Genomic DNA, 72089 nt, shown 5'->3' on the forward strand with positions numbered 1-72089 from the left:
TCTAAACTCACTTAATTCACTATATGGGATGATCACTCAGACTTATCTGGACAGACCCTCAAATGCTTATGAAGAGAAAGATAGATACAGATGTGCAGTACAGGCAGTAGAAGGAAAAGCATCCTGTCTGACAGTTTTCATTCTTATCAAGGAAAATATGCTAGGGACAAAAACTCTGTGCCTGATCCTGAGATGTGGTAAATTCCCTCAAATCCCATTGTTAAAGGTAAATCAGTATCTCGTAGGGTCAGTCCATTTATTAGGACATCTCTAGGTCTCTTACTGTTTCTAGCGTCACAATATGTCTTCTTTGAAAAAACCTCAAGGACTTCAATTAGACTGGGTCACATGATAGAACTCTGAACAAAGAGCTCTAATCTAGTGCTAGAGTCATTGTAACAGATCTTTATAGCGGAGGAACTTTTAGCTCTGACTTGCATAAGGACCATTAACTAAAGACTCTCAAATGATATAGGATTCAGCTATCTTGCACCCAGACAAGAAACCTAACTTGACTAAATCATCAGGTCCCTTTTCAACCATTTTCCCAAACAAAGCTCCTCCAGCTGCAGAGCCCTTTCAGGCATCATATAAACTGATATGCCTAGTTGCATATTCAAGAAATGCTGCGTATCCTGAGCCATCCTTTTCAATCAAGCTATGGTTCATCTCAGCCTTCAACACTCTGGAATCCCAAGAAATGTGAATCTCAAACATAGTTCTGTACACAGATATTTTTTGCTTGATTACGTGCATTTTTTGAGGGCATGTTGGAAGCCAGTTTCATGCATTCTTTAGCTCCACACTGGTGATGTTCAGCCAGTGACTACAACTACTGGCTGTATTTGAGGGCTGTGCTACAGGTTACTTCATCTCATTGACCCAAATCAAAAACCTTGAACCATACAACTGAATCTAGCAAAAACTGATCTTAATAAAATCTTCAGCCTCCGTACAGTACATCTGCTTCTTCTCTAGTATTTGAAAGCTATCAGTGCCTGTTATGCTTCTATAATTTGAAGGCTCAAAGCTTTGACAGTGGAAAATATCAAGTATTGGAGCATGAGCTTTCGTGGACATGCATCCGATGAAGTGAGTATTCACCCACGAAAGCTCATGCTCCAATACGTTTGTTAGTCTATAAGGTGCCACAGAACTCTTTGTCTCATTTAGCACACTCTTTCATATTTCGATAGCTGGGACAAATTCAGACTAGGTGCAACTCTACTTGTCTGTGGTCTTTCACATGGCTGTCATATTCCTGTCTGTGGCAGTTCTTTAGATCATTTTTGTGAGTTTGGAGCATATCCATGATGTAATGTGTCAGGTTTCCACTCACAGGCATTACCATAGTTCAGACCCATAAAAAAGTGTTATTAATCTAAACATTTGGCAGCATCAAGAAATCTACTTGCCACTGTCATTTGCAGAAGTGTGATATCATAATACCTTGCCTGAATCATAGAACTGGAAGGGACCTCGGCAGATCATCTAGTCCAGTCCCTTGCACTCAAGGCAGGACCAAGTATTATCTAGACAATCCCTGACAGATGTTTGTCCAACCTGCTCTTAAAAATCCCCAATGATGGAGATTCCACAACCTCCCTAGGCAATCTATTCCAGTGTTAACCACCCTGACAGTTAGGAAGTTTTTCCTAATGTCCAACCTAGACTGCCCTTGAGGCAATTTAAGCCCATTGCTTCTTGTCCCATCTTCAGAGGTTAAGAAGAACAATTTTTCTCCCTCCTCCTTGTAACAATCTTTTATGTACTTGAAAACTGTTATGTCCCCTCTCAGTCTTCTCTTCTCCAGGCTAAACAAACCCAATTTTTTCAATCTTCCCTCATAGATCATGTTTTCTAGATCTTTAATCATTTTTGTTGCTCTTCTCTGGATGTTCTCCAATTTGTCCACATATTTCCTGAAATGTGGCACCCAGAACTGGACACAATACTCCAGCTGAGGCCTAATCAGGGTGGAGTAGAGCAGAAGAATTACTTCTCAAGTCTTGCTTATAATACTGCTAATACATCCCAGAATGATATTTGCTTTTTTTGGCAACAGTGTTACATGACTAATATTTAGCTTGTGATCCACTTTGACCCCCAGATCTCTTTCTGCAGTACTCCTTCATAGGCAGTAATTTCCTATTTTGTATATGTGCAACTGATTGTTCCTTCCTAAGTGGAGTACTTTGCATTTGTCCTTATTGAATTTCATCCTATTTACTTCAGACCATTTCTCTAGGTTGTCCAGATCATTTTGAATTTTAATCCTATCCTCCAAAGCACTTGCAACCCCTCCCAGCTTGGTATCATCTGCAAACTTTATAAGTGTACTCTCTATGCCATTATCTAAATCATTGATGCAGATATCGAACACAACTGGACTCAGAACTGATCCCTGCGGGATCCCACTTGTTATGCCCTTCCAGCATGACTGTGAACCACTGATAACTACTCTCTGGGAATAATTTTCCAACCAGTTATGCACTCACCTTATAGTAGCTCCATCTAGGTTGTATTTCCCTAGTTTGTTTATGAGAAGGTCAGGCAAGACAGTATCAAAGGCCTTACTAAAGTCAAGATATACCACATCTATCACTTTCCCCCATCCACAAGGCTTGTTACCCTGTCAAAGAAAGCTATCAGGTTGGTTTGACATGATCCGTTCTTGACAAATCCATGCTGACTGTTACTTATCACCCCATTATCCTCTAGGTGTTTGCAAATTGGTTTCTTAATTATTTGCTCCATTATCTTTCCACGTACAGAAGTTAAGCTCTTTAATTCCCTGGATTGTCCTTATTTCCCTTTTTATAGATGGGCACTATATTTGCCTTTTTCCAGTCTTCTGGAGTGTCTGAAGAAAGCTTATTGTAATTACCTAAACATTTTACTCAGACACTATTTGGATTAATAATGTGATCCAAACACACTTAGAGATGTCACAAGAGGTAGAGTCATGGTGTGTGATTTTACACACAGACAAGGTCCAGCATTACAGATGAAAAATGTTGGCATCCGGTTAATGTGTCAATAGAAATTGCTACTGCTAATCAGAAAAAAAGTGTTTTCAGTTCCACACCATGCCAGATTACTCTGCACCAGATTCCAGAAGATAACACCAATCCTATTATTTCCTGTTAATGACCTGCATCGTATGAGGGCTTCTCTAGACTAGGGAAACTTGCAGTAGTTCAGCTACACCAATGAAGATCCACTCAGGCAAATCCCACATGTAGACACATTGCACCAATGCAAAATGCAGCTTACACCAGTGCAATTTACTCCAGTAATTTACAAAATGAGTTGCTCAAGTGCAAGGCCCTCCGTATACTAGTACAGCACATCTTTAATAGGGATTTGCACCAGAGTAGCTACATTTGTGCAAAAAAACTTCCAGACTCGAAGAGCCTTTGTCTCAATGGTCTTTTTATAATGAGCTCATTTATATAATTTTATCCAGTCATCATCACGCTTATTGCAGGTTTGCAGATGAGTCACTTGTGAGAGATTCCATTCTCCATTGGAACACGGAGCTGAGGAAAACATCCCCTGACTTTGATTAGATAAGTTATGACCCAGGTTTAATTAATTCATTAATGTTCACTCAGATGGAAGGTGCTACAGAAATGCAAATATGGATATATTTACTTTCCTATTAGACATTTTTCTGTAGCAATTTTCAGCAGTAAAGTGATAGCCATTTTGCTAGTTCAATATTTACCAAGCTGATCTGAAGTTTCTCTGCAATTCACTTTAACCACACACTAAAACCTAAATTTCAGTTCAACATTATGACTACTTGAGGGAAATGGTGGTTTTTTCACTTGGAAGTAATTTCTTTTTGCAGTGTTCTTCTTGTACCTGTACCCAGGGCTTTGGAGCGGAGCCCAGAGCTGGAGTGCAGAGCAGCTACGGAGCAGTAGATTTTTGCCTGGAGCTGGAGCGGAGCCACAGCACAGCTCCAAAGCCGTGCCTATACCAGGCCTTGGCTACACCTGAGAGTTACAGCACTGGTGGTGGCTTTACAGTGCTGTAACTCACTCCCCGTCCACACTGGCAAGGCACATACAGCTCTGTATCTCCCTGGCTACAGCGCTGCATGTACTTCACCTTGACGAGAGGAATAAAGAGTATAGCACTGGTGCTGCAGTGCTGGGGTGCCAGTGTAAACAGGGAATAATCTTACTACACTGTAATTGACCTCCGGAAGCTTCCCGTAATGCTTTTAAGTAAAGATAACACTCTTTGTTTTGTTATGATGCCTCTGTTTGTTTTGTTGTGAACTCCGGGCTCCCAAAGCTGCTTATCAAAAAAACAAACACAGCTCCTGTTTGCTGTGAATGAGCTCCCTTTGGAACGCCCATAGCTAGTGTTTGCTTGAAGAGAGGGGGCTTGACGAGAGAAGCAGCACAGCGGGCAGGCGGGCGGGAGGGAGCAGGGGAGTCCGTTTCGGGGAGGCTGCTTATCTGGTCTGTGAGGAAAAAAACAAAGAGGGCTGTTTGCTTTCAGTGACCGAGAGAGAGGTTGGGGAGGGGGTCAGAACTTGCAGCTGCTGACAGTGTGTCGGCTCCAAAAATCCACTCTCTCTGTCCCTGTCATAAACAGATAGCTAAGGGTTAATGTCTCTTTCACCTGAAGCACCTGACCAGAGGACCAATCAGGAAACTGGATTTTTTCAACTTTGGGTGGAGGGAATTGAGTGTCTGTGTCTTTGTCTTTTTTCTTTTGGCTGCCTGCCTGCTTTCTCTGAGCTTTGGAGAAGTAGTTCTATTTTCTAGTCTTCTGTTTCCAAGTGTAAGGACAAAGAGATCAGATAGTAAGTTCTATGGTTTCTTTTCTTTGGTATTTGCATGAATATAAGTGCTGGAGTGCTTTGATTTGTATTCTTTTGAATAAGGCTGTTTATTCAATATTCTTTTAAGCAATTGACCCTGTGTTGTATCATCTATACAGAGAGAACATTTGTACTTATTTTTCTTTCTTTTTATATAAAGCTTTCTTTTAAGACCTGTTGGAGTTTTTCTTTACTGCAGGGAAATTGAGTCTGTACTCACCAGGGAATTGGTGGGAGGAAGAAATCAGGGGAGATCTGTGTGTGTTGAAGTGGCTAGCCTGATTTTGCATTCCCTCTGGGTGAAGAGGAAAGTACTTTTTGTTTCCAGGACTGGAAGCAGAGAGGGGGAGTCACTCTGTTTGGATTCACAGAGCTTGTGTCTGTGTATCTCTCCAGGAGCACCTGGAGGGGGGAAGGGAAAAAGGATTATTTCCCTTTGTTGTGAGACTCAAGGGATTTGGGTCTTGGGGTCCCCAGGGAAGGTTTTTCAGAGGGACCAGAGTGCCCCAAAACACTCTAATTTTTTGGGTGGTGGCAGCAGGTACCAGATCCAAGCTGGTAACTAAGCTTGGAGGTTTTCATGCTAACCCCCATATTTTGGACGCTAAGGTCCAAATCTGGGACTAAGGTTATTACATGAGTGGCAGCTGGTGGGAGATAGACAGAACCCAGAAGCCAGTAGAAATATTATATTTTTCTTTTCTCTGCTAAGGGCTTTTTAGCAGAGAGAAACAGTTTGGTTTTAAAAGGGAACCAGAGAGAAATTTTTTTTTCTGCTCTCTCTCGCAGTTTGTGGCTTGCATGTTAAGCAGAAGTCGTTAAGGACTATTAACAGTCTTTTGTCACACAATAGCACTCCCATTGAGAGTCATACCAGCACTTATATGCATGCAAATAAAGTGGTTTTTCTGGTTTCCCTTCATTGAACATTAGCTAGAGAGAGAAAAGGAAAATTAGCTAAAGGCACTGTTGCTAGGCAGACTTCAGGAGGCAACAGAGAACCTGCAGTTCAGAAGATAAACACCGGAGGGCACCCCAACACAAGAAAACAGGAACCATGACTTCTAAGGCAAAAATTGACGCCGAAGAACAAATCAAAGAAGCTGAACACAGGCGACAGATGGAGATGAAAGAAAAGGAAGAAAGCATGAAACTGGCAGCCTTCCAAAGAGAACAGGCAGCCCAAGAGGCAGCACACAAAAGAAAACTAGAAGAAGAAGAGATAGCCTACCGAAGGAAACAAGCAGAAGAAGAGTTGGCCCACCACCGAGAAATGGAAAAACACCAAAAAGAAATGGAAAAACAACAAAAAGAAATGGAAAAACAACAAAAAGAGAATGAAGAGAAGGAAAAACAGAGAAAACATGAACTGGAGTTGGTAAAAGCTGGGCTGCATGTGCCAGCCAACCCTAACAACCCGGCGCCAATTATTGCTCCACAGCACAGGAAATTTCCCACCTACAAGGCAGGTGATGACACCGAGGCCTTCTTGGAAAATTTTGAAAGAGCCTGTCTTGGGTACAGCATTCCCGAAGACCAGTACATGGTAGAATTGAGGTCACAGCTCAGTGGACCTTTAGCAGAGGTGGCAGCTGAAATGCCTAAGCACCAAATGAATGACTATAAACTTTTTCTAACCAAGGCCAGATACAGGATGGGGATAACCCCAGATCATGCCCGTCGGCGCTTCAGAACCCAAAAGTGGAAACCAGAGGTGTCATTTCCCAAACACGCCTACTACATTGCAAAAAACTATGAGGCCTGGCTAACAGGAAACAACATTCAAACCTTGGAAGAACTGAACCTCCTCATACAAATGGAGCAGTTCTTGGATGGTGTTCCTGAAGACATCACGCGGTACATACAAGATGGAAACCCCAAGAATATCGCTGAGGCGGGGGAGATTGGAGCCAAATGGATGGAACTGGCAGAAAGCAAGAAAGCTACTGTCAAGGGGAACGATTACCCCAGGGGGCACACAGACCATAAACCCTACAACCGAGGACAGCCAAAGACCCCACATACCACCCAAGTAAAGCCACAGATACCCTACCCTTCAACCTCACCAGTCTCCAGTAACTCACCTCGGCCCAGTGACCCATCAGATGGAAGATGCTTTAAGTGTAATGAACGGGGACATATCAAGGCCAAGTGTCCCAAGAACACCATGCGAGTGCAATTCATTACACCACCATCACACCAAAGATCCCCAGGCCCGGATGCCTCTCAAATACCCTTGGAGCGAAGGGAAAATTTGAGAGTGGGCGGAAAGAAGGTTACTGCGTGGAGAGACACGGGGGCACAAGTGTCAGCTATCCACCAATCCTTCGTTGACCCCAAATTCATCAACCCAAAGGCCAAAGTTACAATTTACCCCTTCATGTCACAAGCTGTAGACTTGCCTACAGCTCAACTGCCTGTCCAGTACAAAGGCTGGTCAGGAATGTGGACTTTTGCAGTCTATGACAATTATCCTATCCCCATGCTACTGGGGGAAGACTTGGCCAACCAGGTGAGGCGGGCCAAGAGAGTGGGAATGGTTACACGTAGCCAAACCAGGCAAGCTTCCAGACCCATTCCTGTTCCTGAGCCGTCCACAGAGGCCCCGTCTGTGTTACCAGAGACCCAGACAGAGGTAGTGGACCCGGATTCCATGCCAACCACTGAAACAGCCACAGCACCTCCAGTCCCAGGCCCGGAACTGGAACAGCAACCAGCACCAGCCATTGCAACCCCATCTTCAAACTCAACGCCAGAGGGCGCCAGCGAGCCAAAACTGGCAGAAGCAACAGACAGCCATACCCAAAAGGCTCAGCCAGAGCCTGAAATACCCTCAGGTGCACCAGCGGAAAGCGGTTCACCAGCAACGGAAACGACCCCAGCCTCAAGGGAACAGTTCCAGACTGAGCAGGAAGCGGATGACAGCCTTCAGAAAGCTTGGGCGGCGGCACGGAGCACCCCACCGCCTCTCAGCTCTTCTAATCGATCCCGGTTTGTTATAGACCAAGGACTTTTATACAAGGAAATTCTTTCTGGTGGACACCGGGAAGAATGGCAGCCGCAAAAACAGTTGGTGGTTCCAACTAAGTACCGGGGGAAGCTCTTAAGCTTAGCCCATGATCAGCCCAGTGGCCATGCTGGGGTGAACAGAACCAAGGACCGGTTGGGAAAGTCCTTCCACTGGGAGGGGATGGGCAAGGACGTTGCCAAGTATGTCCGGTCTTGTGAGGTATGCCAAAGAGTGGGAAAGCCTCAAGACCAGGTCAAGGCCCCTCTCCAGCCACTCCCCATAATTGAGGTCCCATTTCAGCGAGTAGCTGTGGATATTCTGGGCCCTTTCCCAAAAAAGACGCCCAGAGGAAAGCAGTACGTACTGACTTTAGTGGACTTTGCTACCCGATGGCCAGAAGCAGTCGCTCTAGGCAACACCAGGGCTAACACTGTGTGCCTGGCCCTAACAGACATCTTTGCCAGGGTAGGTTGGCCCTGCGACATCCTTACAGATTCAGGGTCTAATTTCCTGGCAGGGACCATGGAAAAACTGTGGAAAACTCATGGGGTGAATCACTTGGTTGCCACCCCATACCACCATCAAACCAATGGCCTGGTGGAAAGGTTCAATGGAACTTTGGGGGCCATGATACGAAAATTCATCAACGAATTCTCCAATAATTGGGACCTAGTGTTGCAGCAGTTGCTGTTTGCCTACAGGGCTGTACCACATCCCAGTTTAGGGTTTTCACCATTTGAACTTGTGTATGGTCACGAGGTTAAGGGACCATTACAGTTGGTGAAGCAGCAATGGGAGGGGTTTACGCCTTCTCCAGGAACTAACATTCTGGACTTTGTAAGCAACCTACAAAGCACCCTCCGACACTCTTTAGCCCTTGCTAGAGAGAACCTAAAGGATGCTCAAGAAGAGCAAAAGGCCTGGTATGACAGACATGCCAGAGATCGGTCCTTCAAGGTAGGAGACCAGGTTATGGTCTTGAAGGTGCAACAGGCCCATAAGATGGAAGCATCATGGGAAGGGCCATTCACGGTCCAAGAGCGCCTGGGAGCTGTAAACTACCTCATAGCCTTTCCCAATTCCTCACTAAAGCCTAAAGTGTACCATGTTAATTCTCTCAAGCCTTTCTATTCCAGAGATTTACAGGTTTGTCAGTTTACAGTCCAGGGAGATGATGCTGAGTGGCCTGACGGTGTCTACTACGACGGGAAAAAAGACGGTGGCGTGGAAGAGGTGAACCTCTCAACCACCCTGGAACGTCTGCAGCGGCAACAAATCAAGGAGCTGTGCACTAGCTTCGCCCCATTGTTCTCAGCCACCCCAGGACGGACTGAACGGGCATACCACTCCATTGATACAGGTAATGCTCACCCAATCAGAACCCCACCCTACCGAGTGTCTCCTCATGCCCAAGCTGCTATAGAACGGGAGATCCAAAACATGCTACAGATGGGTATAATCCGCTCATCTACCAGTGCATGGGCATCTCCAGTGGTTCTGGTACCCAAACCAGATGGGGAAATACGCTTTTGCGTGGACTACCGTAAGCTAAATGCTGTAACTCGTCCGGACAACTATCCAATGCCACGTACCGATGAGCTATTGGAGAAGTTGGGACGTGCCCAGTTCATCTCTACAATAGACTTAACCAAGGGGTACTGGCAAGTACCGCTAGATGAACCTGCCAAGGAGAGGTCAGCATTCGTCACCCATGCGGGGGTGTATGAATTCAATGTCCTTCCTTTCGGCCTTCGAAATGCACCCGCCACCTTCCAGAGGCTGGTAGATGGTCTACTAGCTGGACTGGGAGAATTTGCAGTTGCCTACCTCGATGATGTGGCCATTTTTTCAGACTCCTGGCCCGAACACCTACTACACCTGGAAAAGGTCTTTGAGCGCATCAGGCAGGCAGGACTAACTGTTAAGGCCAAAAAGTGTCAAATAGGCCAAAACAGAGTGACTTACCTGGGGCACCAGGTGGGTCGAGGAACCATAAACCCCCTACAGGCCAAGGTAGATGCTATCCAAAAGTGGCCTGTCCCACGGTCCAAGAAGCAGGTCCAATCCTTCTTAGGCTTGGCCGGATACTACAGGCGATTTGTACCACACTACTGCCAAATCGCTACCCCACTGACCGACCTGACCAAAAAGACCCAGCCAAATGCAGTTAAGTGGACTGATGAGTGTCAAAAGGCCTTTACCCAACTTAAGGCAACGCTCATGTCGGACCCTGTGCTCAGGGCCCCGGATTTTGACAAGCCATTCCTAATAACCACAGATGCATCTAAGCGTGGTATAGGAGCAGTGCTCATGCAGGAAGCAACAGAGCACAACTTCCATCCTGTCGTGTTTCTCAGCAAGAAACTGTCTGAGAGGGAAAGTCACTGGTCAGTCAGTGAAAAGGAATGCTATGCCATTGTGTACGCCCTGGAAAAGCTACGCCCATATGTTTGGGAACGGCGGTTCCAACTACAAACTGACCATGCTGCACTAAAGTGGCTTCATACTGCCAAGGGGAACAAGAAGAAACTTCTTCGTTGGAGTTTAGCTCTCCAAGATTTTGATTTTGAAATTCAACACATCACAGGAGCTTCTAATAAAGTTGCTGATGCACTCTCCCGTGAGAGTTTCCCAGAATTCAGTAGTTAAAAAGTGTTCTTAAAATGTAAAAGTCTGTTAGTTATATACTTAGGAGTATATGTAAAGGTGTATGTGTTGTATTAATCTGTTTATTTTCAAGTTCTAGAAGGAAATCGCCGCCAGTGAGCTTCCCCACTGTCTGCAATTTGGGGGGCGTGTCATAAACAGATAGCTAAGGGTTAATGTCTCTTTCACCTGAAGCACCTGACCAGAGGACCAATCAGGAAACTGGATTTTTTCAACTTTGGGTGGAGGGAATTGAGTGTCTGTGTCTTTGTCTTTTTTCTTTTGGCTGCCTGCCTGCTTTCTCTGAGCTTTGGAGAAGTAGTTCTATTTTCTAGTCTTCTGTTTCCAAGTGTAAGGACAAAGAGATCAGATAGTAAGTTATATGGTTTCTTTTCTTTGGTATTTGCATGAATATAAGTGCTGGAGTGCTTTGATTTGTATTCTTTTGAATAAGGCTGTTTATTCAATATTCTTTTAAGCAATTGACCCTGTGTTGTATCATCTATACAGAGAGAACATTTGTACTTATTTTTCTTTCTTTTTATATAAAGCTTTCTTTTAAGACCTGTTGGAGTTTTTCTTTACTGCAGGGAAATTGAGTCTGTACTCACCAGGGAATTGGTGGGAGGAAGAAATCAGGGGAGATCTGTGTGTGTTGAAGTGGCTAGCCTGATTTTGCATACCCTCTGGGTGAAGAGGAAAGTACTTTTTGTTTCCAGGACTGGAAGCAGAGAGGGGGAGTCACTCTGTTTGGATTCACAGAGCTTGTGTCTGTGTATCTCTCCAGGAGCACCTGGAGGGGGGAAGGGAAAAAGGATTATTTCCCTTTGTTGTGAGACTCAAGGGATTTGGGTCTTGGGGTCCCCAGGGAAGGTTTTTCAGAGGGACCAGAGTGCCCCAAAACACTCTAATTTTTTGGGTGGTGGCAGCAGGTACCAGATCCAAGCTGGTAACTAAGCTTGGAGGTTTTCATGCTAACCCCCATATTTTGGACGCTAAGGTCCAAATCTGGGACTAAGGTTATTACAGTCCCCCACGATCCCTGTCACACTCCACCCCACTCCAACTCTTTTGGAAAGCACGTTGCAGCCACTTGAACGCTGGGACAGCTGCCTATAATGCACCACTCCCAATGCCGCTGCAAATGTGGCCACGACAGTGCGCTGCTAGCTGTCAGTGTGGCCAGATTGCAGCGCCTTCCCTATTCAGTTGTACGAAGACAGGTTTAACTCCCAGAGCTGTACAGTCGCAAGTGTAGCCATACCCTCATTAGGGATGCCAGCTGTGCCTCAGGCTGCTTCCTCTGAGCTAGCTTCAGTATCTGTGGCTGGTTCTTAAGTAATGCAAGTGGCAGCCTGAAAACACAGTGCTAAATCTGCCAAGATCACTGCTCATTTCTTGGGAACATTGTGATCTTGAATTCCTTATGTACTCAAACTGCCCATTGAGGGTATGGCTACACTTACATTTGTGCAGCGCTAGGAGTTACAGCTGTATTCGTACAGCTGTGATGGGCCAGCGCGGCAGTGTGGCCACACTGACAGCTACCAGCGCTGCAGTGTGGCCACATTTGCAGCATTTGCAGCGCTGTTGGGAGTGGTGCATTGTGGGCAGCTATCCCACAGAGCACCTTGTCCCATTTTGGCGCTGTGGCTTGTGGAAAGGGGACAGAAGAGTGCGGGTCTTTCCGCTTCCTGTTCCAACGCCCCGTGGTGCTTTGCTACACATTCCAAGCAGTTTGGCGGCATTGTGAGTCTGCAGCGCGATGTCTGTTACAAATGGAGCCCGAGCTGCTGAGGACCTTGCTGATGAATGTTGCCAGCACATCACGCATGGCAGTGGAGCTATTCCTTCAGCTGCAAAGTGACAGTGAGGAGTCAGATGATGATATTGATTCGCCTGACGCGCAAGACACTAAATTGCTTGTGGCAGTAACGGACGTGCTAAGCACCATGGAACGCCGCCTTTGGGCTCGGGAAACGAGCACTGAGTGGTGGGATCATATCGTCCTGCAAGCCTGGGATGACGAGCTGTGGCTGCAGAACTTTCGGATGAGAAAAGCCACTTTCATGGGACTGTGTGCTGAGCTCGCCCCTACCCTGCGGCGCAGGGACACGAGATTGAGAGCTGCCCTGCCAGTGGAGAAGCGGGTGGCTATTGCAGTCTGGAAGCTGGCAACTCCAGACAGCTAGCGATCAGTGGCGAACCAGTTTGGAGTGGGAAAGTCGACCGTTGGAATAGTGTTGATGCAAGTTTGCATGGCCATTAATCGCACCCTGCTAAGAAGAACTGTGACTCTGGGGAACGTGAAGGACATTGTGGATGGCTTTGCACAAATGGGTTTCCCTAACTGTGGAGGGGCAATAGATGGGACGCATATTCCTATTCTGGCACCACTCTACCTGGCATCAGAGTACATTAATCGCAAGGGGTATTTCTCTGTGGTTCTCCAAGCACTTGTGGATCACTGTGGGTGTTTCACTGACATTTACTCAAGATGGCCTGGAAAGGTGCATGATGCACACATCTTTCGGAACAGTGCCCTGTTCAGGAAGCTGATGGCCGGGACTTTTTTCCCAGACCTCAAGATCATAGTAGGGGACGTCAAAATGCCCATTGCGATCCTTAGAGACCCCGCTTACCCCTTAATGCCATGGCTCATGAAACCGTATATAGGGAAGCTTGACAGGAGCAAGGACCGGTTCAACTACAGGCTGAGCTGGTGCAGAATGACTGTGGAGTGTGCTTTTGGCCGTTTAAAGGCACGCTGGAGATGTCTCTATGGGAAGCTAGATTTGGGGGAAAGCAGCATCTCCGCTGTTATATCCACGTGCTGTACCCTCCACAATATTTGTGAAGGGAAGGGTGAAAGATTCAGTGAGGAATGGGCCTCCGAGGTTCGATGCCTAGAGGCTGAATTTGCACAGCCAGAGAGCAGGGCTACTAGAGAGGCCCAGCAAAGGGCTTCAAGGGTTTGGGATGCCTTAAGGGAGCAATTTGAGGCTGAAAGCCAACAGTAATGTTTGGTGCCTTTGCTGTGCCCGTTTTTCCCTTTGGGTACAGTATTTATCACTTTCTGCAATAATAAAAAATGTTTTAAAAGCCATGAAATCATTTATTCAAAATACAGTACATAAAAGGGCAAGGGGGTAGGGTGGTGGACTGTACATTCAGAGGTTTGAATATGTCCTGCTTGGATTGCTGTTCAATGCCTGCTGCACTTCAGGATTTATATGCTGCATCATGATGGGGGTTGAGTGCATAGGGTAAGGGTTGTAGTTATCAGGGCTGGTAGATGATCGTACAGGTGTTGAGGGCAGCTGGGGATGGTAAGAACCAGGCTGCTGGAGAAAGGTGTTTTGTGCAAATACTGGGGAACAAGAGAGAGAACTTTGGGAGGGGTGGGGGTTACCACGGTACTGATCTGCCTGCATGGCTACGAGAGACTGCATACAGTCAGTTTGGCGAGCCAGGAGGCTTATCAGCTGCTTTGTGCTTTTTTTGGTAGCCAATTCCTTTCTCCTGCTCTGTGTTTGTCTCCACTCATACATTTTCTCTCTCCAGTCCTGCAGCCTTTTACTGTCTCTGGCGTACTGATTCATAACTGCTTTGATCAAATCTTCTTTTGATTTTCTAGGATTTTTCCTCAAGTTCTGCAACTGTCGGGCAGGCGGTGATAGTGCTGGATTATTCAAGGTCACTTAAAAAAACATAAATAGAAACATTTAATACAGAGGCTACATTGTTTATTATCACAGTGAAGGAATTTGTAGACTTTTTGTAGCATCATACCACATACCTAACATAGCACAGAGAGGCCATGGCAGCGAAGGCATAGGCATGTCTAGCAATGGGGTGAGTGTTTCTGCCGCGACTTCACCTGGGAAGGGGAACTGCCAGAGGGCTGGGGTTTCTGTGCATTGGGGAAAGCAGAGGGCAGGCAGTTGGGGAGCAGCAGTGGGGAAAGCAGAGAAGAGGGCAGGCAGTTGGGGAGCAGCAGTGGGAAAAGCAGAGGGCGGCAGGCAGTTGGGGAGCAGCAGTGGGGAAAGCAGAGGGCAGGCACTTGGGGAGCAGCAGTGGGAAAAGCAGATTGCAGATAGTTGGGGACCTGCACTGAACAATCATCACTACATTTTCAACAGGATTTTCTACTGCCAGATATATCACTGCTGCGTGTTACCTGGCAAGAGAGGGAGGGTCTTCTACAGCAATGTGGATTCCGCCCTGGACCCTGTGCAGCTTGCCTGTGTGCAGCAATGGTCCCCTCACCCCTCGCGGCACAGTGGCGCTGACGAGTTAGCCTGACCGGGACAAGGACCATGGTGGCTCTCCCTATAAACTTGCGCAAGCACATTGCCCACGCTCTGGCTGCAACTTTTGAATAGATTACCGAGGCCGATTACAGAGATGTGATAGACCAAATCAATGGGCTATTCCACATCTAGGCATGCATGAATGCAGCCATAACCCCCACCCTCCTCTCACAAAACATTGCCATCCTAAAAATAAAATCTGCTTACCGGGAACACGCTCCTCTGCTTCCTCTTCACCAACAAGTTCCAGCTGCTGTGACTCGCTAGCCTCCTCCTGGCTTGAGAAGAGCTCCTGGCTGCATGTCTCCTGGGACTCCGGGGTGTCTCCCTCCACCCCAGTAGCCTCACTCTCCGCTTCCTCTACACCCTCCCCCACTTCTCCCTGCTCTGAACTCTCCATCGTGCTCCTAGCATTGGCAGTGGGGTCACACCCAAGTATGGATCCAGCTCCTTGTAAAAACGGTAGGTCGTGGGGGCAGCTCCTGAGGGGCGGTTTCCCTCACGGGCTTTGCAATAGGCACTGCGCAGCTCCTTTACTTTTACCCTGCACTGCAACACATCCCGTTCATGGCCCCTTAGCAGCAAGGACTGTGATATCTGCCCATAGGTATCATAATTTCTACGGCTGGAGCGCAGCTGTGATTGCACAGCTTCCTCACCCCAAACACTGATGAGGTCCTGCAGCTCGGAAGTGTTCCATGCTGGGGCTCGTTTGGGGCGTGGAGGCATGGTCACTGATTGATTGATTGATTGATTGCACTCCACACCTGGCTGAGCAAACAGGAAGGGGATTTTTAAAATTCCTGGGGCATTTAAAGGGCTGGTCACCTGAGCCCAGGGCAGTGGAGTGTGAAACGATGAGCAGAGTGGCTGAAAAGGTATGCTGGGATACCTCCTAATACCCTGGAGGCCAATAAAAGCGCTGTTGGTGTCCACACTTGATGACCAGCGCTGCATCACCAGCGCTGGAATCACTACACCCGAGGCAGACCAGGTGTACAGTCAGTGCTGCAACCAGGGAGTTGCAGTGCTGGCTGTGCTTTGCAAGTGTGGACACAGAGTGAGTTGCAGCGCTGTAACCCCATCACCAGCACTGCAACTCTCCAGTGTAGCCATGGCCTGAAATAAAAAGAAATTTTGGGGGTGGAAAGAATGCAGGTCCGCTCTCTGGAGTTAGGTCAATTAAATGGATAGATTTGTTCCCTCACATTTTCACTGCTTGTGCAGAACATTAGTATGTGAGTCCACAATACTGGATACTAAAATGTCTGGTAGAAAGACCTTTCAACTCAGGATTTCAAGGCTTAATACACACTATTAAAGCCCCACAACATCCTGGTGGGGAATCAATGTACATATGGCTCAAATGATGCACAGAGAGTTTAAATAACTTGTCCTCAGGGTCACATAAGATGTTAATGGCAAAGTTAGGAACAAAACATAACAGAAGAAAATCTGTCTGCCTGTTCTCTGCTTTCCTTATCTGATTCCAGCTCCACCAGCTATGGGGCAGTAGCACAGTCAGTGAGAGATTAGGAGTCCTTCAGCTACTCTGGACCACTCACATGCACCCTATTCTGGCCCACTCACTCTGAAGTATTCAAGCTAGCATGGCCATATCTACTCTGTTCTGATATATCCTCTGCCTTCTCATGGCTTTAGACTGTAAACTCTTCACAACATGGGGCTGTTAATTGTTCAGCACAGATTGGTTTATGTGGTACCACAGAATGAGCAATGAAGTAATATAATATTCTGCTTGAACTGTCTGCAGGAAGGATATAGGTGCAAAGATGGTGCAAGATGACTCCAGGCTCCATAAATCCATTACTAATATGACTGCTGCCAAAGCAAAGAGCTATATTCAGTTGGCAGATGGAGGTCTTTCCTTTAGGGAGAAGAGGGCCAGAAGCACAGAGGATAAAAATAAAACAAACATTTGCGTTTTTCTCCAGCAGAGTGACACTTTGCTCCACTAAAACCTCAAAAGCTGAAGAGAATGGCAAGGCTGACAGCTGTCCTGAGCAGTTTCCTAAATATTACTAAAGCCATGATTGCCAGATAAGATCAGAGATGTAGGAACCTCTGTGGCCATACGATTCACAGGCCTCTAACACAGCCTTTGACATGCAGAACAATAAAATATACCAGTCTGAATGCATGTTTTGATAGGTAGTGTGAAGTGGAGAGGTACAGTATGAGAAATCCATTTGGGACACATAGTATGGGTTACAACTTGCACAAAGGGCTGGTCTTCTGGTGGAAATAACATCTAGAACTGTAAGGAAGAGCTTCACTGGAGGCTGCAGGAAAGGGGCAAGGACAGTGTTATATTTTGATTGCAATAAGTAGGACTAAAATGCAATCACTTGGCTTGCAGTGGCTTTTTTATCCACTCAGACATAGATAAATTCACAGCTCCTCCATCCTGTCTCTCTTCTCAGTCTCCGTCTCTAAAATTCCTACAGTGTTTTTGAAGCACAAACTGCATTTACTAACTCGTGCTCAAATCAGTTAAACTTAGATACAACATACAAGGAATAAAAAGGAGGGAGAAAGCAATGAGAGTGATATAACAACTATTACAGTGCACACCACATAGCGTAATGTAATCCCTGATTTGGCCTCTTGACATTCCCGTAATATAAATAACAACAGATTACCAAGGCATAGGCGAGGATCTAGATAAGAGGAAACGCATTACAAGTGACTACTTTTGGAGGATATGGACATTAACACAACAGTAATTCTTGGTACATACATAGAGTTTTTTATCCTCAAAGCTCCTTATACAAACTTTAAGATATCAATAAAGAAGAGTAAAAATCAGATCATGCACAAAGTTACCTTCTATACATGTAAGAAGTTAAGCAATTAAAATAGATTAAGAGTTGCAATGATTGGGCAATACACTTGGCCTTCTGGGCAGTAATTATCATTCATTCTCTCTGTCCTTAAAGGGTAGATGAGCTCTCTTTCCCCCGCTTCCTGATTCATGACTCTACACTGTATATCCCACAATACATAACATTTTCTACCCTTCATATACTGATACCGGATGTGAAGTCTCCAAACAGTAACAATGACAGGCACAGAGTTCTCCAACTTCCCCTACTACCTCTCAACAGTGTCTTTATTATTGGTACTATTATTTCTCACTGGACTGATTTAACTTCCCTTTTAAAATCCTATTAATGTTAATCACAATGAATTCGCCATGCTCCTCCTGCAACTTCCTTGGGCTTTCAGAGATCTAGCTGAAAACAGACCACATACAGTCTGGGTTTTGGAATGGAAATAGTGGAAAAGTTGGTCATTCACCACCACCTTTTCCACTAATGCAAAAAGTGATCCTAATATTTGGGCCATAACTCACTTATGTGAGATTCATTAGCTGGGCTTCTGGAACACAGTTATCTCTAGCTCTTTCCGAGCCAGCTGTCCCTGCCAGCTCCAATGCATCCACTAATGAGAAAGCTATTTAAATGTTAGACAACTGCATAATTCTTGCTATTATATATTACAGACCTTGTTTATTTACTGACCGTTATAGTCCCCTCTTGCTTATTTCATATTAGCACATTCTGTTTCTTCTTTTCACATGCTTTTACCTTTGCTCTGGTTCTTTAAACAATTGCAAAGGGGGAGGGATCCCCATGCTCATGAAAACTCCACTTTGCAGATGAGATCTGCTGGGTCCTACTATCTCTCTCTCTCCAGCAATTTAATATCTTTCAGGCTCAGGTTTGCTTTTCTCTCTCATGCCTGTGCAACACGGACAGCTGTGCCTACCCTCAGCAGTTTCCACTGAAGAACAGTAATTCACATCCTCTTTGTTATTGCCATGAGGAATACACACAGGTTCTTTCTCTTTGTAGTGGTTTCTTTTTCTTTTAACGGTGAGTGTCTTTTTGGAGAGTTTGTAGAACAATTGTGGCATTCAGGGAAGAGGAGGGAGCAATGGGGTTATTGATTTCAAAATGTCTCTAACTTCCAGGGGGATAGTTTACCGTCTTTAGAAAGATGCATTAAATCTGTTATTTTAGTAATGTTTTTATCTTGTGTGGTATTAATGAAACCAGAATATAGCAATGGTAACTTGGATTTAACATAACTCAATAAAAGCCAAAGTCTGTAAGAAACTATGATCACGGAAGAATATTGCTGTAGATGCTGTCTGGATCATCTGTGATAGTGATGGGGATGTGTTTAGACTGACTGTGAATAGTAAGGAGAGAAGCGTGGCTTAAAATAATGTATCCCACACCTGATTCTACAATTACAAGGCAAATATTTCCTTATGCTTTCTGATTTGTTTTTTTCCCCAAAGTTCTTGTTACCTAAGTACTTGATTAACAGTATTTAAATACTGTTTCAATTAAGTTTATGTAAATATATGTTAACACATTCAATCTTATACTAAGAACATTTACTATAGCCTACCTGTATTTTTATATACAGCAATTAGCCAACACACAGCCATACACAAAAATCAGGCAAGAGCATTAGTTTAGTGGTGATGGTAGATATGAAAGTCTGCTTCCCAAATGACTAACCTTCCCTTATGATCATTATTTCTGCACCCAGCATTTTCTTACTTTATTCATAAAATATAGTTTTTAAAAAAGATCTGTTTTGAAACATAATATTTGAAGAGTGAGGCCTAGTTTAGATTTAACAAAAAAAGAAATTAAGACAAGCTTTGATCCCTGTAAATATTTGCTATTGCTTTGCAATAATTTTTTATTAGAAATTAAAACAAACTTTAAAACGAGGCTGCAGTAGATGCTACTCTGTATTGGAACAACCAGCATTAATACTATACCACACTATAATGCAGCAGATTGCAACGGCAATGGATTTTACATAAATAAATAATTTTACATAGAATATTTTGAGAAGTAATAACAACAGCAGTAAATAATGTACAAGGAGACAATGGAACATTGTTATTTCTCTTCCCTGACAGTAGGAGAGAATCTGGCAAGTTACCATGGTCCGTTTAGTCATTTTGCAGGGGGAAGGAAAGAAAAACAAAAGAAGTTACTCTACACATGGAACAACATGCCATTTCTAAACATGACTCAACATTTGTTAAAAAGGTCTTAAAAGTCAGGAAAACAAAGGAAATGTGCTTTATGTTTAGTTTTGCAGTTTAGAAGGTGTTCACAGGGCACTCAGCTGTAGCTGCAACTTTACTCCTTACTTCATTCTGTTGAAATTGATCCAACACGTTTGTTGTCATGTTCTCAAAGTGACCAGCTGTCGAAGGTGGTGAGTAGCTATTTCAATCTAATTTTGCATTATTAATTACTGGATTGTGTAAAAGAGAAATTTTACACTGATGCTTTAATAAAACATATGATTTTGTTTCTTTTAGTATGAAATGCAAAATATCATGGAAGGAATTTGTCGTTGCAAATGAGCTGTGGGAAACAACGTTGCAGCTGAAAGGTATACTGTAAATTACATAGCAGTTTGAGTTTTCTTTCATTGTACCATAGCATGTCCACTGCTGTTATGACAATTTACACCAGCTGCGGATCTGGCCCTAGCTGTTTTTCCCATTTCTGTTTTCAGTATGTGAAAAAAATATGTCCATCTCCTAATTAGAGCTGCTTGATTATTCTTGTTACAATCATTTGTCCCAAAGCATCTGTCTACTCAAATGCAACATTTTTGTTGGTTACTGCCATTTGGAAAACATTTTGTCAAGTAAAGAAGCACTTAAAAAAAACAAGCTTTGAAATACATTGCCACTGACATTGTGAAATATATAGGACCTTGTCCACTTGGCTACTTTGTTTTCCTTAGGCGCCATCTAATTAATATGTAGTTTGGCAAACAGAAAGTAGATTATAAAAACAGCTCCAGAACAAAAATAATTTTTAGACACTATTTGCAGACATAGTTTGATCCTTTGAATCTTTAAGTCAATGCACTGGTGACATCTAGTGGCATCCTATCTGTGCATCTGAATGATGATAAATTGTCATTTAAAGCTAGACGTGAATGGATAATTCAGAAGAATCATTTATTCAAAAAGTTCCTTCTCATTACCTTGCTTGTGACTTGCCCAGGAACAGCTGATAGTTTCTTAAATGTACTCATTATCTGAAAATATTTGCATAAGAATTTCTCAAAATAATTCTTAGCCTGTAACTTATTTGTGAACAATTCATTGCAAATATTTGATATTCCAAATATGAGCTGTTCTGGTTGGAATGAAGTCCCATGGGATGTTTTGGTTTCCCACTTGGAAGCAGATTAGGTTTAGAATCAGATTTCCAGTGGAGAATACTCATGAACACAAATTCAAAATTCACCTTCTGCAAATATTCTGCAGTATTCATTTACCATTGGCCATTTAAGCAGATATTACAGGGAGTAAACTCATTTGCTAGAATAATCTCAGATGGGTGTAAACACTAATATCATGAATTAACAAAGATATAAGCACTGAAATTTGTTAGCAGAGGTCACGCAGCTCCATTTAATTCATACCAAACTGCCCTCCATTTCTATCTGGCTTTCTTATGCAAAGAAGCTAGAGCACTGGGTTTGTTGCTGAGACTATTTATACATTGAAATTACCTCACTGATTTTAAAATATTATCTTTGTGTTTAAACAGAAATACTCTTTTCAACCACAAGACATCACCTCTAATAAACACACAATTCAAATTAATCACTCTGGGTCTGTAGTATTTCTCACTTTCTTCACTATATAGATATTTTTACTCTACATTAGTGAGAAGATATATTAGAAAAGAAAAGAAAGCAAGCCTAGAGTTCAGCATGGATCAGCACAATTCTATCTTGTTTGGCCTTTGATGAGACAGATTTGGATTTAGAAATGCCACAGCTAGTACGAATATGGTATTAAAATCGTATATGGTACTCTGGTTTTTGACTGAAAACAGAACAAAAACAGCCACCCAGAAGCATTGGTCTGAAAAACTTTTCAAATAGTTTGGAACATTTTTGTGGGGTCTGTTCTGATGTGCAGAGCTACAGTTATCTTATTTTTTCTGGTGGTTCATCTCATAAGAACCATTATTAAGTAGATCCCCCACATGGGAGATCCCCCACATGGGAGAAAGAAAACACAGGTTTCAAGATATTCTAACTGAAGATTGTCTAAAATCAATGCTCACAGAAAGGTTTGTGAGAAGGGAGTGATCAGGATTGTTATATCTGAATACTGATTTCAAATGTGGACATTACAATTCAATTTCTGGAGCATATGAGAAAAGAACAAAAGTTGCAACATAAAACATCCACTTTGTACAGTATTCTGGTACAATCCTGCACCACTGACATCAATGGGAGAATGTCATCTGGCACAAAGAGACATCCTCCACTGTAACATATTAGCGTTGCTTTGATTCATAGGAAATAGAACAGCCTCATTATAATCTATCCATGCTGCCCTACTGCTTGACCAAAAGCCCACAGTCTTTATGGCTGATGCCAATACGCATGTTAGCATCGGTAGGTTATTTCAAGAATAGAGCCCTGGGTTCAAGACATGACTATTCAAAATAAATGTGGCAGTCTTCTCCTACCATGTATCCACCACACAACTGACAGTCTTTGCTCAAGAGAGGCCCTGGACAGAGGCAGCAAGGGTGCTGTAGGTCAGGTGAGATGCTGATTCAGCAAAACACTCAAATGCATGCTTAGTTTAAATATGCACTTGAATCCCACTGATGTATTTGAACTGAATTTCACCAGCTTCATAGAATATGGAAAAAGAAAAGCTAGCTAAGTGCTTTGTGACTCTCAAATGAGTCTCAGGGTGGAAAAAGTTGAATGGTGCCACTGAAAGAGCTTCCCTTTCTGAACTTGTAGTAACCCAGTTGGTTTTCTGTCGCATTACAAAACCCCACTGAGTGACAATTCTAGGCATAAGGTAGCAGAATGCGATATTCTTTGGGTTAGATCCTCAGCAGCTCCAGAGCAGAGGATGAGGAGAGGGAGCAAGATGGCTTAAAGCCACTCGTGCTTACCAATTGCAGGGGCAGCTAGGGACCAGTCTGGCCCTGCTGTAGCTTAGAACAGTCTCAATTACACTGGCTGAGGATCAGCACTCTAGCCACATATTCTGAGCCCATCCCCTACACCATCTGGCAGTCTGAGGAGGCTGATGCAAAGGCTCCTAGTTCAGAGAAATTTCAGCTGCCAGTTTAGTGCAGCTTTACAGCTCTGTTGTAGTGTCAGAGAAGCTCAGGGGCCTTACTGAAGGGCAGAATCTGGCCTTTCATGTCCATAACATATTAGAAAAAACACCAAACACAACATTTGCATAACAGAAAAATTACCCTGAAAGCATCCCAGCAGTGAAATTAATCACAGTACAATAAACTGAGTGGAATTTTTCACTGCAGGGCTTTGTGAATATCAGCAGTTAGGAACAGGCAGCTATTAATAATGAGGAAAGGAGGCAAACTGAACAAATTTTTTGACATTCAAAAGAAGAAAATGATACTTTTCTGTACCATTCTCAAGCTGGAGCATGAGCTAGGGGTTAGAGTTGACAGGGGAGGAGTGTCAAGAATCCTGCGCCTAATTCCAGATAGAATGTTGGCTTTCATTCTGTTACTGACTCTCTTTGATCTTGAGTGTGTCATTCCAGAGTAATTCTCACTGAAATGAATGGGAGTTTCACTCAACTGAAATGTGCTGTAGAAAGGCTAGGTATGATCATCATCATCTTCTTCATTAACTTTATTATTCTGTGTCTACCCAGAGAGCAGTCAATTGCCACAATATGTAACTCAGCCCTAGGGAAGAGAAACACCAGTGGTACCGGCCTCTCACTTCCACAAGAAGAAAGGAGAGAATTGTGGTTTGTTGCCAAAGAGGTGATGTTATATGTAATAGCTCATTAATAGTAATAAACAAGAAAAAAACGGCTTTACTATTGCATATTATAATGTGAGTTCCTTAAGAACAGCAGTGGAACATCAAGGCTCTTCTGGATGAGAACAAGTCACACTCTTTCCCTACCCATTTGAAGCTGTCCCAGCATGTTACTGGAGTAACAGATGAAAGGGCAGCATGCTAACAATTTTGATGTATGTTTTCAATTTTCCATTTTGGTGAAAATAGTATAGGGCTTGCATTTGTTACTGTTGCTGCTGTGACTGAGTCTAAAGAAACAGACACAGGAATGAACTGCTAACTCAGCTTTTTACCATCTGCATTAGATAATAAGGTCTTGTGAAACATTTTGAATGACTGTTACTCTTACCCTATAAATTTCTGTAGAAATGGATACCATGACATACAAAGTAATAACTCAACAATAAATAAAAATCTTTTCCCACCTGGCTGCTATTTGTCTGGAAGTTCTTGACCTGAGCAATTCAGTCTGAATTATTTTGATCACATTTGGTAACTGATCACATGGTTGTCTCTTGTTATGACAGTATTTTCAGAGCTTGAGAGCTACAGAACACACACTGAGTGGTCATTGCAACAGACATCATCTCAAAGTGGCACTTCTAGTTCATAAAGTAAGCAAGATGTTAAATGACAAGCAGAGCTTTTTCTAAAGGGTAGGGGAAATCTCCACTTTTTTTCAATGCTCTTGAAGATCCTATGCAGTATATTGCATCTGCCTCGAATTCAGGTCTAAGCTGGTTCTCCTAACCAAATGGACATGTTCAAGTGTTCTTATATGGCATTCCTAGTTCAGGCATACTGTGAGCCTAATATAAAGATTAATAAATTGTCCACATTGTTAACACACTGCAGGTGGATACTCAAGTTGGCTTTTGAACGCCCCATCACCCAATTGTAGTGACTACTGTGTCAAATCCATGGCCTATATGTGAGCCCTAACTTACGTACCCACATGTCCCATGAGCCAAACTGTCCTCTCACTTACAATGGTACATCTTCAATGTGGTAGCAACGACATAAATGTGAAGATAATTTGGCATCTTGTCTTTTTATCGCTATTACACCTTTAAATCACCAGAGGCTACACAAATCACCAAAGGAGGTATAATTTCTTTTTCTTAGGGCTCTGTGGAAAAAAAATCCTACTTGATGAAGACACCAACTTTTCACTGGATTTTTAGAGAGTGAAAAATGTAGTGCCTGTATGAAACACTTTGTTGCTGTCAACACTACTGACTGTTGGGAATTCCAATGCTTGAGACTGCAATGTCATCTTAGGCAGTCCGCTGGCATCATACACCACTCTACCAACTCCATCGGGTCTCGGTGACCCACCAGACTGGCAAAGTAGGATCTGAGGCATGGAAAGAACACTGCTCTAGAAGACTCATGGCTTATACCAGAGATTTTTCCTCTTTGAGTCAATGCCAATCAGGTTGGATCTGAATAATTTTTTTTTAACAGGCAAAAAGAATGTTGTGAGCATAGGATGTTGACATTTCTGCAGTTTTTGCTTTTGTAAAATTTCACGAATCTCTCTCTTTTCACAGTGGAAAATATGCAAAGCAAATACTTGGCATTTTGCTTAGCTTCATCTTTTCAAATACAGGCACTGATCACTGATTGTTCTATATCTCATCTTCTCCCATGGAAACATCAGTAAACTAATTAAAGGTGTGAGGTTAAGCTAGTGAGTGTGCATCATGGACATATTTGCAGAGAGAGAGAGATAGTGTACATTTCTGACATGCATTGTGTAAATTTGCTACGCTATCAATGCCTTGCTAGATGATGGTTCTTAAGGGAATGAGCAACCTAATTCCCTCAACCTCTCCTGAAAGCTTTAATAGATCCTACTCTTAGATGTGAAAATGTTTGGTTGACTATAGCCTACATTTTCCTCATTTAAATCAGAAGCAGAAATGCTGAAAGACTCTTCTTGTAGCATTTCTAACCTTGGTATAATCCAAAAGTACCAGGATTCTCAAGAGAAAGCCTGTTCTTAAGAGAGTTTAGCCCAATTCTAGGTCAAATTAAGCAACTCTTCAGATATAAGCAACTCAACCACTTAGAAGATTATTGGATACAAGCTTTCTGATGTTTGGTCCTCTTTGGGTCTTACTGATATGCTACAGTGTATTGAACATGCTACCCTAATGTATTATAAATGTGAAATATTTGTAATGCTTAATGGTCTTTACTGCATATAACTGCTCTGCAATGACTATGTTTTTAGAAATATTGGGAATGTGGGTGAAGAGGGTGTAAGTGGGAGAAATATTACCCAGGATCAGATTATCTCCCCTCTCCCCAGATTTTTTGGGGATAGAGTTACTTGCTTATTTGGAAGGGAAGAAGATATTTACATTACTGATATCTCTATCCCCTGGACCAGAATGTCTCCTCATTCACACCAGTATAAATTCCATTTACGTCAGTCAGTGCAGTCACACCAGTTCAATAGAGTTACTCTACATTTACCACTGTAACTAGGAAAAGAATCTAGCCTTTATATAAATTGCCTGCTTCCTGTAGAGGACGTGTATCCCTATGGGAAGCTGCTGGGGTCTATAACAGTAACAGCGTTGATCTGTTAGGCCCAAATTCTGCTCAGAGTTATACCACTGAAGTCAATGGAGTTTCTCCAGATTTACACTCACGTAACTAAAAGCAGAATTTGCCTCTTAATCTATTATGTTGTCAACAATAGTTTGCAGAGGACAACACTTAGAGAACATAAGCAAGAGCCTAATAACAGATTTCATTATCTCTGGAGTTGTGCCATAGACTACGTCAACTAACAGAAAACGTTCTGGGTTACTGGATAACCCGGAATCCCTCTGATGTTATATTTTACAGTCACTTAAATAATTGGTCACCTAGGATTTTGTTGGTCACCTCAGTTTTTGTTTCCAAGTGTCAGAAGGCCCAGTCTAGAACAGTGCTATACTTCAGCAAAAAAGTCTAGAACCAGAAATACACAGTGATCTTTAATCATTTGAAAACCTTTCTACAGTTTATCCCCAGACTCTTCCCTCTACATAGCACACTCTTTTCCTACCATACATCTGCCTGGGATTCTGCCTTCATCTGCTAGGATAGTTAAAGGGGAGATTTTCAAGTCACAAATGGGATTGGAGATCTGTCTTCTGTGTCTTCAAAAATCTCTTCCTAAAACATGAAAAAGGACTTCCAATTTCTATTTCACACCATACCACAGAGAGTACCTATTGGTTTGGTGCTGCACTGATGAAGAAACAGTTTCCAGTTTTAACATGAAAAGCAAAGGAGTACATTCTGCCTTGATTTATGCCTTGTCCAACAAAGCTGACTTCAGTAGAGCAGAATTTGTCCCAAAGGGCTTTCATAATAAACCCAGATTTTTCTGTTTCACATTCAGTTAGAGTCTTTCAAAAATCTAGAGCTTTTCTTATTTCATTTGAATGCGGATTCTGTGCTGCAATGCTCGCTTCATAATGTAATCTCTTCTTCATTCTGGGATCTTGTTCTGTGCTGTTTTACAGGAAGCAACGCGGCAGATGCTGAGGAGAAGCTAATGAACCACCTACTGAGCCCTGCCAGGTATAATAAGTTAATTCGCCCTGCTGTCAACTCCTCGCAGTTGGTATCTATAGAACTGCAGGTTTCCCTGGCACAGCTAATCAGTGTGGTAAGTTTGAATAAGATGTGCCTCTTCGTTCATTACTATTTGTACAGAACTTTGAAGGTAGCTCACTCTGTATGTGACAGATTGTATTAGCATGACTGTCTCTCTGTTGTTATATGGTTTATATAATTGTAAGTGACATGGGCAGATACATATGTTTTATTATCTATTTGTCCATCAGGCAATATTCAGAATGTGTAAGTATAACCTTTATTCAAGCAAAAGGAGGTCTATTTATTCCCAAACTATAAAATCCTGAAAAAATACAGAGCCAGATCCTTAGCTGACACAATCTGGCATAGTTTCATCAACTTCAACAGAGCTACACTAATTTACATCAGATGAGGATCTCCTCCATAATGTATATAATGATAAATTATCTTTTGCTGAGTACAGTGAAAAAATGTGGTATGATCTGAGAACAGAAGTGAGGGCCAGGAACTCCTGTCCAAGAGCTCTGAAGCTCTGTGGGGTCTAGACCAAATCACTTAGGAAAGGACTTACTCAATCCCTATTTAGGACAGCAGTTAGATATATGCTTAACTTTTGCATGAGCTTTAGTCCTATTAACTTAAATGGAGCTCAAGCACATTCTTAAAATTAAATATGTGCCTATGATGGTCCTTACTCAGGGGTTGGTTGGTCAGGTAGTGTCACCTAGTGGTCAGGGCTAAGGCCCATGACCTGCAGAGAGGTTGTTTGTAGGGGAGCCTGGGCCCTCCCACTCCACTGGGCTGTGACCTAAGGCCCTTTGAGGGCTATCATTGATCTGACAGCAGAGGCTGCTTAAGGCTTCCCTCCCTGGGTCACTTCTGTCTCCCCCCCATGATTGTCCCAAGTCACCGCCTGGGATAAGGTGGCCTGAAGGCTGCCAGTTTGCCACAAAGCACCTTCTGGTGGTGGCATGCAGCATGGTATCTCCCTTTTTCAGGTGGCAACTGCCTTCTCCCATGGCATGGGCCACCCTCCTGGGCCATCTCAGTCCAAAGGGCTTTCCCTGCTGGGGTAGGCCAAACAAAAAACTAAGGGAATTACCAAAGTCCAGAGCTTATATGAGGGAGGGACCTTTGGGCTGTTTTAGGGAGAAATTTCTGCCTTCCTTCTGCTCTCTGCTGGAGAGTCTGCTCTCTTTTTGGTCTGCCCCAAATTAGTTGATCCCCAGCATTTTAACTGTTCCTCCAGTTGGAGCACACCCTACAGGTATGGCAGGGTAGAGCTGTCTAGGTCCAGAGTAGGACCTTAACCCCTTGTTGTCCAGGTATTGTACACAATACCTAAGCACTATTCTAGGGCAGGATACTGTACCAATAAAGGCAATGGAGGTTTTGTTATTGACTGCAGTGGGAAGAGCATCTGGCCCATAAATAGGGATGATGTCTTGAATTCTGCCTCAGTCTCCCGAGCTGTAAAATGGGGATAGGAGTGCCCTGATGAACTAGTGATTAATTATAAAGTACTCTGAAGTTGGAAAGTGACATATTTCTAATTTTGATATAAGAGAGGAAGGGGAAAGACACCGATGGAAGTGACAGGAAGCTGCATGAATGGATATGGTTGAATATACGGAATTCCTTACCCAACAGATATTGTAGTATAAACAAAGGGATTATAGGTCCAATGTTCCCCTCTGCTAGGATATTCCATCTGGACATATTGAGAGATTTCCCTTCCAGAGTGTCCCCATGGTCCTCCCACAAAGAATAAAGGGTACAGACTCACAGAGTAGGGGGGAGCATGGTCTGCAAACCCCACAGAACCCAGGAGCAATAGGGTAAACAGTAAGTTCATAGATCCCAGCCCATCATTTGGATTAGGCATCTCCTCCAGAGCCCACATGGCAGCAAGAATTGATTAGGCACAGCATTGCCGTTTGATCAACTCCAACCACTTCTTCTATAGGGACAGATGCTTCCTAAGAGAGTAAATGGTGCTTTTTAGGGGCATTAGCTCCATCTTCAGGGATTTCCTAGCAGAAGTCCTCCAGAATCTTTCCCTCCCGTCTTTGGAGGCCCAGCCGTGCCAGGGAGCCTTCTACACGCTCGAACAGAGGGAAGATATGTGCAGCAAAGCCACTGCCCCCTCCCTGTCATCCAAGCTGTGCCAGAGACACACATGCCCACATCTGCTCACAAGGAGGGGAGCTCCGGACCCATAAAGCTTATACATACTATATTGCTAATGACATAACTCTTAAGTGTGGAAGGAATCCTATCCAAAGGCTCTTCCTTGTCCTTCATGCCGCAGGATATCTGCTTTAAATTTGCCAAAGTGCCTACACTTGGCGATAGTTAGCCCAGATGCAGACTTCCACCTTCTTGACACAGCTTGCTGTACTATTAGAGAGGCTCTCAACAACTGCCTCTGCAGCTTGTATAAAGACACACGGCTTTTCACAACTTCTGGAACAACTTACCCTCTGCCCCCCGATCACTTTGGTGTCTCTATTGTCTCATGACCAATCTGGTTCTCTCTTCCACCCAGTATATCTGAACAGCCTGGGTGCAAATGAAACAAGGCTATACTATAGTTCTGTGTAGGAGTAAAGCAGTGTGTTTTCCTTTTATCAGACACTGGTGATGAGCATGGTATCAATGCACAGACAGATAAAATTAGCTACCTTGAACACTCCACAGATATTTATTCCTAGAGCTCAAGATAAGGTAAACCACAAGTACTTGTGAAGTATCCAGACCTGATCATACAAACATGTTATCTAATGCAAATGAATTGGCAATCATTTACCTAACATTAAAAAACACTAGTGCGGACAAACTCTTAGGTGATATCTACACTAGAAAAAGAAGTGTTTTTAACACCTTAGATAACATGTTAAGATCTTAGCGAAGAGAAGGCAAGCTGTAGTTTCCATATGTGCTAGCTGGAGGAATCCTAGAGAGTTTGCCTCGACCACATCACAAGTTAAATTGTATTGTCCACATAAGATCTTAACACATTAGTTAACATATGTTAAAAACACCCTTTCGTAGTGTAGACACGGTCTTAGAATACAGCTACTCAGTAAATTACAGTGCAATTGTACGGTATACCTGCTCTAGCTTTAATTTAACTAGCTCCCATCCCATACCAACAGCAGTGAAGACACAGTGGCATGGACCCCAGCATATGCTAACAAGCTGAGTACATACCCAGGGTCAGCAGCAGGCATATACTGAGGTGGCTAGCCCATGTCATCAAGTCTTCACTGCCATCATTACCCATGCTATCAAGATTAAATCTAGTTTGGGTATGCCTACCTACCCCACAATTATACCTTAATTTGCACTGTAGACATACCCAATGGGGAGCAGAGTGCAGGGAGCCTGAAATGTACAGTAACTCCTCACTTAACATTGTAGTTATGTTCCTGAAAAATGCGACTTTAAGTGAAACAATGTTAAGCGAATCCAATTTCCCTATAAGAATTAATGTAAACAGAGGGGGTTAGGTTCCAGGGCAGCTTCCCCTACTCTGCAAGCACCAGAGTATGCTCCCTAATTGATCAGCAACAACAACAAAACAACGTTAAGCAGGGCGACTTTAAGTGAGGAGTTACTGTACTATTTATTGCTCATGCATAGCCTCCACTCACATTGTCACAGTAACACAACAACCCTACAACCCTGCTTCCTATCCTGAAAGGACTTCCAGGATCCAGGCCCATATAGGGCCTCACATGATTTAATCTATAGCATCTTTATGATAAATCTTCCTGTAAAATGAGAGATCAAGAGTCTCACTGACCAACTAGTATGGCATCAGACGAATAATGAAGGAAGGAACGGATTTATTGAATTCAACCGAGTCCCAAGCAGAATAGACAATAAAATAAACAGAAGACCAAGAACGAAAATAAAAACAAATAATAATCTAGCTATTACTTATAAGTATTCTATTTACCTAACATTGTTAATTTGATGACACAGACTCAATTTCTAGAGATAAATATGACATTGAGATTAGTGAGACCAGGCTAACCCAGGACAATGGCTGGGAACTTAAAGGCAGTTAGCAATATTGCTAAGGGACAATACTGAGTCTTAAATGATTTAGTTTATCTTTGTATTTTTGGCCCTTTTCACTGGCGTTTCTTATCTGAAAAGCCAGTCCAGCTCCACTTTCTGCTGTTGCCCTGCAGGTCTGCAGCAACATCTAAGGACAGCTTGATTACCTTTTTGTCCTTATCTTCCATCCAAATTGCTTTTATGCTGGCTGCCAAGCTACTTAATTTAAAGGGCCCCTTTGTGTTTACAGCCTACTAACAAGAAAAACAGAGTCAATGAGATTTGGTCAATTTAAAGTTGCCAGGTAACGACTCACCTATTTCTAGAGAGTATGTACCCATGAATTTAATCCTGGGGAAAGGTGCAGAATTGAGGAGACTTCTGTTTATCCAAAGAATGGGTAGAGCATAAGAAGCAGCAGGAGAGGCTTCCACTAATGAGCCTCTTCCCACAGCTAGAGTAACCACCTCTAAGACAAGAAACCAGATAGGTCTCCATACCATTCAGTCTCTGTCATCTTGTTGAGACTTCCTACCAGGGTACACATTAGAATCATAGAATATCAGGTTGGAAGGGACCTCAGGAGGTCATCTAGTCCAACCCCCTGCTCAGAGCAGGGCCAATCCCTAACTAAATCATCCCAGCCAGGGCTTTGTCAAGCCTGACCTTAAAAACCTCTAAGGGTATGGCTACATTTGCAGCCGTACAGCGCTGCCGCGGGAGCGCTCCCGCGACAGAGCTTTGAAGTGCAAGTGTGGTCGCAGCACCAGTGCTGAGAGAGAGCTCTCCCAGCGCTGCAGGTACTCCGCCTCCCTCCAAAGGTACTCCACCTTTGCAGCGCTGTAATTTGATGTTTTTTCACACCCCTGAGCGAGAAAGTAGCAGCTCTGTAAAGCGCCAGTGTAGCCAAGACCTAAGGAAGGAGATTCCACCACCTCCCTAGGTAACCCATTCCAGTACTTCACCACTTTCCTAGTGAAAAAGCTTTTCCTAATATCTAACCTAAACCTCCCTCACTGCAACTTGAGACCACTACTCCTTGTCCTGTCATCTGGTACCACTGAGAACAGTCTAGATCCATCCTCTTTGGAACCCCCTTTCAGGTAGTTGAAAGCAGCTATCAAATCCCACCTCATTCGTCTCTTCTGCAGACTAAATAAGACCAGTTCCCTCAGCCTCTCCTCATAAGTCATGTGCTCCAGCCCCCAATCATTTTTGTAGCCCTCCACTGGACTCTTCCCAGTTTTCCCATCTCCTTCTTGTAGTGTGAGGTCCAAAACTGGACACAGTACTCCAGATGAGGCCTCACCAATGCCGAATGGAGGGGAATGATCATGTCCCTCGATCTGCTGGCAATGCTCCTACTTATACAGCCCAAAATGCTGTTAGCCTTCTTCGCAACAAGGGCACACTGTTGACTCATATCTAGCTTCTCGTCCACTGTAACCCCTAGGTTCTTTTCTGCTAAGGTTACCAAATGTCCTGATTTTATAGGGACAGTCCCAATTTTTGGGTCTTTCTTATATAGGCTGCTATTACCTCCCACCCTCATCCCAATTTTTCACATTTGCTGTCTGGTCATCCTATTTTCTGCAGAACTGCTGCCTAGCCACTCAGTACCTAGTCTGTAGCAGTGTGTGGGATTCTTCCATCCTAAGTGCAGGACTCTGCACTTGTCCTTGTTGAACCTCATCAGATTTCCTTTGGCCCAATCCTCTAATTTGTCTAGGTCCCTTTGTATCCTATCCCTACCCTCCAGTGTATCTACCACTCCTCCCAGTTTAGTGTCATCTACAAACTTGCTGAGGGTGCAGTCCACACCATCATCCAGATCCTTAATGAAGATATTGAACAAAACCAGCCCCAGGACTGACACTTGGGCAACTCCGCTTGATACCAGCTGACAACTAGACATGCATTGATCACTACCCGTTGAACCCAATGATCTAGCCAGCTTTCTATCCACCTTATCTTCCATTCCTCCAGCCCATACTTCTTTAACTTGCCGGCAAGAATACTGTGGGAGACGGTATCAAAAGCTTTGTTAAAGACAAGGAATAACAGGTCCACTGTTTTCCCCTCATCCACAGAGCCAGTTATCTTGTCATAGAAGGCAATTAGGTTAGTCAGCCATGACTTGCCATTGGTGAATCCATGCTGTTTGTGATCACTTTCCTCTCCTCTAAGTGCTTCAGAATTGATTCCTTGAGGACCCGCTTCATGATTTTTCCAGGGACTGAGGTGAGGCTGATTGGCCTGTTGTTCCACAGATCCTTCTTCTTCCCTTTTTTAAAGATAGGTACTACATTAGCTTTTTTCCAGTCATCAGGGACCTCTCCCAATCGCCATGAGTTTTCAAAGATGGGTCAGAAATAAGAGGGAGCGTGGGCTATAATGGCAGAGAGAAAGGAGGGTCAGGGCAAGACTGGGAGGCAAGATCAAACCAGTATCTTAGATGCGAGACGTATGGGTAATAAGCAGGAAGAACTGGAAGTGCTAATAAATAAATACATACAACTATGACATTATTGGCATCACCAAAACTTGGTGGGATAATACAGATGATTGGAATGTTGGTATGGATGGGTACAGCTTGCTCAGGAAGGATAGACAGGGGAAAAAGGGAGGAGGTGTTGCCTTATATATTAAAAATGTACACATTTGGACTGAGGTGGAGATGTACATAGGAGACAGAGGTGTTGAGAGTCTATGAGTTAGGCTAAAAGGGGTAAAAAACAAGGGTGATGACATGCTAGGAGTCTACTAAAGGCCACCTAACCAGGTGGAAGAGGTGGATGAGGCTTTTTTTAAACAACTAACAAAATCATCCAAAGCCCAAGATTTGGTGGTGATGGGGGACTTCAACTATCCAGATATATGTTGGGAAAATAACACAATGGGGCACAGACTATCCAATAAGTTCTGGGACTGCATTGCAGACAACTTTTTATTTCAGAACATTGAAAAAGCTACTCAGGATGGGGGAGCTGTTCTAGATTTGATTTTAACAAATGGGGAGGAACTTGTTGAGAATTTGAAAGTGGAAGGCAGCTTGGGTGAAAGTGATCATGAAATCATAGAATTCATAATTCTAAGGAAGGGTAGAAGGGAGTACAGCAAAATAGAGACAATGGATTTCAGGAAAGTGGATTTTGGTAAGCTCAGAGAGCTGATAGGTAAGGTCCCATGGGAATTAAGACTGAGGGGAAAAAACTGAGGAGAGTTGGAAGTTTTTCAAAGGGACATTATTAAGGGCTCAAAAGCAAGCTATTCCGCTGGTTAGGAAAGATAGAAAATGTGGCAAAAGACCATCTTGGCTTAACCACGAGATCTTGCATGATCTAAAAAATAAAAAGGAGTCATATAAAAAATGGAAACTAGAACAAATTACCAAGGATGAATATAGGCAAACAACACAGGAATGCAGGAGAAAGATTAGAAAGGCAAAGTCACAAAATGAACTCAAACTAGCCACAGGAATAAAGGGAAACAAGAAGACTTCTTATCAATACAATAGAAGCAAGAGGAAGACCAAGGACAGGGTAGACGCACTGTTCAGTGAGGAGAGAGAAACAGTAACAGGAAACTTGGAAATGGCAGGGATGCTTAATGACTTCTTTGTTTCGGTCTTCACAGAGAAGTCAGAAGAAATGCCTAACATAGTGAATGCTAATGGGAAGGGGGTAGGTTTAGAAGATAAAATATAAAAGCAACAAGTTAAAAATCACTTAGAAAAGTTAGATGCCTGCAAGTCACCAGGGCCTGATGAAATGCATCCTAGAATACTCAAGAAGCTAATAGAGGAGGTACCTGAGCCTCTAGCTATTATCTTTGGAAAATCATGGGAGACGGGAGAGATTCCAGAAGACTGGAAAAGGGCAAATATAGTGCCCAGCTATAAAAAGGGAAATAAAAACAACCCAGGAAACTACAGACCAGTTAGTTTAACTTCTGTGCCAGGGAAGATAATGGAGCAAGTGGTTAAGGAAATCATCTGCAAACACTTGGAAGGTGGAAAGGTGATAGGGAAAAGCCAGCATGGATTTATAAAGAACAAATCATGTCAAACCAATCTGATAGCTTTCTTTGACAGGATAACGAGTCTTATGGTTAAGGGAGAGGCGGTGAATGTGGTATACCTGGACTTTAGTAAGACATTTGGTACTGTCTCACATGATATTCTTATCAATAAACTAGGCAAATACAACTTAGATGGGGCTACTATAAGGTGGGTGCATAACTGGCTGGATAACCGTACTCAGAGAAAAAAGAACAGGAGTACTTGTGGCACCTTAGAGACTAACATTTATTTGAGCATAAGCTTTCATGGGCTACAGCCCACTTCATCGGATACTGAGAGAGTAGTTATAAACGGTTCCCAATCCTGCTGGAAAGGTATAACAAGTGGGGTTCTGCAGGGGTCTGTTATGGGACCGGCTCTGTTCAATATCTTCATCAATGACTTAGATATTGGCATAGACAAGTTTGCAAACGATACCAAACTGGGAGGGATTGCAACTGCTTTGGAGGATAGGGTCATAATTCAAAATAATCTGGACAAATTGGAGAAATGGTCTCAGGTAAACAGGATGAAGTTTAATAAAGACAAATGCAAAGTGCTCCACTTAGGAAGGAACAATCAGTTTCACACATACAGAATGGGAAGAGACTGTCTAGGAAGGGGTACGGCAGAAAGAGATCCAGGGGTTATAGTGGACCACAAGCTAAATATGAGTCAACAGTGTGATGCTGTTGCAACAAAGCAAACATGATTCTGGGATGCATTAATAGGTGTGTTGTGAGCAAGACATGAGAAGTCATTCTTCTGCTCTACTCTGCGCTTGGTTAGGCCTCAACTGGAGTATTGTGTCCAGTTCTGGGCACCGCATTTCAAGAAAGATGTGGAGAAACTGGGCAGGGTCCAGAGAAGAGCAACAAGAATGATTAAAGGTCTAGAGAACATGACCTATGAAGGAAGGCTGAAAGAATTGGTTGTATTTAGTTTGGAAAAGAGAAGACTGAGAGGGGACATGATAGCAGTTTTCAAGTATCTAAAAGGGTGTCATAAGGAGGAGGGAGAAAACTTGTTCATCTTAGCCCCTAAGGATAAAACAAGAAGCAATGGGCTTAAACTGCAGCAAGGGTGGTTTAGGTTGGACATTAGGAAAAATTCCTAACTGTCAGGGTGGTTAAACACTGGAATAAATTGCCTAGGGAGGTTGTGGAATCTCCATCTCTGGAGATATTTAAGAGTAGGTTAGATAAATGTCTATCAGGGATGATTTAGACAGTATTTGGACCTGCCATAAGGGCAGGGGACTGGACTCGATGACCTCTCAAGATCCCTTCCAGTCCTAGAATCTATGAATCTATGAATAAGATAATGGCCAATGGCTCTGCAACCACATCCACCAGTTCCTTTAGCAGCCTCGGATGCAGCGCATCCAGCCCCATGGACTTGTGCTCGTCCAGCTTTTCTAAATAGTCATGGACCACTTCTTTCTCCACAGAGGGCTGGTCACCTCCTCTCCATACTGTGCTGTGCAGTAGTCTGGGAGCTGACCTTGTTCATGAAGACAGAGGCAAAAAGCATTGAGTACATTAGCTTTTTCCACATCCTCAGTCACTAGGTTGCATTCCTCATTCAGTAAGAGGCCCACACTTTCCTTGACCTTCTTCTTGTTGCTAAGATACCTGAAGAAATCCTTCTTGTTACTCTTAACATGTGACAGTTATGTTGGCTTTTTGTGATGTGTCCACGAGGAACTGGACTGAGACCATCTACCACTTCACAGCAGAGGATGTGGGGGAGATCCTCATAAGCAAGCCATTCTTTTTAGGTGACAAGTCTGAGGAACTGTCCCAGACTGAGGTGTCAATACAAGACATTTTGGAACAAACTCATAAATTACACAGTAATAAGTCGCTAGGACCAGATGGTGTTCACCCAAGAGTTCTGAAGGAACTCACATATGAAGTCACAGAACTACTTACTGTGGTATGTAACCAATCACTTAAATCAGCTTCCATACCAGATGACTGGAAGATAGCTAATATAATGCCTATTTAAAAAAAGGCTCCTGAGGTGATCCTGGCAATTACTGGCTGGTAAGCCTAACTATGGTACCAGGCAAATTGTTTGAAAGTACGGTAAAGAAAAAAATTATTATATGCACAGATAAACATGATATGTTGGGGAAGAGTCAACATGGCTTTACTAAATAGAAATTGTGCCTCACCAATCTATCAGAATTTTTTGGAGAAGTCAACAAGCATGTAGGTAAGAGTGATCCAATCTATATAGAGTACTTTGACTTTCAGAAAGCCTTCAACAAGGTCACTCACCAAAGGTTTTTAAGCAAATTAAGCAGTCATGGGATAAGAGGGAAGATCCTTCCATGGCTCAATAACTGGTTAAAAGATAGGAAACAAAAGGTAGGAATAAATGGTCAGTTTTCACAAAGGAAAGAGGTAAATAGCAGGGTCCCACAAGGATCTGTACTGGGACCTGTGCTGTTCAACATATTCATAAGTGATCTGGAAAAGGGAGTGAACAGTGCATGGCAAAATTTGCAGACGATATAAAATTACTTGACAGTTAAGTCCAAAGCAGACTGCAAAGGGATCTCACTAAATTGACTGGGCGAAAAAAAAGGCAGATGAAATTCTGCAGTGATAAATGCAAAGTAATGCATATTGGAAAAAATAATCCCAACCATACATACAAAATGATGGAGTCTAATTTAGCGGTTACCACTCAAGAAAGAGATCTTGGAGTCATCATAGATAGTTCTCTGAAAACTTCCACTCAATGGGCGGCAGCAGTCAAAAAAGCTAACAATGTTAGGAACCATTAGGAAAGAGATAGATAATAAAAGAAAATATCACACCTTGAATAATTTGTGCAGTTCTGGTCACCCCATCTTTAAAAAGATATATTAGAATTGGAAAAGGTGCAGAGAAGGCAATAAAAATGATTACAGGTGTGGAACAACTTCCATACGAGAGATTAAAAAGACTAGGGGTCATCTGATTAAATTAATAAACAACGGTTTAAAACAAACAAGAGGAAGTACTTCTTCACACAACACACACTCAACCTGTGGAACTCACTGCCATGGGATGTTGCATAGGCCAAGTATAACTGGGTTAAAAAAAATTACATAAGTTAATGGAGGACTGGTCCATCAATGACTATTAGCCAAGATGATCAGGGATGAAACCCCATGCTCTGGGTGTTCCTAAACTTCCAACTGGCAGAAGCTGGGACTGGATGGATTACTCTAAATTGCTCTGTTTTGTTCATTCCCTCTGAAGCATTTGGCACTGGCAATTGTCTGAGATAGGATACCCTCCCTGCCAGCCTCACTCAGACATTAGTAACTGTCACAGGCCACTCTGCTTTACATTCCTTTGTTCTTCTCTCAGCCTTATTGTTTTTCATCATCCGTGTCATTAAGGCTACTGTTGCTCTTGGATCAGTGGTAGAATTATTTACATTGTTGAATCAACACAAAACTGTAGTGAGAATAAGTCTTAGTTCTATTGCTGGGATCTTTCTGGTTCTTACGGTAATGTCAAAGCTGGTGTGGCTTCAGGAATCTCAGCTTTATAGAAATATCTCTTTATAATTTATCTATCCTCATTTTACTTACCACTCCATTAATTTTTATGTCATCTGTAAATTTTATCTGCAATGACTTTATATTTTCTTCCAAATCATCATAGGGCCAAGAACAGATCCCCCTGAAATCCCACTAGAAACATCCTCACAGAATCATAATTCCCTATTTACAATTAGTTTTGGCAATCTATCAGTTAACCAGTTTTTAATCCATTTAATATGGGCCTCATTGATTCTGCATATTGCTAGGATCGCTGTTTATTTTTATCAGAATGACATGTGGGACTAAGTCAAATGCCTTGCAGAATTTTATGTATATTACATCAACAGTTATTTTTATCAACTAAACATGTAATCTCATCAAAAAAATCTATGTCAAATTTGCTTGACAAGACCTATTACCCATAAAATCATTTTGATTGACATTAATTATGCTACCATCCATTAATTCTATACTGACTGAGTTCTATATCTGCCTTTCTATGATTTTGCCTAGGATCATTTTCAGGCTAACTGACCTGCACTCATCCAGGTCATCCCATTTATCCTTTTCAAATATTGGTATATCATTAGCTTTTCTCCAGTCCTCTGGAACTCTCTCAGTATTCCAAGATTTGTTAAAAATCAACAGTAGTTGTTCAGAGACCTCCTCACCATTTCTTTTAATACTCCTAGGTGCAGGTCATCCAGTTCAGAGTGGATGAGAGCCCTCACCTGTACTAGCCCCAATAGTGGTATAATCCAAAACAACAATTCCATTGGCCTGATTAATAGAAAAAGATTATTAATAGAAAAAGACTATTACTTTACCCATTACTTGTTCTTGGGTTTTTAAAACAGCTTCTTAAATCTGCACATACCCAAGTTCATCTTAGTTAATAGTTATAATGAATAACATAATTGCATGAAATACTGTACCATGTCATATTTTGTGATTATTAATATAGTCAGAATTGTGCATTTTAATGATAGACCAGTAGACGCAGAAAGATTCCTAATGTTATAAAAGATTTTACATTATATGCAATGGTTTTAGGCAGCCAGGAGTTTGAGGTATTCCTGAAAAATTAATGAATAAATCCTAATAATAAGACTAACTTTGTACAGTATAGATTTATAAATGTTTTTTCCTTCTTTAGAATGAACGTGAACAGATCATGACCACAAATGTCTGGCTAAACCAGGTAACCATCCTGTGCAGATGCTATTGCCATGTATCAACACATTGCTTTCTTGTTGTCAGTATGACTTGACTGACACAAAATAACTTACATCACTGCTGTACAATTCTTTCTCTAGGAATGGACTGACTATCGTTTGGCTTGGCAGCCCTCTGACTATGACGGCATAAATAAACTGAGAATCCCTTCTAAGCACATCTGGCTGCCAGACATTGTGCTTTACAATAAGTAAGTCTTGATACAAAAAATGTTGTAAAGATTTTAAACAGAAACAAAAATCCTATTGATTTAGCAAGGAAAAAAAACACAAATCTTTTTCTATTGCAGGGAAAATAAGCTTACAGTAAGCTTAGAATATTATTTAAATGAATAATATTGTATACTTCACAGTGAAAAATTCTCTCCAAGGAAAAGTGGTAGATCCCTGTTCAAATCCCTTCTCATCAGGAAGAGGGGGAACTAGAACCAGTTGCCTCTCACATTCGGGGTGATTACCCTAACCATTGGGCTAAAGGTTATAAAGGTGGTCTTCCTCCTTATCCTCCCAGCCGTTTTGTGTGGAATTAGATGGCCTCTGAGCCCACATATCGGATCAGGTCCTGCACTCAATTTAGGTGCCAGAACATGTCTTCCTCCCACTTCATGGATCACTAGCACAGATAGGCAGTTCCCTGCAGCCCAGACTTAAGAACCTCTCTCTGAGAGCAAAGCAGGGCAGAGAACGCCCTCCTCTGGTCAGCATCTCCCAGTGCCTAGTATAGGTGGTTTCCCACCTAGCATGCTGGCTTCTGTGAATTGTATTCTAAGGAACCTCTCTCTCCCCATTCATTGTATAGAGTGCCAGGTGCCTAACTCAGGTTTTGTGGGTCACAGTGTTGTTTCTGTGAGTTTCTAGACACCTAAAAGTTCTGCGTTGTGATGCTTAGGGTCACACCTATGGTCCTTTGTAGATCCAGGCTGATAGAACTAGCATGAAGAGATAAAATGAATAAGGTAAAGAGATGCTATTTTACTCAGTACCAGATGACTGGTAATGGATTAAAGAGCCTTACACTTCTATGCTGCTAGTTGTAATTGCCCCAAGCTGTCAGTGATTCAAACATGCTTGCCTCTGGTGGCTGTTAACTACCTACATAAAATGGCTTTGATGGTCTCAGTTGACTTCTTTTCTCTGGAGTTGTCAGACTGGCACCTCTAAACTGTAACAGACTAGGAGAATTCTATATATTTATATAATTATATATATACTCTGCACATCAGTACTCTGTGTCACACACGCTGTATTGATGTGCAGAATTTATTTGGCTGTTTATTTGTTTCACACTTTACTTAGAAGAAAAATGTTAATACTTACATGGCTCTTTTCCTCTTCAAAGAGCTTTATTAACAGTAAATAATTACTTATGCCTATATCTAAAAATTATGGCATATAATTTCTGCTTCAGTAAGTAGGTGCAACTCAGTTGAAGTCAATGGAGCTGTTTATATCAGTGGTGAATCTGATCTGAGTTTTTTGCTCAAGATAGATTGCCTCTAAATTATATATTTCCCCCCTTATTTTTTTTAATAAAAATGAAAAGGAAAAATATAAAAAGTACTGTAGTTCAGACAATTTCTCTCTTACTATATTTTCTCTCATCTAACTTTAAAAACTGACTAACCCAGTTTTATTAAAAATGACTGTCCTACTCAAGGTTTTATTCATGTGTTTGTTAATTTACAGAGAAATAAAGTGATGAATAGTTACTCTTTTCTAGTCTCACCGTGTCCTTCAATAACAGGATCAGTTAAGTTTAACAACAGATACTTATTTGGGAAATAGCGTTGCTTGAGTGAATGACGTATTTAAGCAAAATAATCTTGGGATCATTTTAACAGCCTTTTCCATTAAATCTCAGACTGATTATACTTTCAGGAATATTTATTTGTAGTCATGCCATTTTGCATTGCTGCCCTAACAAATATCATAAGCTAAGCGGCATCAAGCTGTTAGTCCAAGAAGCACTAAAGTGCGTCAGGAAGTGATGTTCACCATTACTTAGGGAACACTCTTCCCACTGAACCAGTGACTCACCTCAGTGATGGAGGACACTCTTCTGGTACAGTTTTAGTCTTTTGGATGAGACACAAAACCAAGAGAATTTGTGGGCACTAAAAATCCCACAGGAGTAAGTGCAGGAGCTGTAATCAAAATTATCCTGCCTAAATTACAGCTCACGTCATTGCATTCATTCTGCCTCTGTTCCCCCTGTATTCCCAAGTGAATATAGCATTCTTCTTCACTTCCTGCTCAAAACTGTTTAAAAGTGTTGCCATGTGGTGTTAATGGCTCTGTTCCAAAGCAAAGGTGGCTGCATTTTGGTGATGGGTGAAATAAGTTTTACATCCCTGTATACATCTCAATGGGGTGTAATAATGCATAATTAATTGTTTATAAAATACTTCGTGATTATTGGATGGAACAGGCCCTAGACATACACGTTATCATTAATAAATTATATTGTCTAAGTATTGGCAAAAGGTTGAAAAATGTGTACGTAGTTTTCATTGTCAAGTTATAAATACCTGAGGATTGGGTTTTATCACTGAAAGGGGACAGAAGTTTAACTCCAGCAGAGATAGTGGGACCTCTTTTGGATTCAGCAGAGGGGGCTGAGAATGTACTAGTTTGTCCTTTTCTGTATTTTGAACCCATGTTCTGTCTCTTCACTGTTTATTTTTTCTCCCATTTCCTCAGCGCGGATGGTACATATGAAGTTTCCCTGTATACAAATGCGATTGTAAGTAACAATGGAAGCATTTTCTGGTTGCCTCCAGCCATCTACAAGAGTGCCTGCAAGATTGAGGTGAAGCATTTCCCATTTGATCAACAAAACTGCACACTGAAGTTCCGCTCTTGGACATATGATCACACAGAAATTGATATGGTACTTAAAACTTCCATGGCAAGGATGGATGACTTTACACCAAGCGGAGAATGGGATATTGTAGCACTTCCAGGAAGAAGGACTGTAAACCCTTTAGACCCAAAGTATGTTGATGTGACATATGACTTTATTATTAAAAGGAAACCTCTTTTTTATACCATCAATCTTATAATTCCCTGTGTGCTTATTACATCATTGGCTATCCTGGTGTTCTACTTGCCTTCAGACTGTGGGGAAAAGATGACCTTATGCATATCTGTACTGCTTGCCTTGACTGTGTTCTTATTGCTGATCTCCAAAATTGTCCCTCCAACATCACTGGATGTCCCATTGATTGGGAAGTATCTGATGTTTACAATGGTATTAGTAACATTCTCAATAGTTACAAGTGTCTGTGTACTGAATGTCCATCACAGATCTCCCAGCACCCACACTATGCCCCCATGGGTAAAGGTGGTTTTCCTTCAGAAACTTCCAACTTTTCTGTTCATGAAACGCCCAGAGAATAACTCTGCAAGGCAAAGGTTAAGCAAGCGCAGAAAGAATAAATCTGATCATCTATGCACTGATCCAGCCGACCTGTACAAAAACTCCACCTACTTTGTGAACACAGCCTCTGCCAGAAAATACGATTTGAAAGTTACTGAGAATCTGGATAACATCAGTGGCCATCAAGATTTTAGGTTAAGATCTTCAATGAAGTTTTCTCCAGAAGTCCAAGAAACAATTGATGGAGTCAGTTTTATAGCAGACCACATGAAAAATGAGGACAACGACCAGAGTGTAAGTAACAGGAGAAATCATTCCCATCTTTCCAAACCCCAGTTTTCTTTCCTTTGATGTCTCAAATAAGTGTATTCTTCTTCAGAAGAGAAATAAGTACCCAACCCTCTTCCTTAGTGTTAATTTTTATAGAGATCCTAGCTACAATTTTCATAGTCAATCACTGTGTAGTAATACATTTCTTTTCCTATAAATTTCCTATGAATAACAATTTGATAAAGCTGATATTGTTCTAAAAAGCAGTGTGCCAGGCAAGAATCTGAAGCCCACAAACATTTATTGCTTTGGAGTGAAGGGAGATGGAGATGAGTTAATGTTAAACAAACTGTGTTTTCACATCAGCAAGGTAATGGGGTGTAGACCCCAGCTAGTGTGTGGCAGGGAGAAGGTTAACATTCAATACCTATTCAGAGGAAACACCATATAATTGGGCCCATAATGAATGGACTGCAGGTAAGCCAGCTATGAGCACGGCTGGGTTCTACTAGAGCAGAGGTGGGCAAACTACGGCTGGTGGGACCCTCCTGCCCAACCCTTGAGCTCCCGGCTGGGAAGATAGATTCTGGCCCTTTCCCTGCTGTTCCCCCTTCCCTACAGCCGCCAGCGCAATGCTCTGGGCGGCCAGCTGCATGCTCCGACCGGAAAGCGCAACTGCAAAGCCACGGCCCGACCCAGTGCTCTGTGCTGTGTGGTGGTGTGGCTCGCTCCAGCCAGGAGGTGAGGCTGCCTGTCCTGGTGCTCTGGGAGGCGTGGCTGTAGCACCACTAGCCACCAGTGCTCTGGGCAGTGTGGTAAGGGGGCAGGGTGCGGGGTTGGATAGAGGGCAGGGGAGTTTGGGTGGGTGGTCAGGGATGGGGGTATGGATAGGGGTTGGGTCGGTCAGAGGGCGGGGAACAGAGGGGTTGAATGGGGGCAGGTGTTCTGGGGGGCAGGAAGAAGAGGGGGGTTGGATGGGGTGGTGGTGGAGCAGTCAGGGGCTCCGGGGGTGGTCAGGGGACAGGGAACGGGGGGGTTGGATGGGGCAGGAGTTAGGGGGGCTGTCAGGGGGCCAGAAGCAGGGGGAGTCAGATAGGAGGCAGGGGCCGGGGGTCAGGACATGCCTGGCTGTTTGGGGAGGCACAGCCTCCCCTAACCAGGTCTCCATATAATTCTGGAAACCTGATGTGGCCCTTAGGCCAAAAAAAGTTTGCCCGCCCCTGTGCTAGAGTAAGTTACTTAGGGCTGGGCTTCACAAAGTAGTTTAAACTAAATGGGTTTAAAAATGCATTTAGTTAGATTGGCACAAACCCCTTCTAGGAACACTATTATTTTGGACTAAAAGTGCCCTCTATCAATTAGCTTTCCATACCCTGTTTGGGTGGTTGACACATGGTGGTCATTATGCTGCCTCCCAACACCATTCAGAACTTTCTGGCAAGAGTGTGGCTAGAATCATGATATTCATACTGCAAAAGCTGAGGCTTCTTTCACTTGAGCAAAAGGAGTCTCTCCATCAGCCATAAGCAGTATAGGACCTATGACACACATTTGAGCAGTTCCGCTGCCATCCTGTAGTGGTACGTAGAGACACATTCCATTAGCTACTCATTAAAGTTCAGAGAAGTATCCATTGAATAATGTTCAGCAAAACTCAGAAGGCTCAGATGAACACCCATGAATTTCCCCAACACCTACCCCGCAACCATGAAAAATTTCCTACCCTCCTCTTCCCCAACTCCCAATCTAGCCTTAGGTTCTCCATTACTGCTCTGTCTTCCTCTTCTCTTTTTAATATACAGGTTAAGTAGTCTTAAAGTCTGGCTCCTTTTTAACTTCAGATCTTGCAGGAGCCACACTGGTGACTTTCTTGCATTTTCAAGGAACTAATTACTGGTCAACAGAAAAAAGAAAGATTAGATGCTAAATCTGTAAACATAGCCTTAAGTTTAAACAAACTGAAATGGACTTGATGTGCACAAATGCTGAAAAATGCTGAAAAGGTGTTTCAATACTATCTGTGCTTTTGTAAAGAACTTGTACTGGATATTAAAAAAAGAGTGCAGGGTACTGGACTAGATGACCTCCCAAGGTCCCTTCCAGTCCTATGATTCACAAACTCTCTGTCCTCACCCTAGACTAAAGAGCAATTATCCAAGGTATTGTAAGTTAGACATTAATTAAATGCTTTCTGCACACAGATCCGTTGACATTAACTTAAAGTGCCTAGTTACAAACCATTGTTTTCCAGATTCAGAATTCTAATCTCTGCTTTTTCCATTAATTTCATGGTCTGATAACGACTGTTCATGTACTTACAGTATATTCTCTTCTCAGAAGCATGTAACACTCATTAGCGGCAATGGGAGGTACACGTGTGCATTGAGGGGGAAAATATGTAATAGTCTAGTACAAGGCACGAGTCAATTGGGAAGTACTGTAAAGTCGTTAAGAGGAAGAGTTCCCATGTAAAATCCTGGCCCCATTAAAGTCAATGGCACACCTCCCATTGTGACTTCGGTGGGTCCAGGATCTCATCCACACTGGACAGGGATTTGAGTACAACCAGCAGTGCTAACATGTATTAAAACACTTGCATACTGAGAATCAAGATCAACTACGGAGTTCTTTTCTTAAAAGCAGTAAGTATTGTTCATTCCTGTTAATTGGGATGAACGGTATCAGCAAATTAAAATTCACACACAGGAGCTTACTGGATTATGCTGACGGTCTCTCCAGTCTGGCACCAAGCATTCAGTAGTGATCAATACTTGATGCTTCAGAGCAAGGTGTAAACTATATCTAGTGTTATTCACCAACTGTCCAGGACTGTATATGACGGAAAATTCCTTCCTGACTCCTGTGGTGATCCTGAACCTTAAGATTTATTTTCTCTTATTTTCACATACAAACTACAAATATTGACCAACAACAAAAGAGATGGAGATGAACATGGTAAACTGCTATGAATCTTTAACTGGCTTTTTCTTCCAGGTCATTGAAGATTGGAAGTATGTTGCCATGGTAGTGGACAGACTGTTTCTCTGGATATTCATCTTTGTTTGTGTCCTTGGGACTGTTGGGCTATTTCTCCAGCCACTTTTTCAAAACCACTCTGCTGCTGTGAGCCCTTAGCTCTCATTTAAAACTGTAAAATGCTTACACGGATGCTGAACCTGATTCTGCTCCCAGTTCCACTGGTGTAAATCCAAAGCGATACCAATGAAGTCAGTTGCATTAGTCTGGATATACACTGGTGAACTGAGTGCAGAATTTGGCCTGCTGTGTTATCATGATGTTAGGAATTTTCTAGAAGATATTCTTTTCTTTTTTAATTTCATTACTTTTGATGAAATATTGGCTCTTATTTCAATATGTTTAAACATTTTATAGAGAAATTTATTTATTTCTACAACTTGCCAGTTTTCCTCAGAGTGCACCAGGATCATTATTAAAATTATTAAAATTATGCCACCTTGGGAAAGACGTGTTTCCATAAGATCCTGCAGTTCACACTTCACAATTTTGCTGTTTCAAGAGAAACAATTGCTATGGTTTTTATTTCCTTAAAATGCATCAAAACTCTGTGTTTGGTTTATGGAGCCCAAATCAATATATTATAAACATATTTATACACTCTATTCATTGGTGAAATCTAAATAAAATGTGAAAAACTCTCCTTTAAATAGCCTTACTTCCAAAACATTCCAGTAGCCTTTATAACTCAGAAAAGGGGAATTGATTTACAGCACCACGAATCTGAAGCTCAACAGGGAAGTGTATAAGGAGCAGAGGCAAATGGTGACTCGAGAGGTTGGACTGCAAGTTCCATCTGTGGAAAGGAGAGCAGTGCTAAAATGGGGAAGAAACAGCAACGAAGAATCAATCCAGATTGACCATCCTGTTTTACTGGAGTAAATTATTTTTGGGCACGAGTGTGGATTAAGGTATTTTACAATGCAATCCTCAGAAAATAGCTGAGAAAGTACATAAACATGTCTTTGGGACTGGAGATTTGGGGGCCTGATTCTCCTACTACAGGATAGTACTTACCACCTACTGTCTTTATTAGCTGTTACTCACCCTGCTGCAGGAGAACTGCATTTTTTTGTGCTGGAGCAGTCTCAGCTTCATCTGTCAATATCATATGTAGTCACTTGAGCATCAGTAAGCAACACCACTGAAACAAATCACTAAGGTGCATCAGTGTTTCCATAGGAGAAGCTCTAAACTGTTGTTTCTATTTGAGCTTAACAGAGTACAGCAGAACTTCAGAGTTATGAACTGACCATTCAACCACGCACCTCATTTGGAACCAGAAGTACACAATCAGGCAGCAGCAGAGACCAAAAGAAAAAAAAAGAGCAAATACAGTACAGTACAGTGTTAAACGTAAACTACTAAAAAATAAAGGGAAAGCAGCATTTTCCTTTCGCATGGAAGAGTTTCAAAGCTGTATTAAGGCAATGTTCAGCTGTAAACTTTTGAAAGAACCACCATAATGTTTTGTTCAAGTTACAAACATTTCAGAGACAGAGTTACAAACAACTTCCATTCCTGAGGTGTTCATTATTCTATGTATCCACTGTAAAAGTTTAAACCTAGTAGATAATTCACAGATAAAGACACCATTAGCTTTACCAGACTTGGTTTCTGTATCAAAAACCAATTACCCCATTGCATGCAACCTACTAAATAATATACTTTCAGGAAACCACTGTGAGCGGTGTAGAGAAGCAGCATGAAGGCAGCTATATTCAATATGAATTGCAATGTTCTCCTTTTTCTGATTGTGGTGGTACCTCAGGTTTCCCAACAGGAGATGTTGTGGCCATGTCCTTGTGACAATTTGTGGTCAGGACAATTTGTGAAACGGTCAGGCCTGCTTACACCACCTGGAGAGAATGCATACCTACAGTAAGACAGGCAGGCCTCCCTGTAGTCCAGGATTCTGCAGCTGCAGGGTTTTCACAGAACTGTGCTCTACAATCCAAGCTTTCATATAAAAAAATGTTATTCTAGCCCTTATGGTTGTGGAAAAACCTTACGAGTGTAACCAGATACCATGATGTTTGCCTAGTTCTGCTGGCAACCCAAACCAAAAGCTGTGAATTGTCAACTGTCCCCAACCATCTCAACAGGGGCTAATGCTGAAACCTAACAATGACAGTATAAATGCCAATATTAACTATCAAATTCTTTCAACCATTTTAGCAAAACATTCAGCTAATCTGCTTATCCCACAATCCCAAACCACTTTCCGTGCTTTTTTGGGTCCCAAAAGCCCGAACTGTCCCCTACCCAGCAGCCAAAACCTCCAGTTTCTCCCCTTACATTCTCTCTAATGCAGTGCAATGTTTTCAGTAAAAATTCTGCAGTGCAATGGAGATCTAGGGACAGACTCAGGGCTTAAGTTATGACAGGGATTGGCAGTTCATAGCCCCGGCACCTCTAGGCTTGCTGCACCAGTTATGAATATAAAAAAAATTGCTTGAGTCCCAGCACCTCTTTCATTACAAATTAAGAACTGGACAGACTCCATCTGTTTTGCACCACTCTGGCAGTGTAAAGGGGAGAGAGAGCTATACCCTAATAGGGCAGCAGAGAAGAAGACCCCCCAACAAAGCCTGACTAGACCCAGGGATCTGACCTTGACAGCTTAAGAGCAGAATAAAATCAAATTAGTTTAGTATAAAAAACAAACAACACAAAGGATGTCACACTAGAGCTGGCTCAGACTCTCCAGTCTGCCCTCTAGAAGGGCACAGAAACTAGGGTGCCTTTCCTGCAGAATCCAGCTCCAGCCTCCCCCAGCATACACCAGGACACACAGCATGAAACCTCAGAACAGCAATAGGCACCATAGCAAATATGTTCCCCATCTGATCCCATCACCCCTGCACAGCCTGTCTATACCATTGCCCTGCCCCTGCAGTCTACAGCCAGTCTCTATGTGCGCTATCCCACTGCCCCTAAAGCTAGTGCCAGTGCTAGCCCACCGGGGGCCCTAAGTAGGAATATTTTTGCCTTCTCCCCCACCAACACATAAGTAACGGGTGGGGGCTCAGGGCCCTAAGCAATTGCTTAGTCTGTTTATGCCTACCACCAGCTCTGCCTACGCTTGTCTCTGCTCACACGCAACACACACCGGTCCTCACCTCTCTGCCTCCACATCAGACTGCTTCCTCCTTTCCCGCCGTGCTGCTGGGTGCCAACATAGGAGTGGGTCACTGAGAGGGCAGGAGAGTCTCTTTGCTCTCAATTCTGGCACTTGGAGCCACCACAGCCCTCACTCCCAGCTAGCAGTTGCAGGGAAAGGCCTGCTCAGTCCCCCTAAGGCCTGAGCTGGAGCATGCTCAGGGCAGATAAAATCTTCAGCAAACTTAAAAGTCAACTAACAGTCACTACTGAGCATGTGCAAACTGCAAATTCACAGAGGTTTGTAATTTGGCCAGATTTTGGTGGATTTTCACAGGGATGGCACAAAATATATCTTTGGCACCAGATGACTTCCCTGCTCCAAAAAATGAAGGCACTAGAGATTCTCAGTTTAACAGCCATAAGAATTTTTTATCATGGACAAAACAATGTACTTTCCCCTAATCTTATTCTCAGTAATGGCTGACCCATTTTTGCTGAAACTTTCAAAAGTAATTCAGCTTGTGATTAGACCTAGCACAGAAAATTTCAGCCCAAACAGTTAAGGTCTGGCCAAGTTTTAAGCAGGCTGTTATAAAAGAATGTTAGGCAATGCTCCTAGCTATTCCCATTAGAGCTGGTCAGAAAATATTTCCTCCCTCACTCCCCCATGGAAAGTGTCAATAAAAATTTTAATTTTAATTTTTAATGGAAAATGTTGACTTTTCATCAAAAATCAAAATATTTCCACTGACAATTGAAATAATCTGATTTAAACTGGCACCACAGTGCCTCATGCTCCCATTCTTCTCTATGGGTTGGACTCGGTTTTTCGGGGGGTTATTTTTTCAATTAAATACAGACATTTTACACGGAAAGCAGACACCTCTCACAAAAATGTGTTCAGTCAAAAATTCTGTTAAAAAACAGTTTCAATAGAAAATTTTCAACCAGTCCTTGCTCCCATCCTAGTGGGGAAAGTCCCTGCCCAAGAGACTTGGAGACTGTTCCCTTTTCTTTTCAGAGCTACTTCAGCCTGGATTGACCAGGACTGGTCCAAGGGCCCCTGTTAGGAAATCACATGTAACATTTTTATGAGATGCTGCACACATGACGCAGCTCCTGATCAATTTGTCTGGGACTGTGGTAGCAAAAGGCAAACAAGCAGGACAAGCAAGAGCAGTGGACAACAGCTGAATGTTGGCTTGTTGCAGGGGTAGCACCAATATCATGGTGTGGAGAATCTCTTTCCCCCTGCCTCGTAATCGGAGCTGGATAGGGCTTCATTTCGAGAAGCATTTTTATAAAACACTATGTTATGAAGAGCAAATGCCGTGCAGTTCTGTATAACTGCAGCTTCTGTTACTGCAGATATTCCTGGTTGGAGGAGCTTTTCCCCTGTCTGCACAAACCCTTCTTCTACATAGTCCTGCAGTTGTCATAATCACATGTTTATATCACATCACCATCTGATGCCATGAAAATAACCTTATCATTGATCCAGCTGATTTCATCATGAGCTCCAGCAGGTGGATCAGGAAGAAGATCTCGCCTTGGAATACAAATATCACTGAGAATTTGCAACAACAACAAGCCAAATTAAGGCAAAACATCTGAAGTTTAGAATGGTTTGTAGTTGCTATTAGACAGACACCTCTTGAGCTTTGGGGGAATCTGGATTCAGATCTGAGCTTTGAAGCTTTAGCTCATCTAGCTGCTATAATTTATTTGTTCGTAGTGGCAGAAGCTGCTTATTAATGAAAACGAAGAGGAAGGAGGGTGGGGAGAAAAGCCTAGTCAGAAAATCCTAGAAAGGCTGAGAAATAAACACATCCACAAAGAGTTAAGCTGCAGGACTAAAAAGGCTGAGATCCTACTGAAAAATCAAAGGGACATATGGCCCATTTCCTCCAGCCTAATAGAATTATACAAATTATCAGAAGAGCATGTGTCTAGGATGGATTGAATGATGCTCTGAGACAGATAAGCAGAGTAAATAAACTTCATGCTGAGAGCATAGAGAAAGGATTCCTTGACATTTGGCAGCAATAAACCAGCAAGATAGCAATTTGGGTGTATATCAGTGGTTCCCAAACTTTAACAACCTGTGAACCCCTTTCATTGAAATGTCAAGTCTCGCGAACCCCCTCCTAAAAATGAATGCTTCCAGGGATTTTCTCCTTCACCTGAGTATAAATTATAAAAGCAATGACCTTGGAAAGATAAAATTTGTTTTTATGACATGCTTATTATACACTATTTATTATTATTTATTATTTATTGCAGTATTTTTATTACATTATGAAAACAGCAACATTTCCAAAATCTGACTTTTGTACTTTGTATCACTTTGAATAAGCCTGTTATAAGACAAGACTGCTAAGTTTCATCAAGGAGCATCAGATGTGAAACAGCATGAAGGTATTTAAAAAGCCAGTTCAAAGAGTTCCTCCTACACAAGCATTCAGGTCTTGAGCAGTCCAGGCAAACAACGCACGGTACAACAAAGCTTGAACTTGTTCTTTATAATAATTTTAAAAACAATGCTAGCTGCCTATTTAATTTTAAAAACAGAATAAAATATCCACCTCCCTTTCCATTTCTTATAAGTGGCCTTGCAGTTTAAATCTCCTCAGTGTGATAGATATGCTTGCTTTGATCTGTGTAGCTCTTGGCAGTCCAGGGGCTCTGGGCTGCTGGCTTCCTGCTGTCCGGGGTCCCTAGGGACTGCTCTGTCCGCCATAAGGGAATTTTTTCCTGAGAACCCCCTGTAACATTTCATGAACCCCCAGGGGTTCATGAACCCCAGTTTGAAAACCACTGGTGTATATCTACACTGCAATAAAAGACCCGCAGCATAGCTGATGCTGGCCCGGTGAGCTGATTTGAGCTCACAAGGCTTGGGCTGCAGGGCTAAAAATGGCAGTGCAGATGTTTGGACTTGGGCTGGACTCTAGAACCAGGGGAGAGGAGGAGGATCTCAGAGCCTGGGCCCGAGTATTTGCACTGCTAGTTTTAGTCCCACAGCTTAAGCCTCATGAGCCCAAGTCAACTGACCTGGGCTCTGAGACATGGTGCTGTGGGGTTTGTTTTTTTTGCAATATCGACACACACACGCAAATAAAATCTTGGTGGCTTTCATAAGCATACATCACCATTGCAGTGTTTTCAGTCCCCACTTCTTTAGGCAGCCTAATTGTCTTACTGCATAGGGTGACTTGGCCAGAGTCATACAGGAAGTCAGTGGTACAGCAAGAAACTGAATCACAGTCTCCTGAGTCCCAGGCTAGGCCCTACCCTACCCTACCCACTGATCCATCTTGCCTCTACAAATAGCCTTTTCTAAAATCCACATAGAATGAAAAGCCAGTTTCAAGAATCCCTCAAAACACTTAACTCAGATATTTATGAGCATTTCCATTCCAATTTACTTGTCTGCAAATCAGTATGGTACTTTGCAGGGCAGTTAGGATTCTCAATACCTTAAAAGTGACCTGGAAAGAGAGTTCTTAAATGGGCCATCTACCCTTTTTTTTGTTTCATTATAATGTATGTAAGATGATGACTTAGAAGGATTTTTTTTCCTCTGCTTGGCTTTTACTTTAGGGACAAATCAGGCATTTAAAGAGACCTTCCCTGTCTTTGTTGGAGAACCTTTGGGAGGTCTCAGAGATGTTTATTCGTAAATTTCATTGGTAGGAATTGAGATTCATTCCAGGGTGAATTGTCACAACCCACTAAAGAGAAAGTCACAGTGCTCCGGGGAGGTGTGGCATCTCTTTGAGAAAAGTCTCCTCTGCCCCACAAATCTAAAATCCCTAACATGTTTTAGGCTTTTCTTTAGGTGCTTAAGGCATCTCAGACACTGGCCTTATATTTCTGGATTATTTTAAGAATTCCTTCTACACAGCTTTATCTCCAATCAATTTTTCAATTTATCCTGGAAATATGATCTAACACAGGCTCATTGGGTCAAATACATGCCTGGTATAATTCTAGTGGGCCAAATTCTGTTCTCAGATACGTGTGTAAATATGGAATGAAGACACTGACTTCAATGTAACTGAGGTCAGAATATGGACTTCTCAAAATTGCAAAACTCAAGAGATGAAAAATCCTGAGTAGCCCACCCCCCAAAAAAAATTTCATGAGATTGGCCCCCCAAAATCATGACTTTTTAAAAAAGGATTATATTGTATTTTTTGGTCACTCTTGATTATTGAACTCTCCCTTCGCAACCCCTGCATCTCTGAGTGATAGTTCATGCCTCCTACTTTACCATATGTATTGAGTAAGAGGATTTTGGCCCCTGCTACAGGAGCTCTCACTGCCACATCTCCTGTCCCCTGCCCAGCAATTAATGCTGCCCCAAACTTCCAAATCAATACTGTCCTGTCCTCACAACAATTCAGTGCCCACCAAGTCTAACCTCTGCTCCTCCTGATGTTCTTCACCCTCCTCCCAGTGTAAGGGGCTGCAACAGAGCCCCATCTCTCACTTCCAGGCTGAGTGGGGCAGCTCCAGGGGCTCTTCACCACCATCCCTTTACCCCTTCTGTGTCTTTCCAAGCCAGGTGTTGCAGAGGGGAGGGGGAGCAGAATGACTCATTGCTCACAGCAGAGCAGGAAGCAGGGAACAAACGGAGCCATTTCTCACAGGAGGGGAAGAGGGAGGATGGAACAGAGCTGTCCTGAGCTGTTGGGCTCCTTTACCCTCCTCCCCTCCTATGTGAATGACTTTCGGTTGCTATGGGGCGGGAGCTATGCCTGAAGCAGCTCTGATTGGTTACTCATCCCTGTGACACAGGCAAATGGGACAACTAGCCAACTAATTTTCCCTCAGGCAAGGCTCAAATTTGGTAGACAGCTGGAACTTCTCCCTTTATGGTCCAACTGGCTTCAGCGCTAGGCAAACTGTCACCACAAGATCATGAGAGTTGGCAACAATGAGTCTACTATCTATGGGTCCCACTGGTGAACATCTGTCACTATTAATGCCCGTCTCAGCAGGAAATCATGGCATTGCCATCTCATTTCTGGTTCCATTTGGGGTTACACTCTGTGGCTCAATACACTCTTGTCTGTCTAGGTCAGGGGTAGGCAACCTATGGCACGCATGCCAAAGGCAGCACACCAGCTGATTTTCAGTGGCACTCACACTGCCCGGGTCCTGGCCACCGATCCAGAGGGCTCTGCATTTTACTTTAATTTTAAATGAAGCTTCTTAAACATTTTAAAAACCTTATTTACTTTACATACAACAATAGTTTAGTTATATATTATAGACTTATAGAAAGAGACCTTCTAAAAACATTAAAATGAAATACTGGCACGCAAAACCTTAAATCAGAGTGAATAAATGAAGATATGGCACACCACTTCGGAAAGGTTGCCTACTCCTGGTCTAGGTACTAACATGGCCACCACCCCTGCATCCAAGCACTTCAAACACAAAGAAGGTCTCCCCACTACCTTTGTGAGGGAAGCATTGTTTGTCCCAGTTACAGATGGGAAATTGAAACTGTCAGGGTTCCTGCCCCACTCTGAACTCTGCAGTACCGATGTGGGGACCTATATGAAAGACCCCCTAAGCTTATTTCTACCAGCTTAGGTTAAAAACTTCCCCAAGGCACAAATCCTTTCCTTGTCCTTGGACAGTATTGCTGCCACCACCAAGTGATTTAGCCAAAAATTCAGGAACAAAGGTCACATGGAGTCCCTGTTTCACCAAAATATTCCCTCAAGCCCCTTCACCCGCTTTCCTGGGAAAGCTTGAGAATAATATACTAACCAATTGATTACAACGCAAGCATAGACCAAACTCCTGTTTTTTTAGGACACTGAAAATCAGATTCTTAAAAGAAGAATTTTTTTTTTTTAAGTAAAAGAATCACACCCGTAAAATCAGGATGGAAGGTAACTTTACAGGGTAAATAAAAAGATTTAAACCACAGAGGATTCCCCTCTGACTCTGCTCTGGTCCCCACATCAGTACCCCAGAGTTCAGAGTGAGGAGGGAACCCTGACAGGCGCTTTTCCCAGGTCACACAGGGAGTCTGTGACAGAGCTGGGAATTGACCCAGGTCTCTCGTGTCATTCCACTGGACTGCGACATAAGACCATCCTGCTCTTCCCTACCATTCTCCAGATGCTCACTGTTAATATGGTTTTGTGGTTCCCTAAATAGGAAGAAGGTTAACACCAGCTGGGCTGGGCCTCACTCACTTCCCTTTGGACTGCCCTCCCGCCATTGCCTAACAGGCAGTGGGGGACTGAATTTTGACTCTTTCCTTACCCTTCCTCTGTCCCTGCTGCCCTCTCTTATGTGTCCAGCACACAGTTACTCCACAAATTCTTCTCAGTATCACTCAGCATTATTTTTACCTTTGCAGAGCAAGATCTGCATTGAAAAATTGCTTTGGCCCCTATAGATTAGCTTCTTTGACCATCACTGGCCTATGATTAAAGAAAAAAGCACTGATGTCCATGGAAATTAGGGATGTCAGAAAAGAAGAAACAGAACAGGTATTTACCAGCTGGAAGAGAGGGCGATACAGCCAGCTACTAACTACAGTCATTAGAGTGGCAGCTGCGTGGCTCAGTCAAATTTAAAGAACCAGCTGAGAAAGTCATGCAGGGGAATAAGCTATGGTAAGAACCTCCACCCCCATCCCCATCCCCATCTCCACCCCCAACCCCACCCCGCAGTGAGGAGAGCTGACAGTCACGAGGAAGGCAATCCATTGGTGTGCTCCCCTCTCTGCCTGGAGAGAGAGTTCTTTGCTGGAGCAAGATCCTAGGCCTGAGAATTATTCCTGAAATTAAACAGAAAAGCTCTCAACAAACAAGCCCTTAAACATCATCCGCCCCAGCTGCTTTCCACCTCCCTTCATTTCCTCCCTATGACTGGAGGGGTGTTAACGGACCACTTCACCTTGAATTGTCCCTTGAAATATTTGGTAACTACTTACGCCAAACAATCTGTTCCACCTTCTATTTAGCTGTCACGTTCTGAGTTAGTTTCCCAGACCTGAAGAAGAGCTCGGTGTAAGCTTGAAAGCTTGTCTTTCTCATGAACAGAAGCTGATCCAATAAAAGACATTACCTCACCCACCTTGTCTGTCTAATATCCTTGGACCAACACAGCTGTTACAACACTGCATACAAAGAAAAACCCTGGCAATTTTAAAAAAATCAGAACATTTGATGCCCATAGGAATTTGCAACAGTCTCTTTTTAAATTCCAAGGAGAGGTGCCAGTGAGCTTTCAAGCCACTATCTTTGCTAGAGCTGGGCCTCAGCCAGAACCTCAAATCCAACCCCTCTCCCTCAATGTCTGGTTTCAGAGGAATCAGTCTGGAATTGCTGCATCCTTCCCTTCTCTTTTGAATTTGGTACCAACATTTGATTTTCCTGACCCAAGATGGCAGGATTCTTGCAAGCACAGCTGTTCTCAGGAGATTTCAGTGCTGTTAAACCCAAACTAGTTTAACTTTAAACTTGAGCTCTTGGCCTAACCGTGGTTACTGTACCTTATGTCAGTCTCTGGGCCCCAATCTTGCAAACACTTATGCATTTGCTTAATTTTCCTACTGTGAGTAGTCCCATTGATTTCAAAGTAGGGGAGCAAGTCTACTACTGCCTTCACAGAGCACCCCCATCAGTAAGCTGAAAGTGAAGCTAAAGTAGATGAAATGCAAAGTCAGGATGAAGAAGTAAATACTTCCAAACATGCCTGCAGGATTGGGGCTCTCCTCACTACAAAGCCTCAAACAGGGACAAATTTTTACCTGTGTCCATTAATTAACTGTGCAGCTGAAGAAGAGTTTTGTGTAAGCTTGAAAGTTTGTCTCTTGCACCCATGGAAGCTGGTTCAATAAAAAATATTACCTCACCCACCTTTTGGCAGTTTCGATCTCTTGGGCTCAGTTTACTGCTAATTTGAGTGTCTCTAATGTCAATATCCATTTCAGCACAGTTCAGTTATAAGATTTTTATTAATTAAACCTGTTCTATTGGCTTGGCATAAAGATTCATCTCCTGTACAGGAGCTGATTGGAAAAACTCTTAGCATTATCCAATTACTGGGCTCATTTATGCATCCACTAATGGCTTCTTGCCTACCCTTGTTGCCCGATGAATCGACAATTACTTGCCTACAGTAACTACATCTATTTTGTCTACGATTTATTTTGTCTTTCCAGTGCTCTCTGTTTATGACAATATGAACAGCTGAAAAAGGGGCAGCACAGCGTTGCTAATGGGATCTCCATGGTGCAGAACTGTTCTCCAGGGTCCTGCCGTCTGCCTTATACAAGGATTTTATACATTGGAAGATTGGAGCTGTCTGTGTTTCCCATGCTTGTGCAATCCTAGCAGCTGAGCTTGTCGCCAGCAGTCTCTGTTGATGAGCAGTAATTCGTAACGCCATGGGGAGCACATTCACGCTATTTCTAGCTGCTGCTTTCTTTTTCTTTAAAGGTGAGTGGCCCTTGACTTTTTTTTAAAAGGAGGGGGTATGAGAAGGACGGGATGTGGCTTTGTACAATTGCTTCTAATTGGTCTGGACTTAGGTTCAGCACTAATAAGTGGCATGCTGCAGGATTCGTATGAATCCCAGCTTCTTTGGTTCAACAATTTTTAAATCTTGCCGTAGGAACTCGTGACAAGTAGCAGCCCTGATTTGGCATGCCAAACGGGTTCCATGCTCCCACAAAGCCATTTAAATGTTAATCAAAGAGCTGAAACACTTCAATATGGTTTTAAGGTTTAGCTCACAGTGGATATGTGCTCTCAAGTGCTGGGGCATCAGCAGAAAGGTGATGCCAAACAGCTGCTTGAGATAGCCTTAAAGGTGGCTCTGAACAGTGCACCTTATCTCTGCAGAGCAAAGATCTCCTTCTTGCTGTTACTGGTGCTCTGGGATGACAGCAACTTTAACCAGAATTTTGAAACACTGATTTATATATATGTAGTTATTGTCTACAATGTGATGGATGCTGGATGTGTGGTAAACACAGAGATTTAATTCATTTGTTGTGGAAATGTAAATTAGTCAACGGCATTTGGGAAGGAGCTGGCAAAAGGCTGATTATGAATCTTAAAACACACCTACATAAAGGACTCAGGCATATTTAATCCAGAGGAATCTTGACTTGCTAATAATTATAGGTCAGATATCACTAAATGATTAGAGCAAATCTACTGGCTAAAAAGTTAATTTTCCAGAAATAGGAAAATATAAAGCTATCTATTTTAATCTGTTGGTTTGAATGACTTTACTACCCTTGAAAAAAATAGCCTTCCAAATGAATAGAGAGGGGGATGTTTAACTGTATGTGGTTTGACATTGTGCCATTCTCAGACTAGATGTCAGCAGAACTTCTAGGATAGGTCAGAAGGTAGATATTTTGTTTGTGAAACTTTATAGATCAGTTATTGTGCATATGGTATTTCTGCTTCGCTTCTGTTTGCTGGATAATACTAATCTAGTATGACTGGGGGGAAAAAACCTTAAACATATCCTAGCAACTGCCTGTAAATCTATATTCAGTCATACTGTCATATTTTAAAAGATCGACAGACTGTGTAGCGATTCCAGATTTACACAAGTGTTGCTGAAAGCAGAATTTAGTCCTAACTGTTAGTTTGTCTCACCAGCCATGTTGAAATATAAAATTATCCATAAATGGAGAAGAGATCTAATTTTTTAAATGAAAGGATTTGGGCATATCACATCCAAGTACCAGTAGAGAGTCTCTTTAAGACAAGGCCACTAAATTCCAGGCAGGGTCTGCCTCCCACTGTGTTTATCTGTTGCCTATGAGAATGGACGCAAAGTTTAGGGGACAGAAGATTCCCAGTTGTGCTTTGAGACCTTCAGTTTATAGCCATAAGGAACCACAGATAGCAAAACCAGCATCAAAAAGAGACAATTGCAAAGAGAATGAGCGCCCTTTGAAATGGTGAATCAATTTTTAATCCTTGTTTCCTTATTTATAATGAACAAGCTGTAGCATCATTGCAACCATCCTATAATGAGCCTCAGTCTCCTGGGACAGTAAAATTTCCCAGGAACTGGTCATATCAGAAAATGTAGTTTTAGCTCCTCATGGGCCTAAGTTTGTACGAATTTTTTTTCCTCTGACCCCACTCAACCCCAACTCCTTTTTGTAATGTTGAGGGACAAGGTGAACCAGGGAAAAGGGCTTTTTCAGCTCCAGTTTCTATGATGTTATTAAATTATCCTTTAAACTCCACTTGCGGAGACATATGAAAATCTCCATCTCCCATTACATTTTATTCTTCTATTTTAACCTTAAATGAATGCCAAATTAATATCAGGCAGATTTAATGGCTGGTTATTTAATTTTCAAAGGAAACAGCGTTTGGCCGCATGAAGGTTCGTGGGTTGTTTCAAAATCCAAAGCCAACATGATCTCTTTTCAGGTTGCAGTTGTTCAGAAGCAGAGCACAGGCTGTTTGCAGCCTTGTTTGCCAACTACAATCAGTTTATCAGACCAGTGGAGAATGTGTCAGACCCTGCCATCATTCAGTTTGAGGTGTCCATGTCCCAGCTAGTGAAGGTGGTGAGTACTGGCTTCTTTCTTAACCTAGTAAGTGTTACAGGATTAGCCCAAAGAAAGGCCCACTCCTTTTTCAACATGGCTGTGTTTTTCAGGATGAAGTGAACCAGATAATGGAGACCAACTTGTGGCTGAAACATGTAAGTAAATATAATCCCAGCACTGATAATAGCAGCTTGGTTAATTTTTCTTTTAATGTCAATATGTGAGGTTTCTTGCTGCATCCTTCACCCACAATTTGAGAAGCAATATGTTCTACTGAGCAGGGTTTGCGTAATGTTCATTAGTATCAGCATCTAGCTAACTAGTATAAAAGTGACATTGCACATTATATTTATATAGCACTTTTCATCCAGACATCTCACAGCACTGTAGATAGGTGGGAAAGCATTTTTATTGCAAAATTATAATTGGGTGAACTGAACAAAAAGGTTAAATGATTTTGAGAAGGTCCCATAGCAAGTCAAAAAACAGTATCCAGAGCTGCTGATTCCATGCTCTAGCCATTCAACTACACTGGGTTCTTCCCTGTAACCATTAGGTCCCATGCTAGGACTCTAACTATTAGGTCATCCTGAATCCCCATATTTCCATTCAATCTCATTAATTAAAAATGTAAATTGCCAACATTAAAGATTTGTAAACAGGAATATTTAGGTCAAAAGCAAGGAACACCAGCTACATAAACTGGCCTAGGAATATTTTGGGAGGAACAGAGGAAGAAAATGGTAAACATTTTGCTAAATACAAACTGTTTCTACTATGTAAGTGTAACTATTATGTAAAGTAAATAAAATGTCCCTCCAGTCATGAAAAACAGCACAACACCAAAATGCCTCAGTATTAGTAAACAAAAACTTAAATAAGCCAATGCTCAACGATACTGGAACATTCTTTCTAGCCAGCATTTGTATTGATTTGACTTGCATTTAAGAAAAGGAAAGATCACAGCATCAGAGATGCTGGCCCGGTAGGGTACTATGAAGCTTTGGTGCAGAGATCTGGGTTGGCCACACTTACCTTAATCCATTGCTGACACCTAGTGGTAGGCTATTTATTTGCATTGAATAATTATGGAGCCTCCCGTGGTTAAAACCCACTGGATCAGCACAGGAGGCCAAGGAAACTCTGTGAAGCTCATCTTGTGGAGAGTAATTACACCGGCTACAGGGAACTTCATGTAGACACAATGTAATTACCTATACAACAGCTGGTCCCAGACAACGGCATTAACACCCTGACTCTGAAAAAGAACCATGGCATTTTAATGACCAAATTGGCAAAGATTTTAGTTTTTGAGTCTCACCAAAACAATGGTACCTGCCACTCTCCTTAAAATATGCTGGATTCTTTGTTCAGTACTGACTCAGTATGCAGTATGCAGTGTTGCAGTAGCCATGTCGGTCCCAGGATATTGGAGACAAAAGGTGGGTGAGGTAATATCTTTTATTGGACCACTTCTTTTGGTGAGAAAGACAAGCTTTTCAGCTTACACAGAGCTCTTCTTCAGCTCTGAGAAACTTACTCAGACTATATCTACACTAGCACTTTTGTTGGTAAAACTTATGTCACTCAGGGGTGTGAATAAAAAACGCCCCTGACTGACATAAGTTTCACCGACAGAAGTTCTGGCGTGGACAGTGCTATGTTGGCAGGAAAGCATCCCCCATTGACAGAACTATCGCTGCTTGTTGGCGGTGGTTTAATTATGCCAGCGGGAGAGCTCTCTCCCGCTGGCATAGAGCAGCTACACAGGAGACCTTATGGTGGCACACCGCTGCAAGGTACATAACTTGGCTGTGTCTACACTGCGCACTGCTGTGCTGCTGTAAGGTACACAGGGTAGCCACTCTTTGTCGGCAGAAGAGAGCTCTCCTGACAACAAAATAAAACCACACTCAATGAGGAACAGTAACTTTGTCCGTGGGAGACACTCTCCCGCCAACAAAGCAGTGTCCACACCGTCACTTTTCACTGGTGAAACTTTTGTCGATCACGGGTATGTTTTTTTTCACAGCGCCGACTGACAAAAGTTTTACCAACGAAAGTGCAGTGTAGACATAGCCTTAGCTTCCCAGAGATGAAGAGCAGCTCTGTGTAAACTTAAAAGTTTCTCTCTCACCAACAGAAGTTGGTCCAATAGAAGATATTACTTCATCCATATTGTGACTCAGAGGGAACTGTGTCACCTATTGAATTATCATCACTGTTTCTTATAGTACTTAGGCATTCCTTTGATTTCTCCTATTCAAGCATTAACCAAGCCCTACCCTCCTTTGCTGCCTTAGCTGGAGGGATCTTGCAGGGAACTAGTTTACAATCTCAGAAATCTCTCTGGTTGCTCTAGAGATATTGTAAGATTGCTTTACCTTATGAGTTGGGATCATAGCATGAAAATATCAAGGGCAATCACATTCTAATATAATTGGGGGCTGAGAGGAAGAGGAGACAGCCTGGTCTAGTGTAAAGGGAACTGGGACTGGGTATCAGGAGACCTGAAATGTATTCCTAGCTCTGCAACTGACCTGCTGTGTGACTTTGGTCAAGTCACTTCACCTAATTGTGTCTGTTTCCCATGTCACCCTCGGTCTGTCTTGTCTATTTAAAATGTATTCTCTTTGGGACATGAGATTCTCTCGTGTGTATACAGCACCTGGCACATGTGCTAATAGTATTCATGTGCTAATGAGTACAAATAAATAGCATGCTCTTAAAAGGGGATACATCTAGTCATTAGAGCTTCTGAAAAAACAAACACCAACTTTATAAAAGTGACATTACAGCAATTTGTTTTAATGGAAAGAATAGGCAGTAGTCCATAATTTCAGATGGGTCTTTTTGTAATTCTAATGCACTTTGGTTTCTTCCATGATTAGATCTGGAATGATTACAAACTTAAGTGGAATCCAGAGGAATATGGAGGTGCTGAGTTTATTCGAGTCCCATCTGATAGGATCTGGAAGCCAGACATTGTCTTATATAACAAGTAAGAATCTGCCATATCAAGTGCCTTTACTCTTAATTTGTTTTGGTTTTGTATCATTAATTTAAAAAAAATTGAATATTCACATGAATAATACAAAAGACCTAAGATTTTGATCAAACCCAGGTACTAACACACAGCGACTATGGTATGTATTGCAAACTGTTACTTCTCTAGTGGTAGAACTCTCCCCAATCACTGCTTCTTTTGAACATCAATACTTTTGGAGTCTGTTGAGCAAATAAGTATTGAAAATTCAAAACACACACATTTTAATAAGAGAAAGACAGGAAACTTCAGACTCTGCATCCCTGTGCTCCTTCTGTTTCCCACTCTTTCTATAAATGTTTTCTGCGCAATATGCAAGGCTGGCAGTAAGAAGGAGTACACAGTTCTGCTCCACAACTTTTCTCTCATTTACAAATGAAAAAGTCTCCAGTAATTCTGACCTGTCATTGAAAGGGACTACTAGATCCAGACATTTTTGCAGTTAAAATTGCTACCCATCTGACATCAACACAGCATTAAGTATAACTATATAAAAGCCCCTCCTAGGTACACTCCTTGGACTTTTGCTTCCAACGAGTCAACAGGAGACCAAGTGTATTACTGAGGTGATATGTTGACTATACACTATATAAGGAAGCTGGCCTCAGTGAAACATACTTGAAGTACTCTCCAATACAGGAGTTCTCAAACTGTGGTCTGTATAGCATGCGCTGGTAGGTCCATGGAGAGCTGGCTGGTCATGTGATGCTGGCTCCTTGTCTTCTGCAGTTTGCTAATCACATAAATAGCTAAAAATGCTTCCCCAGTCTTACTTTTCCATGTAGACAACAGCTGAAATTGTGACCGTGAACAGGGTGGGGAGATGGCCCTGCTCTGATCCATGCATTCGCAGTGACAAGCTGCAGCAGGAGCCCTGAATTCCTTCTTTCATAGAGGAGCGATAGTGCAAGCTACTATGGGGATGGAGAGAAGAGAGGGTGGACCAGGTACAGTAAGAAAGATCAGCTTGTCCATCACTTTGTTCTGACACAAATGAGCTCATGTTTGGTGCCTTGGGTATGGATCACATTTAGCTAGGTTATAGGAGCAGAAAATACTATTATTTCAATCTTCAGCAGTTGTAAGTCCATGTAGCTCCACTGATGTCAATGGAACCACTCTTATTTACGCCAGCCATGGAGCTAGTACTACACATGCAATTCAGCACAGTTAACATTACTGCTGGAATGCTGAAGTGTGCATTTGCTGACTTCCAGTGCCTGAATCCAGAGTCACTGTATATAAGTATACCTATGTTCTTAACCTCTTATTATATGAAAGTAATTTAATTTGTTGAACTGCCTATCTTTTTTTTTCCATCCTGGTTTATTTCTGCAGTGCAGTTGGGGACTTCCAAGTTGATGACAAGACAAAGGCCTTATTGAAATACACAGGAGAAGTGACCTGGATACCTCCAGCTATTTTTAAAAGTTCATGTAAAATAGATGTAACCTACTTTCCATTTGACTACCAAAACTGCACCATGAAGTTTGGTTCCTGGTCTTACGATAAAGCTAAAATTGACTTAGTTTTAATTGGCTCTACAATGAACCTCAAAGACTACTGGGAGAGTGGAGAATGGGCAATTATTAAAGCTCCTGGATATAAACATGACATTAAATACAACTGTTGTGAAGAGATATATCCAGATATCACCTATTCTCTTTATATTAGGCGCCTGCCTTTATTTTATACCATCAACATGATTATCCCATGTCTGTTGATTTCTTTCTTAACTGTCTTGGTGTTCTACTTGCCTTCAGACTGTGGTGAGAAGGTGACACTATGCATATCAGTCCTTTTATCCTTAACTGTATTTCTCCTAGTGATCACAGAGACCATCCCTTCTACCTCTTTGGTGATCCCACTTATTGGAGAATACCTCCTCTTCACCATGATATTTGTAACTCTTTCCATTGTCATTACTGTGTTTGTACTTAATGTACACTATAGAACACCCAAGACACACACGATGCCTGAGTGGGTGAAGACCATTTTCTTGAACTTACTTCCCAAGATCATGTTTATGACCAGGCCTGCCAGTGATGAAGAGAATAATCAGAAGCCAAAGCCACTTTACAGTGCTGAGCTCTCAGACTTAAATTGCTTCAGCAGCTCTGAAACCAAATGCTGCAAAGATGGCTTCATATGTCAAGATATAACATGCAGCTGTTGTCGGTATCAACGAATAAAGTTTTCTGACTTCAGTGGCAATCTTACAAGGAGTACAAGCTATGACTCGGTAGATGCTCTGCTTTCATTTTCAGTTTTGTCACCAGAAATGAGAGATGCCATTGAAAGTGTCAAATACATTGCAGAGAATATGAAAATGCAGAATGAAGCTAAAGAGGTAAGAACAATTTTCAGCATTAATCACTGAGGCTACAAGCACTATTTACCATGAGTGTTGGAGTGTGTTTTTTGTTTGTTTGTAGGAGTAAACATCCCAGATGCCTTTCATAAAAACATTGCTGAACAATTCACAATTTCTTGATACAAAAAACCCATATTGTTTACACTGTAGGTGCATGGGGCCATGAATCAACCAGTGGATTGAAATTCATATTGGGGAAACATGGTGTTGCACTGAACTCCTTTTACTGCCAATGCCAATCCATCTGCTAAAGTGGAATCTATTACATTAACTCTTTTGGGGGGAGTAGGAACAAGCAAAAGATTTGCAGTCAGAATGAGAGCTTGGGAAATCCTAGCATCGCAGTTAGCTCAGTGTGTGCCCTTAGGCAAGTCATCACTGCCATAAAATGCATATTTACTTCCCTGGCTCACAGAAGTAGTGAGGCTTTCCCAGGGGTGAAAGTAACTTAAAGGATTTACCGGTATGCTGGAGTCCTCTGTGGAGGCGTGGCCACAACTGGAAGAGGCGTGGCCTCAATCAGAAGAGGTGGGGCTTTCAATATTTAAAGGCCCTGGGGCTCTGGCTGTGGCTGGAAGCCCCAGGGCCTTTAAATCACCCCGAGCTACCAGCTGCAGAGGTAGCTGGGAACCCTGGGGCTCAGAGGTGAATTAAAGAGCCTAGGGATCCAGCCGCCGCAGAGCTCTGGGCCCTTTAAACCACTGCGGGACCCCTGCTGCTGCCACTCTGGGGTGGCAGGGCTCCAGCGGTGATTTAAAGGGTCCAGGGCTCTGGCCACTGAAAGGAACCCCAGGCCCTTTAAATCACTGCTGGAGCCTGGCCGCTGCTGTACCGGGGCTCCAGCAGCTGGGCTCGGGCGGAGATTTAAAGGGCCTGGTGCTCCTGCACTGCGGGGAGCCCTGGGCCCTTTAAAGTACCACTGAAGCCTTGCCACCCCTGGGGTAGCCGGAGTTCTGGCAGCAGGGCTCGGGCAGCACTTTAAAGGGCCCGGGGCTCTCTGCAGCAGCTGGAGCCCCTGGCCCTTTAAATCCCCACCTGAGCCCGGTTGCTGGAGCAAGGGCCCAGTGCTCTGGACACTGCGGGGAGCCCTGCTGCTCCTGGGGTAGCAGTGGCAGGGCTCAGGCAAGGATTTTAAAGGGCTGGAGCTCCGGCCGCTGCGGGAAGCCCCAGGCCCTTTAAAGTGCTGCTGGAGTTCCAGCAGCGGGGCTCAAGTGGCGCTTTAAAGGGCCCGGGGCTCCCAGCAGTGGCTGGAATTCTGGCTCCTTTAAATCCCCGCCCGAGCCTGGCTGCCAGAGCTCTGGTGGAGATTTAAAGGGCACGGGGCTCCCTGCAGTTGCTGGAGCCCTGGGCCCTTTAAATCACCGCCGGGGAAGCCGGACTGTACCGGCTTACTTTCACCTCTGGGATTTCCCTGATAATAATACTCATGCTGAACTCCTTCTGTGGATAAATACAGAACAGTGAAGTTCAGGGCTCTCAATTTGGCATTTTTCTCAAGTGTTAAATTCACACAGTTTTTCTGTTTCAATAAGGGGAGCTTCTGATAGTTATTACTACTTCTCAGTCATACAGTGAGCAGATACAAGTAACTCATATGCAGCCACTCTACCATTATCTTTACCACTTGCACGTCATGTTCAGCAAAGCACTCGAGCATCTGCTTAAATGAAGTTTGGGCCTATGTATTTTGTTGAATCTGGGCCTTATTCAGGACTGGTGTGTTCTGTATGCTCTTTTGGTCTCCCTCAGCTTTAAGAATTATGGTTCTTTTCTAGAAAAATATATTTTCTACATCAAAAGTAAAATGCATTGTTCTCATTTTCATAATAGCATTCAAGAATGAAGTATGCACGTATGCTATGTTCATCTAGGAAAGTTGAAGTAAAGATTGAAATTTATTAAGCTTAGCTTTACTTAGGATACTTATTTAATATTTATTTCCAACATTAACTTAAAGTTATGCACTATTTAAAAGCCATTTATCATTTTATTTCATGTTATAATCAATGTAAAACCACTCCTGCTGGAAAGCATTTTTTCCAGTTTTGGTATATGAAGGAGAAAAGTTTTTACATTATACATAAGCATCTCGCTTTCTAATACAGTATTAAAAACTGTAAGAAGTGTCAGGATAAGTTTTTAAAGTCATCAATATATGAATTAAGTTGCATCTGCCCATGCACTTACCTCTTAACAGGAATGGTGCATTTCAATGGGACTTAGGTTCCTAGGTGCCCAAGTGACTTTTGAAAGTGCTCCCTCTATAGAGTCTCTTTCACCTTCAAATTTCTGTGCCCACAGAAGAGGGACCATATGTCTCCCTGTGTGTTTAGTGAAAGGGACAGTTCTATTATCTTAAAATAGTGTTACAAAGTTGGGGATTAATTTAGAAAGATAGCTTCTGCAACTCATGCAAAGCAAGTTTCAGCCATAATGAATCAAACCAATGGGGGAGGACGAAGAGATAGTAGTTAATTCTGCACTGTTTTTTGGCCTTACTACAGATGGATGAATTTCTGCTACCTCAAAAGCCAGGTTGGAAGTTGTGTTCATATGAAAGAAGAAACATTCTGTACATGGAAGAGATCCCATGTACATTTTTGCTGAACACAGAAAAGAGTTCTGATATTACCAACCCATTTACTGATCAGTAAACTTTACCTTTATCAGAACATGCCTGCTTCATGTTTTATTTGCCTGTGTTTATATTTTTCAGATTCAGGATGATTGGAAGTATGTTGCCATGGTAATTGATCGCATTTTTCTTTGGGTTTTTATTCTGGTATGTATTCTAGGAACAGCAGGATTGTTCTTACAACCATTGATGGCTGGAGATGAAATGTAGAAATTCAAAATACTCTGTTGTAAAAGAAATTTGTTTGCTGACCAAACATGTTATGCTCTTTTTGTTACTTCAGCTGCTTCTGTATATACTGTTTTATTAGTAGAATAAAAGATGTCTCTAGGCTTATTAAGCTTCACCCAGCAAAGCTTCATTATAAATGTGAAAAGCTTTAACTGATATTAAAATGTCATGACAGCCAATCTGAAGGTAATATTCTCAGGACTATTGCCAGATGACCCTTACAAGAGCTGGAGAAAATGCAAGTAGCATATAAAAATTCACAGAAGTGTTTGTGAAACAGCATTTATGATATAGACACGTCCAACAGAAATTGGAAATCACAGCATTTCCACAGGAATGTTTAGAAGACTGATGGAAGGCTGAAGAATTTGGGTTACCTGACCGACTTCCAACACTCATGTCCAGTGCTACATCCTCCATGATGGGACATGCTTCAGTACAATTCTTCTGGGAGCAAGATCACAGCTAATGTCATAAAGCCACTCCAGTATACAGCCATTTAGAAATTGTAGTTCTTGAATTGCTGTACTAATATGTAACTTATTGGTATATGATGTACCCATTATTATGCCGGGTTTTGAGGGGAGCAATTAGTGAGTAAGTTACTTTAGAACAAGGCCAACTCATTTACAGCTGAATAATATGTTAAGATAGCAAAGTGGCCATCACATGATTCTGCTCACCTCCCATTTTGGAAATGGAACAAAATTGCTAGCAAAATGTCCAGTTATTCAGACCTAATAATATCATTATACACACACACACTTCAGAGGAGACAAACAGCTCACATGAAGGAATTAAGATACTACAGGATAGTTTTGTTTCACATGCTATAGACAAGTACTTTAATAAAAGGTAGGTAGATATAAAATTTTCCTGTAAAGTATAATAGAACTTCTTCTCATACATACATCCCATATGTTTTTACCAATAACTGTAGATACACTTAAACAGGAGCATGAAGATAAATATAGTACACTAAAAGGGTTGGGGAAGGCACTTGGTAAAAATGTGAATTGTTCTCTCTGTGCAAAATTGGAAATTTTATGGAAATGTGGAAGTAGTTATATAAAATTTTTGAAAAATAAAGAGACATGTAGTTGCAAAACATATTTGTTATTCTGGTTGCATGACACTCTGTATAGGGTAATATTAGCTACTGTTTGGGGCACTCAGACCCCAATAATTCACAGAAGCACAGACCCAGGAATAGGGGATCTATTAGAAAATATTTGGTTTTTAAAACACTTAGACCAGCAATTTGAGGATGAACTGTAGAACCCAATAAACTGTGGTGTGAGCAATTTTGTCTTTATGTAATACATAAACATTATGGAAGTGACTGAAAGCTTTTCCCCATTTTGAAAAAAATGTTACTTAAATCAGGACTGGGTTTGGGGCCCTGTTGTATTAGAACCTGACAATCAGCTCAAATGTAAATACAGCATAATTTTCATTTTTGTATTGAAGCAAGAGGGGGGATAAACATTAGCAGCAAGGTTAGAACCACGTATCCAGTCCATACTGTTGCTCTGATTTTCATATAACATGACTGCAGTAACTAAACAATGTGCCCACTGCAACTGTAAGCAGAAGCAATGAAGAAAATAAGAATGTGAGAGGAGATCCAAAACAAGTTCTGTGTCACCACTCACAGGCAATGGACTAGGGTGCTGATGCATCTAAATACTAAGAAAGATAAAAGCTGAGTCATAGCACAGGTCAAATCAGATACCTTATTAGACGTCAACTTTTCAAATGAACTATAACAACAAAGTAAGACAAGTTAATGTCTGATTACCTGCAACACACAAAGGAGATAAGTTAGAATCTTTTCAATCACATGTACCTGTAAATTGAAGGCCAGAAAATGTAAATGTGCATTTTTTTCTCCTGATCGTGAGCGGAATTTATCCACTCTGTAAAGCCTAGAAAGTTACTCCACAGATGACATAGGATGTGAAATAAGGAGCAACTATATTGAAAATATTCACAAAATAACTTTTATAAATACTAAATATGAAGTAATTCCAGCCAGTATGAAAATCAGCATGACACCAGATCCAAATAGAAAAAAAAAATGAGAAAAATCTAATTCCTCAATGCTGCAGCCACTACCATGTACCATTAACATCAAAGGACAGAAGGTTGTAATTTTCACAAAAGAAACACCTTCACAGTAGCTAAATAGCAAAATCAGTATTTTTTCTAGCTATTTAAGCAAGTATTAAAAAAAGTTATTCTCTAAAATGTGCTTGTTTGGCTTACTGAATTAAACCTGCATGTGGGAGAGCTGCTATAATGTGACACACTCATGTTAAAAACAGCAGTGTAGAATACACAGGGAGATTTATCTTTCTTAGATTCCAGGGCACAGTATGAGCATAAATTCAATCTAGTTGGTGTTACTGAAACCTGATGGGAGGGGTTGTAAGATTGGAATGTGACAATCAATGGTTATAACCTCTTAGAAAGAACTGAGTGGGCAAAAGAGGAAAGGTAGTGGCACTCTCTCTCAAAAATGGCATTACCTTGTTTCCAAGTCATTGATCATTCAGAAGAAAATGATTTCAAATGCGTAAGGGTCAATGTCCTAACAGATAAAGCACAAGATGGGGTATTAGTTGGTGTCTTCTATAGACTATCCAATCACATGAGGGAACAGGATTACTGTCTCCTTTTGCACCTATTTTTAATATGCAGAGGGAAAAGCTGCATGATCATAGTGGACTTCAGTTTGAGTGACACACGCTGGAAGTCTCATGTTTCCAGTACTCAAACATCCTTGGAATATCTAAATATTATAGATAATAATTTCCTAACTCAGTAAGTGTTGCATCCACCACCGGGGAATTCTATATTAGACTGCATCTTGACTGATAAAGAGGAAGTGATCACAGAACATGATCACACTCATAATGCGTAAACAGAATAAAGTCCAGACTAGTAATATTTATATTCGGTGCTTTAAAGGGGCAATTTCACAAAGCTGAAAACGATTATGAGCCAAATCAGCTGGACAAATTTAATCAGAAAAACACAAATGATCATTTGGAATCATTTAAGGACACTGTACTAGATGCCCAAAAAGCCACAATTCCGCAATTGCAGAAGAACATACTGGCAAAAACTGACCTGAAATTGAGAGGGGAAGTGAAGGGAGCTATACAAAAATAATATATAACCAATGAAAGAAAGGGGAAGCTGAGAGTAA

General features: G+C 42.3%; 2 protein-coding genes across 2 annotated transcripts; both read left to right on the plus strand.

Moving 5' to 3' along the window:
- Window positions 1-18656: 18656 nt before the first annotated feature.
- CHRNB4 (cholinergic receptor nicotinic beta 4 subunit) lies at window positions 18657-47016 on the plus strand. The gene is made up of 6 exons (XM_050967023.1): window positions 18657-18711; window positions 27247-27392; window positions 40154-40198; window positions 40314-40423; window positions 42933-43905; window positions 46876-47016. Exons 1-6 carry the CDS (start codon window positions 18657-18659, stop codon window positions 47014-47016), a joined length of 1470 nt encoding a protein of 489 aa, XP_050822980.1.
- Window positions 47017-58414: 11398 nt separating this feature from the next.
- On the plus strand, window positions 58415-69958 carry CHRNA3 (cholinergic receptor nicotinic alpha 3 subunit). Its single transcript, XM_050967018.1, has 6 exons — window positions 58415-58499; window positions 60468-60607; window positions 60700-60744; window positions 63481-63590; window positions 64974-65985; window positions 68726-69958. Exons 1-6 carry the CDS (start codon window positions 58448-58450, stop codon window positions 68852-68854), a joined length of 1488 nt encoding a protein of 495 aa, XP_050822975.1. The 5' UTR covers window positions 58415-58447; the 3' UTR covers window positions 68855-69958.
- The last annotated feature ends 2131 nt before the right edge of the window (window positions 69959-72089 follow it).

This window comes from Gopherus flavomarginatus, chromosome 9, assembly GCF_025201925.1.
Source record: "Gopherus flavomarginatus isolate rGopFla2 chromosome 9, rGopFla2.mat.asm, whole genome shotgun sequence".
Lineage (NCBI taxonomy): Eukaryota > Metazoa > Chordata > Testudines > Testudinidae > Gopherus > Gopherus flavomarginatus.

Excerpts from the sequence above, each read along its gene's own strand:
- CHRNB4 (XM_050967023.1), top strand. The coding sequence starts at position 18,657 with ATGAGGAATACACACAGGTTCTTTCTCTTTGTAGTGGTTTCTTTTTCT. Across the intron at positions 18,712-27,246 it reads GGTTTCTTTTTCTTTTAACG|GAAGCAACGCGGCAGATGCT; the intron begins GTGAGTGTCTTT and ends GCTGTTTTACAG. Across the intron at positions 43,906-46,875 it reads ATGAGGACAACGACCAGAGT|GTCATTGAAGATTGGAAGTA; the intron begins GTAAGTAACAGG and ends TTTTTCTTCCAG.
- CHRNA3 (XM_050967018.1), top strand. The coding sequence starts at position 58,448 with ATGGGGAGCACATTCACGCTATTTCTAGCTGCTGCTTTCTTTTTCTTT. Across the intron at positions 63,591-64,973 it reads GACATTGTCTTATATAACAA|TGCAGTTGGGGACTTCCAAG; the intron begins GTAAGAATCTGC and ends TTATTTCTGCAG. Across the intron at positions 65,986-68,725 it reads TGCAGAATGAAGCTAAAGAG|ATTCAGGATGATTGGAAGTA; the intron begins GTAAGAACAATT and ends TATATTTTTCAG.